The 72,089-nt window shown below is 39.7% G+C and overlaps 3 protein-coding genes across 5 annotated transcripts; 2 read left to right on the plus strand and 1 right to left on the minus strand.

Annotated features, from left to right (window-relative positions):
• Nucleotides 1-801: 801 nt before the first annotated feature.
• Nucleotides 802-2,370, minus strand: LOC129730645 (hydroxysteroid dehydrogenase-like protein 1). Its single transcript, XM_055690151.1, has 4 exons — nucleotides 2,158-2,370; nucleotides 1,862-2,095; nucleotides 1,355-1,803; nucleotides 802-1,299 (listed from the first exon to the last, which is right to left on the minus strand). Exons 1-4 carry the CDS (start codon nucleotides 2,321-2,323, stop codon nucleotides 1,207-1,209), a joined length of 942 nt encoding a protein of 313 aa, XP_055546126.1. The 5' UTR covers nucleotides 2,324-2,370; the 3' UTR covers nucleotides 802-1,206.
• Nucleotides 2,371-3,289: 919 nt separating this feature from the next.
• LOC129730084 (inactive hydroxysteroid dehydrogenase-like protein 1) lies at nucleotides 3,290-4,908 on the plus strand. Of its 2 annotated transcripts, XM_055689114.1 has the most exons (5): nucleotides 3,290-3,347; nucleotides 3,419-3,553; nucleotides 3,612-3,845; nucleotides 3,905-4,353; nucleotides 4,413-4,908. In XM_055689114.1, exons 1-5 carry the CDS (start codon nucleotides 3,329-3,331, stop codon nucleotides 4,527-4,529), a joined length of 954 nt encoding a protein of 317 aa, XP_055545089.1. In that variant the 5' UTR covers nucleotides 3,290-3,328; the 3' UTR covers nucleotides 4,530-4,908. The 2 variants fall into 2 exon arrangements, with proteins under 2 accessions (XP_055545089.1, XP_055545088.1); XM_055689113.1 differs by lacking the exon at nucleotides 3,290-3,347 and having other exon boundaries at nucleotides 3,370-3,553.
• Nucleotides 4,909-28,067: 23,159 nt separating this feature from the next.
• On the plus strand, nucleotides 28,068-54,964 carry LOC129731684 (zinc finger protein 629-like). 2 transcript variants are annotated; one of them, XM_055691862.1, is made up of 6 exons: nucleotides 28,068-28,792; nucleotides 45,875-46,157; nucleotides 46,240-46,700; nucleotides 46,804-46,969; nucleotides 48,909-48,958; nucleotides 54,175-54,542. In XM_055691862.1, the coding sequence occupies exons 1-6, from the start codon at nucleotides 28,601-28,603 to the stop codon at nucleotides 54,232-54,234; spliced, it is 1,212 nt and encodes a 403-aa protein (XP_055547837.1). In that variant the 5' UTR covers nucleotides 28,068-28,600; the 3' UTR covers nucleotides 54,235-54,542. The 2 variants fall into 2 exon arrangements, with proteins under 2 accessions (XP_055547837.1, XP_055547836.1); XM_055691861.1 differs by lacking the exon at nucleotides 48,909-48,958 and having other exon boundaries at nucleotides 28,081-28,792; nucleotides 54,175-54,964.
• Nucleotides 54,965-72,089: the final 17,125 nt, after the last annotated feature.

The raw sequence follows: 72,089 nt of genomic DNA on the forward strand, positions 1-72,089 counted from the left end.
AAAACGTAAAAAAAATACTGACACAAATTTACAGAATGTTTTCACTTTGTTACACCATTCTCTCAAATAGGGATGGTGTAGTGGACCGTAATATGCAAATATTACCGAAACCAAAATTCCAAGAAAACCTTTTTGGAATGAATAACCGGTATCGAAAACGGTGATTACCGTTCCATCTGCTGGCAACGTCATGGCATCAGTTTTTTGGGATGCGCGTGGAATATTTAGAGCAGCACAATGCCAAGCATTTTACGCGGGTTGAAAACTTTTTCAGACTCAAGAGTGATTTTCTAAGAGGGCGTATGGAATTTGGTATTGACTTTCATTTCAAAGCGTTTAAAGCATTGTAACTCAGAATACTTGGGTTGTGAAAAGAACCCGTCTGAGAATCAATTGTAGCGAACAACGATGGCTTGTGATTGTGGAAAATTGCTTTTTACTACAAAGAAACAATCTGAATAAAAACGCTTTAGAAAATTACCCATTGGACATTTAGTCTTGAAAATTTGGGTAGAAGTAGTTTGGAATGTTTACACTGTATTTAATCGCTGACAGTTTTGAAGTAGCCTGAAAAGCAATGTCGCGAATTAAAATAATTGTCATGTTGAGAAAAAAGACCGCAATTAAAAAACTGAACAGGTTATATCACAAAAATAACTGAAAATGATTTTGATGAAGAAGACCTAGAGAAGTAGAAAGAAAATCATTGAGATTAAAAGAGATAAGTTAAAAAAAGAAACATGCTCCTTTATAAAATAATATAATAGTTTATTCATAGTAAGTAAAAAATATTCCTATAATTTTATAACACTTTGGACATATAGCATGGTGCACTTGATATTCTATAACTATCAAACCCAAATATAATTTTTCTGGCTCAGCGTCCCATTATACCATAATTTTTCCAATTTTGTTGTTTATAACGTGCAGTAAAGTATTTTCAAAGAACTTTGTGTTTTGTCAACTAATACTGCACAGCGCAATTATTGACATACGATTTTATTGACTCTTGTCTTTCTCGGTCGAGCTGTAGTGATTTACCGCACACTCCTAACTTAATCGTACCCTCTTGCAGTGTTCACCTTGTTTATAATGAGACAATTAGTTCAATGTCCAGTTCATGAAGACAATTGCAGCTATAAAATAATTACACGCCTATAATACCTGTTTTTTTTTTTTTTTAAGCAATGACTTCTAAGGTCTACACTAGTTCCGAAAAAGTTTTGCTCTGATAATTTTTGCAGAGTAATTCCAATGGGCTACCAGAACCGATTTTGGGAGTAACCGGCACAGAGTTGTCTAAAAAGGAGATAACTTTATACAAAGTACTGCAGTAGGAACGGGTGGAATTCACCTGCAATCCATGGACCCAGTATCCAGTGGTACAGTTCGTGCGCCCAATCGTAGCAACGGCATGCTCGGTATATTTCTCGACGTCTGTTAAAATAACGGACCATGTTTTATCGGAATGTATTACCTTATTAATTTTGGTTCGAACGAACATGGGATTCACTAGTTGGCATTCGACTCCCGAGCCACGAAGTTCTTGATCAAGAGCTAACGTGAAACTATTTAGATACGCCTTGGAAGCTCCATATAGGTTATGGTATGGCATCGGCATGTTTCCTGCGCTAGAGGACATGTTGATGATTAATCCGCGTCGTCGTTGCTTCATCCCCGGCAGTAGCATGTGGGTCATCTGCAAGGCAGCCATTATGTTGATAGATACCGATTGTTGTACATTTTCGATCGAGATTTCGTCGAAAGCTAGAGGATTCTCTTCGGCAACTCCGACGTTGTTCACTAGCGAAGGTCGATAGATATAAACCAGAACAATGTCAAAGGTTGTTGCATAACTTACCTAAAATTCCAATCTCAAGTCCGGTGAGAGATTTTCTGATGGTTTCATAAATTTTTGGACTCTGCGAAAAATCGATTGCCAGCCATTGGACTTTAACGGAGTACTGTGACCGTATTTGCTCTGCAATATCCTGGAGCTTGGATTCCGTTCTTGAAATCAGGAACACATTCATGCCCTTGCTGGCTAAGTTGAATGCGTATTGTTTCCCTATGCCATCGGAAGACCCCGTGATTACTGTTGGTAGTTTGGAAAAGAGTATTAAAAAAATCTTTAACTATGTTGCTGTCAATTCTCACCGGCCCAAGGTCCATACCGCTTGTTGAGCGGTTCATCGTTCGGGAAAAAGACACTCCACAGAATGGCTAAAGGTGATTTGCCGCATTCATATGAGAATATAACCGTTGTGTACAGTCCTATGGCAGCAAGCAGGTAAAGCACCAAGTATTCTATTTCGAACTGCATCACAAAACACGTGTCGTGATTGCCGCTAGATTGAACTGACTGGCGACTATAAGTGCACGGCTGCAGTTGTGTCTATAGAATTCGAGACTTGAGGTATAGAAATTCATTTCATTTCGCTTACGTGATGAATACAATCTTTTACCTTCAGTGTTATACACAGCAGACATGGTAATAACATTGCCCTTTAACGCACCGAAGGCACATTTGCATACGAATACATTTGTTGGTAAACATAAAAGCCGTGCGGTACCCAAGCGGGTCTTTGATAGTCTTATCACCAAGTTCTATCTGATCCTGCAGTCGGACTAGACATTAATGCTAAAACAATCGTGAAGGAAATTTCATGAATAAAAAATTCTATTTGTATGATAAATTTTCATTACTTATATAATTTTAATTTGCTAAACATACTGAGTGACTTTCAAATTTTGTTATACATTATTTTTTCAGCTGAAGGTAATATACACATTTAAAGGGTTAAAATGATCACCATTTGACCTTTCATCGCATAGTTGCTGAGAGAAGAAGCAATGATTACGCATTTTAAGTGAGCTTGTTTGGGAACGCTACAAAAGTTGATAGCCCGCATTGTTGTGGATAAAATTAACCGATCAAATTAAAATGTAAAACAAATAACACGCTGTGTTTTGTTCAACAATCAATCGTATTGTAACAGAACAATTCCAGGCGATACATCATGTTTTAATGAGAAATAAATTACGACTAATTGAAGTTTTTGTATTAAACTTATTGTCATTTGATGATATTATTTAAGATCACGATTGTTTTCTCGGATTGTTAAAAATATAATATGCACGGTGATCGTCGCATCATTCCTAAAAGAAAGATAAATTTACTTCTATCTGTATTTGTTGGCATCTAGAAATGATAGTAGCATTACTAAGACTCAAGTACATCACGCAATTCTCGTTACGCAAATCACTGCTGCAATGAGTTATTATCTTTTTACTCGTAGACTCACACCAATCGGGCTTGCTGAATTGAATGAACCGTGATTTCACAGGTTAGTATATAAATTAACCTTTTGCTGGAAGGTGGTGTCTAACCGGAGAATGCTTTTTTACTTCTGGGCAGCAATCGGCATCTACACCTTCGTCTGGTGGCTCTACGAGAACGTACTTTCATCCCTGATCAGTATCATTTGGTATTCGGGAAAGCAGCTGATTTTTGCTCGACAAAAATTGTCGGATCGTTACGGATCATGGGCAGGTAATAAGACTCTAATATATATGTAACGCATACGGGTACCCTTTCGATTGCATTGTAGTGATTACCGGAGCTACCGATGGCATTGGCAAGGGTTACGCAGTGCACTTGGCTCGCATGGGAATGAATCTGGTGCTAATTTCGCGGAGCGAGCCGAAGCTGATTAACGTAGCACGAGAGATTCAGAACAATTTCGGGGTGCAGGTCAAATGGATCGTGGCGGATTTTTCCAACGGGGCGACCGTTTATTCCCGTATCTGGAAGGTGCTGAAGTTTATTGACGTCGGAATACTGGGTAAGAGTGGATTTTATTAATTTTTCTAGCTGGCATAAATGACGAAAGGTTGATTCTAGTAAATAATGTGGGATACATGCCGCAGCGGTTGGATGTTTTCGATGCTCACACGGATGACGTCTATTTGCGGATGGTGAACGTCAACGTGCTGTCAGTGCTGCTGATGACTCACATGGTGTTGCCTCACATGAAGCAAGTGCGTCGTGGAATTATCGTTAACGTTTCGTCTCATACGGCATACTATCCCGCGGCCTACATGACCGTGTATTCAGCATCAAAAGCATTCGGACACAACATGACACTCGCTTTGCAAAATGAATTGCGTGGAACTGGCGTAGAATGTCAATTGGTGGTTCCGCAATTTGTTAGAACCAACATGACAGGTCCATTGGATTTATCAATGTTCGGAGGGTCGCTGGTTCCGGATGGGATTAGTTACGGACGGTGGGCCACGTGGACTATCGGGAAGACCAATCATACGTCTGGCCATTGGTACCATTCAATTCAGGTATGTCAAAAAAGTTGTATAGAGTTAACAATGTTACTGATCGATTGCTTATTTTACAGCTACCGTTACACAGATTGATTCCGTCGTCACTTTTCCGGGTTATAAGTGGGAAAATATGTGAAAGACTCAAAAAAATCCAAGATAAAGAGGTACAGAATATGAGCACTAAGCGCTAGGCTGATGATATGAAGCTATGATAACATCTTTTAATGTGTCAATAATACTAGTCTAGCAGTCCAGTCATCGTTCTGTCAGAGTTGACAGGGCTGTAACTGTAACCTCGCAATTGCGGAATCCTGCGAAAGCACTTCGACGCTTTGTGATCTTACAAAGATTTTGATTCCAGTCTGCATGAATTGAAAGCGGGTTAACAAAGATTGAGGCTTTAAAAAAATAAAATTAATACAAAATTGAATAGTTAAACCTTTTAGCAACAAGAAGTACTTAGACTTCAAAGTAAACAAGCCAAAAATCTACGTTTATCTGATTTTTTGCAGAAATGAAAAATTGAAAGTAATGATATTTTTGTACACCATGTTCCAATAAACAGAATTTCTAATAAAATTGTTTATTTTTTATTCCATTAACATCATCATCATCATCATCATCTTCATCATCAACATCACCAACAACAAAACAAAAGATGGCTTTGTAAAGGTGAAGCAATAAGTGACGAACCTGCTTCAATTTGTTTCAGAGCAACTTCAAAAAAATGTCCCAATTCTAATGATTTTTGATGTAATTATACGTCTGATGGTAACATGTATAAGGGAAAACATCACGAAAATGGTCCACTTTCAAATGCTCAATACTTAGTCAGCTTCCAATGGATCTCCTTCATTCATACAGCAATCGATGCGTCCACCAAAATGCGGAAAATTGTAATTTTGTGATGCTAAGTATTGTACTATTGAAAAATGTTGAGCCTTGCTGAAAGCATGTCTTGACCAATCAGAGCTAAATCAAGGCCTTTTTGCTCAGTACAGCCGACGTTAAAGCATGAGCATGATTGACCGCCCGCGGTTGCTACTCCGTTATTGCCAGATCAGCAGTAATTACACAGAGAACCAATAGATGATGCTTGGGACCAACATGCATCCTCAATGTGTAAAAACTGGTGATCTTAATCTGTTTAACAGGCAATACCAGCGCCGGCCGCATCCGAATGCAGGTCAAAGAAGGAGTTTGTATAGGAAAATGTTGACGTGATACTCGCTTTATGGAAGCCGAGAACACCTCTGCACTTCCACGAGAAATCACTGGGATGTTGGAGAAAGGGCAAGGTATACAGCAGGGTTCGTTTTGCTGAACGATGCGCTGATTTTGAGCGTCGGGTTCTTTACAACAAGTGTCGCGCCATTGAGTTCATTACATCCGCCGCGATATTCATAATGCGATTCGAACTTATTCAGTTTGAAAATGTAACACCGCAACAATAAATCGTACGCAAGGATACTGGATCTTTGACCGAATCGAGACAACTTCCAATGATCGGATATCTCCTCGTAAGGTGATCCTCTTTATACCGAAAGCTATTGCGCGTTGTTGATCTATCTGAAGATAATACGGCCTCTTGAAATGTATAAACGCGGAGTCTCTCTAGGTTCGGTCAACCGGATATTTTCTATATAACAGATCGACTAACGACGTCTCTCGTATTCACTTCGTCTGCTCTAAGAAAACGATCCCGCGAAAAACACACCTGAAAAACGGAATATAAAAATGATGCGCGCTTATTACGGAAACGAACCATGAGTATCTTTCTTGCCAAACACCGCGATCCTCTGCGTACGACGCGCGTGAAGTAGCCTTTACCACTTGTAGCAACCAGCTATTTGTCAATCTCGAGTACACGTTGGCCGCGATTCTTTGGAAGGTATACATCGCGTTTTCGTTAGTCACGATATTTATCGACCGAACGAAATCTTCGGTGAGACATGAACAAGCATCTGGGTAAACTCCGCGAAATCACTTAATTTCGAAAACGTTCATATGAGCAAAACTCTCCCGAACCGGAAACGCGGTTTACACCGAAGCATTACGCACGACCGCTATTTTTCCTTCTACCGACGCAGACGCTCGGGGATACGACATTTCGATGTGAATGTTACCTATTAAATAGAAAAACTGGCAAAGTTTCATGCATACAAAGCCTTAATAATTTAAAAACGAAGTTATCCATATTGACCAATATATAGTCTCACGTTCATTAACAAAATGCCGAACTAGTCATAATTGGAACGTATTATATAAAACATCTGCCCAAAAGCTATAAAAATCGAAAAAGTGAAGCATAAGATTTTGGCTATCATTACTGCACCATAGTCCGACAATGACATTGGTAAATAGTGTGCAGTTTATAGAAAACCCTGCTTTTTAAATTTCAGTTCCAGGTCTATTTTCGTACAAGAATAAAGATCTTTCGTGATCTTTCCCATATTTTCCATTACATTATAGAAAAGTTATTGGTACCCATCTTTAACATCGACAACCGCCTCCCATCGATAACACCGCTAAAGTCCTAGTGTCAACGACAACCATCGATATGTCGCAGGTGGCACAAAGCATGTGATCCACCTCCCGCACCTAAAAAACATCATATAGGAAAATTATCAACTGCTTCACCACAGTCAAACAGACTTAAGAAAAACTTAGAGGTAAACAAAAACTGTCCCTGCTACCGTGACCCCGCACTGTTACCAAAGCCAGATAGGTCCTATTGAAAACGTCAAAAGCCATCGGTAATTTCTCGATAATATCGATAAAAACTCGGAAACAATCGATGCCATCGTCAACGACTCCGCTCGATATTTCCCATCACTATCTGAAACAATCTTAGAATGAAACGCGATGCTCACTATATGAACGTAGCCCATTGTCAGTGCGGACGAGCCACTAGCCAAATGCATGAAAACAAGCGTTCAATAAACTTGTTTCCACATCAACCACTTCATTCGTGCCAACACTCATACCACCGCCGAGTAACCATCGCACCGACTTCATCACATGTACACACAAGCAAATAAATCTTGCCTCTCTACCCTCCACTATATATCGGTGGATTGATGTACGCAAATGCACTAAAAACTGCCCTTTTTCCACACAAAACAATGTTGATAACAATGTATTATCTAATGTGGTACTTATCTGAGCACTCCAAACAGTCCATTATGATTGCTTTCCTTGCCGGAATATGGTAACATCGACGTGCCCCGGTCTCCAAAAGCTATCGTTCATAGCGCAGTGCTAACCAGCGCGACGCCTGCACTCACACCAACACAACACTGCTGGCTTTTCATTTTTGAAGCATAAATGAAATCTATCAATTTCATGCTAAGGACACTGAAACTTCACTTTTTTCATGTAGAAAAATCATTGAAGAACACTTATTTTTACTTTTCAGCAAATTTGTCAACATAAATCACTTGCAAAACAATAACTTGTAGGAGCAGCTCCATCGCACGTATAATCAATGTAGCCGTGCTGCCAGTCATTGCTCAGTACAGCCGACGTTAAAGTATACAAACGATTTGACCTTCTACTAATTGTTTTATTAATCCACAAAGACACGCCTACCGAAAGATGAACTCTTAGTTGTCACGTATAAAAGTCAGCATGCAGAAATTTGGTCTTCATTCGATCTCAGCCTTCCACGACAGATGGACCAACTGGCAGGTCCGAGCACTGTACAGTATTACTGAATATGTCCTGAGCTTGACATGTTAGTATTTCGTCCGGATCTGTCGTGTCGCGTCTGCTTTAAGCCGTTTATCCACTGCTAGCTGTGAGTGTGCCGATCGTGTTTGTGTATGATCGTTATGTCTTGTTTGCTCTCTTCTAGTGTGTGCGGAACGAAAATAACAAGATAACTAAAATCATCTCAGATGATCGGTAATTGGCAATCTAAAAGCAAAATCTTCAAGGTTACCAATCCATTAATACAAAAAAAAAGAAAATTGTCAATGAAATTTACAGCTTCAGATCATTAAATTGAATTTCAAAAATAGGGTAAATTAACTTACAGTGGACTCCTTTCCTATAATAGACTACCCGCCAAACTAACTCAATTCATAAGGAAACTTGATTTTCAAGAAATTTTCATCGAGAAACATCATATTCAGTCAATCTGCATCAGAATCAGGAGAAACATTTATAAATTCCGATTTATGTTAAGAGAAATTGAATTCGTCTGACGACTGGTCCTACAGGAAAAAGGGTCCACTATAGGTTACTTAACTCTACATCGTTGACATACGACACGGTGTCGTAATTCTAGGTTTGTAGAGCTTTGTAGTCGCAAGGTTACAGAGTCCGTTTTGAGGGAGAGGTTTGGCAACAATGCCATCCCGATCAGAAGAGCATAACTAAAAAATTACAAAATTCTATCAACACGAGATACAAATAACATAATTTGATACAATCTTGTATTTTTTCATATGCTTTTGAAAACAAAATTGAATCTGAATGAGTTATAAAAACAAATCCTGAAATGAAGTTGTTCTGAAACAAATCTAACATTTTTTTCGTCGCTATTAAAACCTGTTGTTTCTAACAATGGCTGTTATTATACTATTCTATATGCTATATAATTTTGTTAGAAAGCTGATACGTTAGTAACAAAGTTTGATATGGGTTTGATATAAGTAAAATTTTTTTTTTTATAATTTTTGTTTTTGTTAACAACTAACACTATACTTTTTATCGACTGTTAGTTTACTCAGGGGAGTTTCTTTCGGCTTCGCAGTCTTTAAAATGTGAAAAGAAAACGATATATTTCGCTTACACCGACGTTTCGAATAATATATATTCTTTATCAAGGCTCTACAAGTAAATTAAGATCAAAACGATTTTTAGAAACAAATACATAAATTATGCACATAACATCATTACCGAGAGGACCATTTTCCTGTGAAGTGGTTCTTCGGCTAGAGCATTAATTGTCAAAACAGAAAGTTATCATCCTAACAGAACATCCAAAAATACATTAAATTAGCTAAACATGCTAAAAAAAAACAAATTAAAAACTCTACACTTTAACGAAGCGGAACTCGTAGCACTCTCAATCATACTAAACCATTTTTTCCGTAACCAGCAACCTTGCATGCAAACTCTATTGCGCACAAGTTATGCTGTGTGACACTCGGTGGAAGCTGTCAGCGACCGTTGACGTTTGCTGTTGTTTATTTCTGTACTCCGCTTGACGTGTTGCATGATTGCTGTATATGTTGTGCTTAAGCCTTCAACATCACTGCGTTTGTTTACCGTATGATCGTTCGTGATAATGTGGCACCTTTTCAACACGTTCAACACTGTTTTTCACCTATATTCATCCAGGATACACACCTCATTCAACTTGAATGAATGGTTCTCGTCGATGCTGTGTTGGAGTAAAGCAGTTTTTTCCCTCAGGTGATTGTATTTTGGCAATAGTAGATGGGCTGGTGGCATGTTCGTTTGACTTGAGCTCATCCAGTTCAAACATTAAAAAACTTTTTAAAGACTGTGAAGCCGAAAGAAACTCCCCTAACAACTAACGGGATCAAATTTAAAACACAACCTGAGAGGTTTTTCGCATAATAAACTAACAGCTTCTGTTACATTTTTGTTTTGTCTCTCTGATCGGGATGTGATGGTGCGAGTTTTTTACCGGGAGTGATTTTATCGTATTTAAATTAGTAGCGATACAGAAAGAGCTACCAAGTATGCGCATAATAAAGTTGAAGTTTCACTGTGGTGTTTGAAAGTGGAGTGCAGTTGAAGGAGATCGAGGATGTGGCGCAGAATAATTTTTAAGTTGGTCGATATGATAGGAAATATGGAAATGGCGGTCAGCTTGCAATTAGTGTGATGTTTAATGTGATTGTGTTGGTTACACAAAAAAAGTCTAGCTGTGCTCTGAAGTTGTTTGCTCGCTCTGCTCGCTTCAGGTGTGAATGTGTATTGGTGAGCGGTTCGCATTTCAGACAAACGTGTTGTGCAGAGAAAAGTATGCGCTGAATAGCATCCAGAAGCTGAAGTGTCAAAAGTCACAAACACAAAAGGCTATTTTGAGACCAAACGGGAGCGGGATGATTTTGTGTTATGAATTCGCGTATGAGAAGAGCTCGATTTGTAAAGAAACTAAAACAAGGTAGCATTTTCTATAGCATGCATTTCCGTCGTTGCATTCTACGCATCCTAATTACTAGTGCGTTTTTTTGTGCAGTTTTGGAAAATGCGAATGTTGGAAAACATACATACTGTGACGTGATCCAGTTGTAAATGCGGCCTGGGCGTACACCGGCAGTGTAAACCGCATTTGTTTCGGCGCTGAATCTGATGAAAGGACCAACTGCATCAGGCTCGATTAAACCAAGTAGCAGGTCGCAATCTAAACGATTTTAGAGTCTGACGAGGATGGCATTGGTGAGAGCGTTCTTTTTTATCTTTAATTTTTTTATTAGATGAAAGTCTCAATAAAAAAAGGCAATGCAAAACATTTTATTACGCTTAGCTATGATTCAGATTGGAATAGTTCTGTAGATTGAGCTGCTAGGTTCGGAGAACATGTGAATAGTAGCCGGATGGTAATAAACCAAGTTTTTTATAAATTTCTTTATGATTTTAATATGTGATGTGCGTGTAGATGTGATTCAAGACATTTATTTCATGATTCACCTAGCTTTTGAATTAACATTGTTTTACCCGCAAGCTTTCGAACATAATGCGGATGAGATATAATGGCGATGGATATGATGAGTTTGGCATTTTACTAATAAAAGATGTTTTTGTGTGATGAGTTTTTGAGCTTTGGATGTGTGAAACTTTGCCAGATTTAATATTCGATAAGTCCCCAAATATGCTTCCTTAATATAAAAATATTCTGAACAACCGCATTATTCGCGCGCGTACTTTATATGCGATCTTATCATTCAGCACAAGTTTAGAATGTGTCTTTAATACAGTGGCATGCTTTCGTTTAGACGCACCATGTTTTTCATAGGTTTTTCTTCCAAAACTAATTGGATTTTGAATATCATCACTTATTTCTATTTCTTATCAAAAACTAAAACGAACAACATCATTTTGACGTTGACTAACGTCTATATCGAAGTTAGGTCCCTGAATTTGAAAATCTAGTAATTCAACCAGGGAAAACCAGAGAAAAGTGGTCAGGTTTTGAGCGCTTATTTTGCAGTCATCTATAATCAGGTTTTCGAGGTTTTGGCATCAATCGATCAGAAATTCTTTTACGGTTAAATTTATGTAACAAAAACAAAATATTGTTTGAGATACACTATTGAAAAATTGGTAATTAATATCGATTGTCTAAATCATACCGCGCAGCCAATCACTACCTCTCTTCCCAAGCACAGTCGACACTAACGGATACAATCGATCTGACTTTGTTGTTATTGTTGTTGTCACTTTCTGTTTTCGATGTTTATGCTGCTGCTAGCGGAAGAAACCTTGCAAATATGCATCTTTTTGTTGGTGTTAATTTTACGACAGCGGCCGGCGCCCCATCATTCTGATTCCAAAACCGCACCAGTGACATGCGGACGCTAGGTGATAGCAGCTGAAAGGAGGAAATACAAAAGAGTACCGCTCATCTCGTGCCGGTTTCACCCGTTATGCTGGTGGCTTTAGTAGTAAATGGCTACTGCAAAACACTAAAATGGCTGGAATTCTGGACGGACTAACCAGGAAACTATAATCGGCAACTGGTACCTTTGGTGCCTCGTAATTTTGTTACAGAAGTTTTGTAGATGAAGCGTTGCAATTCCCTCTACTATTTGCTTCAATGGAATATTTTTTTTATAAGAATACGGTAGTCAACGTCATGCGGTCGTGTCTTGAATACCACCCTCCTACTTTTTTCAAAAAAAGTGTACTTGATAGAATAAAAAATGCGAAAAATTAAAAATAAGCTGATGCATTCATTTAGACGCACCTCAAGTCAACGTAGTAAAAGTTTATATTTTCTGAGTCAATCAATTGGCTAATACTTTGTAGCTGCTCCCTTATTCTTAATAACTCCAAATACTCTTCTGGGCATTGAATTGACAAGGTTATGAAGAGTATTTACAGAGATTTGTTGCCAGCATGAACGTATGCATAATTTAAGGTCGTTTACTGTGTTGAACTGGCGTCCATTGGCGTAGAGTCTTGCAGCCAAATACCCCAGAGGTTCTCGATCGGGTTGCAATCCGAACTACATGCTGGTCAATTAAGTATGGTGATGTCTTCTTCAGAAAACAAGACCTTGGTTTATCGAGAAAAATGAATAGAAGCGTTGTCTTACTGAAATACAACAGGTTCATCCATATAACCCTCCAAGTATGGAACCAAAACGTCTTCCAGAAGCTCACAGTAGTTGCTCGAATTCATTTTGGTGGTGATTCAGCAGATAGGAAGCTTTTCGTCATAAGAAAATCTTCCCCATTCCATAACCCTCCCTACACCAAAATTTCGCTTAGTTCGAATTACAATAAATTACGCCAAATCGTGTTAGTATTGACTGTAACAGTCAGGACCATCGAGATTAATTGTTTTTTGATGAGAAATGGCCTGTTACAGTCAATACTGGCATGATTCGGCGGTATTTATTGTCACTCGATCAAAGCAAAATTTTGGTGGAGGAACGGTTATGGTATGGGGAAGATTCCTTTATGACGAAAAGCTGTATATCTGCTGGATCACCACCAAAATGCATCCCAGTAACTACTGTGAGCTTCTGGAAGACGTTTTGGTTCCATACTTGGAGGATTATATGGATGAACCTGTTGTATTTCAGCAAGACAACGCTTCTATTCATTTTTCCCGATAAACCAAAGCCTTGTTTTCTAAAGAAGACATCACCATACTTAATTGACCAGCATGTAGTTCGGATTGCAACCCGATCGAGAACCTCTGAGGTATTTGGCTGCAAGACTTTATGCCAATGGACGCCAGTTCAACACAGTAAACGACCTTAAATCATGCATACGTTCATGCTGGCAACAAATCTCTGTAAATACTCTTCATAACCTTGTCAATTCAGTGCCCAGAAGAGTATTTGGAGTTATTAAGAATAAGGGGGCAGCTACAAAGTATTAGCCAATTGATTGACTCAGAAAATATAAACTTTAACTACGTTGACTTGAGGTGCGTCTAAATGAATGCATCAGCTTATTTTTAATTTTTCGCGTTTTTTATTCTGTCAAATACACTTTTTTTTTGAAAAAATGAAGCTGTTTGTTTTAGTTTATGATAAGAAATAAAATAAGTGATGATATTCAAAATCCAATTAGTTTTGGAAGAAAACCCTATGAAAAACATGGTGCGTCTAAACGAACGCATGTCACTGTAGACACCTCACGCGAAAGATTGTAGTAAGCCGCGTGCGTAAACCGTCGTAGATTTTCCCTTTAACAGTGGTTATTTTTTTCTACAAAGATTAGCAAATTACATTCATTACGGTTCCCCAAATGTATTCAAAAGTGTTCATGTGGAAGCTTATTATAAGTAGACTACGCATTAGTTAGTTATAAAATAATGATTCATGATACGTATATTTTCTAGAATAAAAAGAAAAAATCAATAGAAAAAGTCAAAACGTGCGAATATACTTTACGATCATTAGCCACTAGATGCTTTGCGTAATTAAAGAACGGACAGAATCGTTATCGTCGCTAAGCTAATACTCACACGTGATTACTTGATAAGTAGCATTTTTATTCGTTGTTTTGAACGCACTGACTCTCGCATGACAGGATCACTTCCATTATAAGGAAATGAGTAACTCAACTTAGTAATGAGCCAACATGACGCATAGTATACCTCGAATCCGTCATATACCATAGTTTTGCACGGTCAGGCTTCAAGTAGGGTTCCTACAGCCAAACATGTTCTCATCTCGAGAGCAATGGTGTGGTTTGTGTAAGCTGGGAGTATGGTGTAGTGATAATACATGAAATCTTATGCTTCACTTTTTCGATTTTTCTAGCTTTTGGGTTGTTTATGTTTTGTACACTATGTTCCAATAATGACTAGGACGGCATTTTGTTAACAAACTTAAGACTATATATTGGTCAATATGGAAATTTGCATTTTTAAATTATTAAGGCTTTGTATGCATGGAACTTTGTCAATTTTTTTATTTAATAGGCAACATTCGCATCGACAACTAAGAGAGAATCGGCGTGAAATGTCGTATGACCGAGTGTCTGAGTCGGTAGGAGGAAATAGAGCGGTCGTGCATAGTGCTTCGATGTAAACCGCGTTTCCGGCTCGGGAGAATTTTACTTATATGAACGTTTTCGGAATTAATGATTTCGAAGGGTATACCCAGATAATTGTTCATGTCTCACTGTGACTGTTTAACCGAAGATTTCGCCCGGTCGATAAATATCGCGATTAACGAAAACGCTATGTATACCTTCCAAAGAATCGCGTCGGCCGACGTGCGTTCGTTTCTTCGAAAGTACTCGGGATTGACAAATAGCTGATTGCTACGAGTAGCATAGGCTACATCGCGTGCGTCGTACGTAGAGGATCGTGATTTTTGGCAAGAAATATACTCATGGTTAGATTTAGAGAAAAACGAGTTTGAAATCACTCAAGTACGAGTTCTTATGAAAACTTGATTTTCTCCAAATCTGTGCATGCTAGAAAAAATCTTTCATCATCTTTGGATTCAGGAGACGTCACTCTAAAAATATAGAGCTTGAAAATTGCAGAGCTAAGTTGAAACCTACCGTGAGAGACTGGAAAAATCAGGTTTCCATGAAAATACGTACTTTGGTAAATTTAAACTAATTTTTCTCAAAATGTTTGCATGCCAAAATAAATTTTTCGTCGCATATGGATTCAGGAGATCTTACCGCAAAAATTTAGAGCTTAAAATTTGAAGAATGGTTTTGTTTTGAATTTGTACTAAAATAATTTGGAAACTCCAAAATTCACTCTTACATAACATATTTCATCCAACTGACATGATTTGATACATGGTGCAATTGAAACGTATGAAAATTCCCAGTGTTTGCTCGATTTGTTTGAAAAAATTAGAAAAAAAAACACAACCATATTTGCGTCTCACAAAAACGGGGAGGGGTCCAGAGGGGTGAGACTTTTACCGAAACTTAGAGTAACTATTCCCTTTGAATAAAATTCCAAGTTTTCCCAAATCGGCTGTTCCAGTGCTGAGCACGAGCATTTTCAAAAAACAAGTTTCGTCCCGGGTATTTACGGATTAAACAACCTCTTCAACTCTTTCTAATTATAATTTTACATTTTGCTGAAACTTTGCTCAGATGATCCTGTGGGCTGAAAATGTCATTTTAAGTACATAATTGGTTATTTTTTTTTTTAATTTATGGCTGCCACATTCCACGTAGACATAAACCCCATCATTTTAGACCCCTCATTTCCATTATTTTCCTCCGTCCTCCTCGTGGACCACCGTGGGCATCGACAAAACCGCACAAAACCTCCCTCCTTTATGTCTTTTTTGTTTGTTTCGGTGGTTTACTTATATCTCTTGATATAGGTAAAAACTAGCTTGGGTGGACCTTTAGTGGATCCGGTCAGATTAACTCAATCCATGCGAAAACTCGAGGGATTTCCAGAAAACTTTGGACAAGAAGCAACTTATCCAGCTAATCTGCATCAGAATTACGAGAAACGCTTGTAGGGTAAATCAACCACCAGAGGACTATTCGTCAGAATAACTCAATCTCTATAAATTTAGGAATTTATGGTGAACTGAGTTATAGTGAACCCCTTTCCTATAGTGGACCACCCCCCAGAATTACTCAATTTATGCGAAAATTCGAAGGATTTTCAGAAAACTTTCATCGAGAAACATCTGTTTCATGCAATCTGCAACGCAAACATTTATAAATTCCGATTTGTGTTAAGGAGAATTGAGTTAATCTGACGAGTGGTCCACTACAGGTTAATATAGCAAAGGGGTCCACGATGGTTAATTTACCCTACAAATGGTTCTCTTGATTTTGATGCAGATTAGCTGGATGAGATGTTCCTGATGAAGATTTTCTGAAATTCTCTTTCGCGAGTTTTCGTATAGGGTAAATTACCCAATAGTGGACCCCTTTATTCTATTAACCTATAGTGGACCACTCGTCAAAATAACTTTATTTTTTCTTAGCACAAACCAGGGCTTATAAAGGTTTACGATGCAGATTGGATGGATAGGATATTTCCCGATGGAAGATTTCTAAAAATCAGTCGATTTTTCGCATAAATTCGATTAATCTGGGGGGTGGTCCACCATAGGAAAGAGGTCTACTAATGGTTAACTCACCCTAAATTCAGTTGTTTTGTCATTATCAAGAAAGCTTTCAGCTTTTAGTTGGTTCGTCTCTATGGCTCCACTATAGGTTAATTAGCCCTCAGTTCCTATTTATATTTAAAGAATAAACAATTTTTGTCAGGGTGGTCCACTGCAGGACTTAATTCATCCAAGGTAGTTTTATCCTCTTCACTTATAAGTTGGAATTGTTGGTGAAACGCGAAGGCCTGATTTGTATCATGATCGGAACAGCATTGAACGGAACGAAACTACCTAGGGAAAAACTAATTTGGATGGATCACGGCTGGTTTTCCAGGAAACTTCAATTGGGAGTCTTCTTACCCAGCTATTCTGGAGTAAATTAATCGATAGTGAACCCTTTTCTTATAGTGGACCACTCGTTAGATTCACTCAATTTCTCTTAACTTAAATCGAAATTTATAAATGTTTCTCATGATTCTGATAGGTTGGCTGAATAAGATGTTTTTCTATAAAAGTTTCCGTCGAAAATTCTTTGAGTTTTCGTATAAGTTGAGATATGTCGGCGGGTGGTCTACTATAGAAACGGGGTTCACTGTAGGTTAATTTACCATGAATTCCGATAAATGTTAAGAGAGATTGAGTTTATCTGACATGTGGTCCACTTTCGAATAATTTACCCTATATCAAGAACATATACAGATTTTCGTCAGGGTGGTCCACTGAAGGGAGCGGTCTATCCAATTGTTTCTCGTGATTCTGATGCATATTTGCTGTGTAAAATGTTCTCGATGGTAGTTTTCTGAAAATCCTACAAGTTTCCGCAGAAATTGAGTTAATCTGATCGATGGTCCACTACAGGAGGTGGTCCTTCTAAGGTAGTTTTATCATATTCGCTTTTAAGTTGGATTGCAGAAATGCGAAAGCCTTTGTTGTAGGTATCTTGATCGGAACAGCATTGAATCAGAACAGCTTTGGGTAAAACTACCATAGATGGATCACGTCCGAATTCATTTAATTTAAGAAAACTTCCATAGGGCATCTTCTTATCCACTTAACCTGGGATAATTTATTCTATAGTGGACCACTCGTCAGATTAACTCAATTTTTAAATGTTTTTCCTGATTCTGAGGCAGATTGGCTGGATAAGATATTTCCCGATGGAAGTTTTCTGAAAATCCGTTGAGTTTTCGCATTGATTGGATCTTCTAGCGAATGGTTCCCTATGGGAGACGGATTCATCAAAAGTTAATTTTTCCTATATTTTTTTGGAAATTTTTTGTAAGGAAAACTTTTTCATTCTTAAGAGTGTCTATTTTGAAATATTAGGAATACTTCAAGGTAGTTAAATTGCCTGCCTAAAACTATAACTGAATTGTAATGGATGATACATTTGTAATGTATGATACATTTTTTTTGTTCCGATCATGATTCACCCTGTTCCGATTATGATACAAACTCTATGATTAAATAAAACGGTATATTTGGATAAATTCACGTCGAATCTGCTATAAATTATTGTTTCTGTAAGCTAGACAGATTAATTGTTTAGATAAATGTAATTTGTTGATGATTTTGTGCGATTTTTTTTTTTTTTTATTCTCGTTTATTTTCCGTCGGTCTAGTTCCGCCACTGTTGTGGCCAATCACCGACGCCCAGGGAGGCGACTCCACACCCCGGATCCTAACTCACGACCCGTTTATTAACGGACCGGCGCCAACGGCTTTACTTCCTCATGCTATGGAAGGCGTGATCCCAGAGATTTTTCGCCTCAGAAAATCTCCCGGTGTCGGCTAGGATTGAATCTAGACCAGTTGGGTTGGTTGTGAGTGGATCACGCCACCTCACAACCATCGACACCTATGTCGGCGGTGGGATTCGAACCCAGGCGTCGAGCGTGGTTGACGGAGACGTTACCAACCACACTAGGCCCCCGCTCTGATTTTGTGCGATATTAATAGTGAAAATGTGACATGAAACTCTATGTACCATTAAGGTGAAACCTCATTGAATCCAAAAATGGCCGACTTCGAGTCACCACTTCGAATTTTCGAAAGCACAAGACTCGGAAATAGTTAATGCTTTCCCTGTGAAAATGCTATTTTATGTTTGCTGTGGTAAAGTAAACATAAAATGGAATTTTCATAGGTAACGCAATGAGTATTTCCGAGTCTTGTGCTTTTGAAAATTCGAAGCGGTGACTCGAAGTCGGTTATTTTTGGACTCAATGAGGTTTCACCTTAAAATAGCCTAAATTATTCCGGCAATATTACATAACCTTAACCCAATCCTGGAAGAGAGAAATCAGTTTTTACCTCAAAAAAAGGAACTTTAAGCTCTTATGACTCATCAACTGTATGCACAGTTGACACAAACTGTATTGCCATACTAAATAGTTTTATCGTGCCAAAATTCCAAGTATAATTGTTTCACCTGAGTCAAAGTTTGAATGACAGGTGATGCCATATGGAAAAAGTCATGATAGCAACCGTATGGACGAATTATGCACGAAAATAGGTTATTTTTTAAAAGTTATTCACTTATAGTACAGTGCCTCTGCAATTACGGGTCAGTCCGCTGTTTTTTATTCCTGATTGTTTAGTAGGGTGGGTCGATTTAAAAATCGCTTAGGCACATATGATTTTCGGATTTTAGGGATCAAAATAAGATACTTTTCTCAAGAAACCATACCTCTAAAATGAATTCTGATGTCCCTTGTACTAACGTGTAGGTACCCAAAAGGTCAAATTTCAAAAAATCCAGTTTTGACCCATTTAGAGTGACCCAATCGAGTCCAAATATATGACCGACCCCCACTAACTTTGGAGGGCTGACCCACCCATGCTAGTGTTACCCCCCTGTGACCCCCCTAGGGGGTCTCCCATACAAAAATACAAAAAAATATCAAAAAATCACCATTTTTGGCATTTTATATGACAAAAATCAGTGAAATGGCTATTATTTTTCCGCACAAATGAAGTTTCTAGGAAAAAAATGTTTTTTTTTTTGTTTTTGGATTTTTGTTTTCTCTTTAAAAATTTATTCGATCAGAACAGAAAGAAACTAAAAAATTATTGTTTGAAGTCTTTTTTGGTTTCAACACTGGGCAATTTCGCACGGCTCTCTAATGTCGCCTCCATAACAGCCTCTACATTTTCCGATATTACTCGTTTGGAAACGCTAGCTAGCAGTTGAACGTGTTGTTCCGTTCCTTGTATATGTAATGGAATATGCGGATCAGTAAATGGTGAATCATCTTCATTTAAACATGCTATCAATGTTTCATACGGAATGATTCGCGTGAATGGTGGTTCAAATACGTTATTTTTATCAGTCAAATCGATCATTTTCGTGTAATCGAAGCAATGGAAGTTTATATCTGGTTTTTTATATTCTCTAAGTTCCGATGGGTCTTCAACATTGTCTCGATATCGTTTAATTTTCTTGATAGCAGAGCCGCGCACCTCTTTCCTATCATCAAACAACATTGATAGCAAGATATTTTCCGAATGTGCAAAATATGGATTATTTTTAATTACATGATTGACAACAGTGCGTAAATTTGGCTCCAGAAATTGTGCCCAAGTAATGTACTTGAAAAATAATACACTACCGTACACGACAGAGCTGTAATACTTGATATTAAAATACATTGGCACATAAACTTTAATTATAAATTCAACCAGAATTCTTAAATTTTTAGGTGGTTTTTTCATTGTCACATATAATCGTAATAATCTAGCGGCCTTGGTGAGCCAGCGAGAATGTACAATTTTCCCTGGTTTTATGTTAGCCAGATCCACAGAAACCACGCCATTAGAAATTGCATGTGCCATGTCGTATAAGTACTGCGAATCGGTGGAATATTCGTGCTGTTCTGCAACAGGAGGCATATTTTCCAACGCAATTCTCTGAAAGTCGCTCACCACCTAAAAATATATAATAATTGAATAAATTTATTATGATTTCACCATTCAAAATGTTAGAAAATTATAATAAATGAGTGATAGCAATGACTTACCGGAAGAGCTTCAGAATTTTCAATTTGCTTGCTTAGTTTCCCGGTTGTTGATGTTGGTCCAGTGGTGGATGATTTATCCAAAACCCCAAACAAATGTCGAAACGGAAGTTCGTTGAAGTGTAGAAGGCAAACAAACCAATGCAATGGTCTTTTAAGCAGCAATTCGAATCCTCGTATAATTCCACCGTGTGTGCCAGTGTTTGTTGGCTCACCGTCAGTGCATATGCCAATCAATGCATCCAGAGATATGTTTTTATCGTTGAAAAATTCATTCAATTTTGTTGTTTTGTATTCAGCACTTTCCTCTACCAGTCTTGCGTAACCAATCAATCGAGAATTCGGTTCTCTCAAAATAACAAGGTGAGGTTCTTTTACCATCCTACTATGATACTTACCATCAATTTTTTCTCTCGTATAAGTATCATCTTTTCTGCCGTCGAATGAAAACACTATTAAACTGGAATCATCAAACCTTTTGCGGAGCACTATTCGTCTGCATTTCTCTCTTTCTCTACGAACTTTCGATTTATCCATGATGAGAGGTTCGCCATGCTGATCTTTCATTTCAAAATCTTTGAAAAGACTGGTTGCCAATGCTGACGCTACTCTATCAGACACACCAAATCTGTCACACATCAAGGCAAAGTTAAAACAATCGTATCTTTCTGTGTATTGTGAACTTGTGCTTCTATTCATAACATCTTCATCAACCGTCATCGGTACGTCTACGTATGTTGTATCATCGGGATCTTCGTATGTTGGCATTGTTGGCATTGATGACAATGTCCCTTGCTCTTCAATTTCCATCAGAAATGCATCAATTGTTAGTCTTCTCTGTTTATGTTGATCGTGCATAAACTCTTTGAGGCGTTCTGGAACCAAACCGCAGTTACATTGAGCTGCCGTCAAATCGCATTTACATGCTCCAATATAAAAAATTTCGTTCAGAGTACCGGTAAACACTAAAAGGTCTCTATTCGTCTTCTTAATTTCGGCTTGGTATTTGTCAAACAATCTATTCAATTTATCAGCAACATATTTTTTTGAAATTATTTCCATACCAAGTTTTTCCCAAATTGCAACCAACCTATCTGTTACGTGATTAGAGAATTGTTTATAAGAAAACTTTTTTTGTTCTGTTTTTGCACGTTCGCTTAAGTAAAAATAATATCTCAAGATATCCAGATCGGTTGGTAAATTAATATCATTCAAATCAGAAGACACACCAAAAACAGCAACATCATGCTTGGGTATATGACTCATTGGGTTTTCGATAGCTGATGATGTTGTTGCTATTTCATCTTGCGGGTTCATTGTAAACTAAAAAAAATATATTTTGACTTTAACAATTTTCCCTTTCACTTTCAGGTTTTTATTTTAGATGTTGACTCTTTGGCGGACGATGTAGAATGATTTATGTTGACGTTTCTATCCTATACGAAACCTACACTAGTTCTACACAGATCGAATAGATAGAGTGACGCAGAGAGAAATTCAGTCAAAACAGCAACACGTTTTTTTTTATGTATCCACCAAAATATTTTTCTGGCAGCCCCTTTTTGCTCAAGTTCCAGTTGACTTCAACGGAGTTCGTTTGATAAAGTTTGATAGAGATAGATAAAATGAAGTGCGTTTTGTGTAATAACAAAAAACAGTAAGGAATGTGAGTTTTTTTCGGTTCCCGAAGAATCCGATTGTGAGGAACAGTGGATGGATTTTTGTTGCCTCCCAGCAGACTATTTCATTGACGAAAACACCCGACTTTGCAGTGTTCGTTTGGTTTTTCTGGTTTCAGACTCTGCGTCACTCTATTTATTCACTCTGGTTCTACAGTGTGCGTGGGAACAGTTGAAACGGAGCGTCCGTGCGTGGTAGCCGTTGTGGTAGCATACCAGCGGTGCTCGCCTGACTGGTCGAAATAAAAATATTACATATGATGTAACAGAGTGATATACGATTTTATGTTCAAAAGGACGCCAACTGCAAACGCCATCTGCAATGAGAATGGCTCAGAAATATGTGTAATTGTGTATGTATGCGCTGAAGACTCAGGACCGAATCCCTTGCGAAGCAGGAGAAAACAAAAATCCAAAAACAAAAAAAAAAACATTTTTTTCCTAGAAACTTCATTTGTGCGGAAAAATAATAGCCATTCCACTGATTTTTGTCATATAAAGTGCCAAAAATGGTGATTTTTTGATATTTTTGTATGGGAGAGCCCCTAGGGTGGTCCCACGGGGGTAACACTAGCATGGGTGGGTCGGCCCTCCAAAGTTAGTGGGGGTCGGTCATACATTTGGACTCGATTGGGTCACTCTAAATGGGTCAAAACAGGATTTTTTGAAATTTGACCTTTTGGGTACCTACACGTTAGTACAACGGACATCAGAATTCATTTTAGAGGTATGGTTTCTTGAGCAAAGTATCTTATTTTGATCCCTAGAATCCGAAAATCATATGTGCCTAAGCGATTTTTTGATCCCCTACAAATCGAACCGCCCTATTGTTTAGGTAGGTAATCTTTTTTAGTTTTTATAAAAAACAAAATCAGGTTTTTCAATGCAAAATATTCTAGCTTTAAGTTAGATTTAGTTTCAGCTCGTAGTCGGCAGCGAGGATAAAAAATTTGCTTTTAGTTATTAAGATACTTTAGAAAGTAAGCTACCAGATATAATTGGCGCCGTTAAACATTGAATTGTATTTGTGCCGTGTCAAATAAACTATAGATGAAGAAAAAAAAATCAGGTTCTCAAAAATAAGCGTCTTGAATATTCAAGTTTTAATTATTCTTTTAATTTTATTTTAGAAAAAAAACAACAATTTTTTTAGAAAGTATATTATTTTCGGAAAGACAAAATTATTTTCTACAACTTCGCCGAAGACGTCATACCGATTAAACAAATCGTTATGGCTTTGAAAATATTTGTAATCATCAATACCTTCCCGAAATTGCGATTTTAAATAGCTACTCAAAAATGAGTCGTGTTCTAAAAAATTAAACTCATAGTACAAAATGGCATTTCTTGCCCATAGAAACTATAAGCAAAGTTTTTTGCGGAATTGCTCATTTAGCCTATAAAATCGTCAAAATTCATCACAAAAGTTATTTTATTGTTGTAAAAGCTTGATAATAAGTTATTTTAGTCAGTCGTGATGTTTTATCATGCAAAAGTAATGAAAGTAGCCAAAATATTAACTTCGATTATTACAATTATGTGTCACTTCGCTTAACGCACCGAGCAAGATAATTATTTTTATTGACATTTGAGTGAATCATTATTTGTTTTTCCATGTAGTTAGGCCCTAATCACGAAGTAGTACGGATTTGATTTCATTATCACTACTTGAAAACAAGGCAAAATAGTAATCATAAGGGTGAATAAAGATAAAAAATAAGTCATTTTTTGAACTTTTTTACTAATAGTGTTACTAAAAAAATCTAAATGAAACTTCCTGAATATCACCAGAAGAAGTGTAGCAATCTTGCGTATGAAAAATTGCTCCGATCATGGTACATCTTCGGACTGTCCCGATCATGATAACCCTTAGTCCATAGCAACATCTGTGCAAAGTTTGAACTAGATCAATAATGGTCGATTAAAATTGTTGACCATATTCTTTTAATCATTTACCTAACAGCAAAAACAATTAAAATCTATTTATATGAAAAACAAATTTTGTATGTATGTTCCAGCATAACTCTTGAATGCTTGAACTGATTTTCGCCAAACTTGCAATACGTGTTCTTTGTACAAAACAAGGGGTCATAGTCAAATTGAAAAGTGGGAGGAGTAACCCCCTGCCTAAATCATGAAGAAGTCAAGGTTTTTCGTGCATTGTGGAAATATACTGATTGAATTCGTTGATTCTAATGCTCTCGGTCATCAAAATTGGCACACGTGGTCATAGAAATTTTGGAGAAAGAAAAAGGGTTTTCTCTGAAGAAGAATGAGGTCTTAATTGATAAGAAAGTCAACGTTTTTCATACGTTTTGGGAAGCCAGGAATCGATGTCAGACGACATTTGAAATTCAACGTAACTTTCTCTGGTTTCAAGAAATCCGTGAAAATCGATCGTTAACTCCCCAACATGGCCTTTTTTAAACGGGATGACGATGAGAGATCGATGTTTGATGATGTCTAGTAGGCCGGGAAAAATTAAGGAAACTGAAGTATGTTTAGACTATATGATTTTTTCATCTGATTCGTGCTGATTGCTTGTAAATATTTCGAATGCAATGTTGGTTTACGTTTACACCTATTCGATATTGTGATTCGACATGCCGTTCGACATGTCGAATGGCGTAGGAACGTTTCTTTTTTTCGTTCGACTCCAAGAACATAGCAACCTTTGATTTTTTTTTTTCTGTTTTTTGTTTTGGCTTTCCATAGCAAGCATCATTGCCGTTTTTTGTGGGCTGGCAAATATTGAAATGGAGTAAAGAATTCATTTGACATTCATTTGGCAGTTCTTCCTTTCGACTTGTGCAAGCAGTGTGAACAACGCCATACAAACAGGATCGAAAATGTATGTCGAACGGTAAATCGAGCAGACTTTCGATTTCTGCAGTGGTCAAAATAAGACCGACATGTCTAATAGTCTTAAAGTTCCTTTAAATACTCCTCAATATTGGTACTTCCGGAACTGACAATTTTTCGACGCCATTTTGAAATCTAATTCGTGATCTAGATTGCGAAGCTGTGTAAAACTTGAAAACGTTCAACCACTTTCCAATATTGATGTGTGTAGAACCGGAACTATTCACAAAAACAGAAAATTTCCATGAGGACTGCCAGTATTCAGAAAGCTAATAACGCTCATATGTCGGTATTTCCGTAAGCTGTGTAACACGTAGAGAATGAAAAATGATGCCTAAGAGATTGATTGAGATGGTGCAGACAAATTTACCAAATATATTTTTAGAAAAACTTTCTATTCATAGTGAATCAACAATTTCCGGTATTCTGCGGTATTCACTGTTGTTGCTATCAATAATTATTAGCAGTTTGGCTATGAGATGTTAAGGAAATATTTGTGGAAGATTTCCAGCGGTTTTACAACTTTCTTAGAGATATTCTTAGAGAAGCACTTGAAAGCGTCTTATCCGCATTGATCGATCGCTTTTTTCAAACGCCACCCGCGGCTCTATATAAACGTCACTTGAGCAGTGAGTTCAAATACGTTAGAAAAAGTAAATGAGGTTGAGCTTTTAATGAATTAAAATTTGATGAAAAACATCGATCGAACAGTTAAAAGCTTTTTAAATCTAACTGTATAACAGTGGAAGCGTATTTGAATGCATAATCCATCATCACTCCGTAACAGTTAGACCTGTCTCCACCAAACTTGCCACAGGTGTTTCTTGACATAAGAAAATGATTTTAGAATGGTAAACCAGAGGTTGATCTTTGAATAATAAAATAATTTTTTAACAATCCGGTTCAAAATTATTGGTTCAATAAAAACATAGAATATCCATTTCTGAGCTTAACCGTTCAGCCCTCAGTAACTTTTGAACTACAATGACAAGAGCTTGTATTGGATTCCGAGCAAGCAGGTTCTTAGCTACTTATTATAACAAAATTTAAAATGTATGTAAAAGTGTGATATGTCGCCGTTTGGGGCAAAATACACAAAAGAAATTCAAAATCAATATTAATAGACATAAATAAGGATCAGCTTAATTTTATATCTTGATCTGTAATTGTTGTGACCACAAACTATTATTAATTATTTATCGTTTTTGTCAGAAGAAGCATAATTACCTAATATCGTTAGGTTATTTGAATAAATTTTAAAAGAATGATCCGGAAAAATGCTTAGCTTAGCACATCCGTCCTTTAAAGTTTAAACTATTCGATCAAGAATTTTGACATTACTATTTTTTTCTTTTTGAAGTTTCCTCAACATACAGCTCTGATTTCTGGTTAATCGGAAAAATCAAAGCAGCAAAAAAACTGCATCAATGAACTGTCGCAACAATATCCTGGCATCGTAGCCGTCGTCGTCGTTGTTGTCGTTGTCGTCATGACTGTCGAGCATGAATGAAATCCGCACTCGCGGAAGAATGAGCGGATTTTCCTCCATCAATGCGCTCCCATTGATGTAACTTCAATTGACTTCTTCGAGTTATACGCGCATTGACCCGCCGCCGCTTTGTTCGCCCCGGCTACCCTTCGCGATTGCGAAGGGCGGCTTAGCTAACCGGTTGGTTCCCCCTTCGGTTCCATTCGTACACCTATAGATGAGAAAACGGTCAGAATCGACTTCGACAGCAGCAGCCACAGATGTGCACCTGAAGATGAAGAAGATGAAGAGTACGGTCCCATCAAAGCGTAAGTCAAGGAGCCAGTTTCTGCGTTCGACGGCTTACGCCTGGTGTGGTGTCTCCCGAAAACAAAAGCACTAAAGTAGAGTGTGCGCTTTCGTTTCGGTTCGTTATCTTGTTCCTGCGAGAGCGAACGACGGGGGGTAGAGGGTTGAGAGCAGTTTTTTTTTAATGAGATTGTTGTTCTACTGGCGGCATCGGGAGGCAAGATATGGTGGGGAGAGGGAGAGCTCGAAACGATCGTGTTCAGCGATCACCGAATCGAAGAGTGTTCAATAAACCGGATTGTGCGGATAGTAAAACGCAAGAGAGAGGGATAGTGCCGAACGTTATGGTCCCTCCCTAAATCAGTGAGGGAACGGTGATTTGAGCCAATCAGAGCACGGTTCGATATTGCTGGTACAGTGCGATGCGGTTAGAGTGAAACGCTCTTATGCCGGCAGGCTGTGTGCCAGTGAGAGAGACAATACGGAATCTCACAGTAACGTATTCAATGAGTTTTATGCGCTGATGCCCAACGAGGTTGTTGCGATCGGAAACAAAGAATTAAAGCAGGCAGGAGAGTGGAAGTGAGCTTTTGCTCTCCACCGGTGAGTTTCAGATCAATTTTGTTTTAACGGCTGCAAGTCGATCAACGTTTGTCTGGTGGGGTACGAGAGAGCGAGCTTACGGGTTAGTTAGGAGAGAGAATCGATGAAATTAAATTTTTTGAACTAAAAACCAAGGCGGAGACAGAAGATGCAATGCAAAGAAACCAAGAAATGAAACAAACAAAAGGGATAGCGAAAGAAGAAGGTACTTTACCGCAGAGTGGTTTCCCTCGTATGGTTCATAGTGATCCCGAGTTGGGCGGTTGTGTTGGTGGCCGGTCGGTTTGAAAAGGTGTGGAATGAAGGAGATCAGAAGCCCAGAAGCACCTTACGCGCGCTGGTACGCAACAGGTTCAGGTTCCGTCCGAGACGTGCTCTCTCTCGCTCACTTGTGTCGGTTTTGTTACAGTTCGTCGGCTTTAGCGGGACAGGTTCCTGCTGGGGCTTGCGCAAGCTAGTGTGTTGGTGGCTCGTCGGCTGCCTTAGTTAGGGCGAGCTTTATGCTCTCGCGGAGAGAAGCATCGGAAAACAACAACAGAAACTGTATCGATCAGCGCGCATACGGGACCGCTCCAAGAAGGTCACGGTTAGATCGCGGTGATCTCCGGTGAACAGTGTTTGTGCAAACGTCGAGCTAGCGGGTTGACTTTCTAACAGGGCTCTCTCCATCCCTTCCGCGTTGTGAGTTCCCCCATTAAGGATTCTGCGGGACTTTGTTTCTTGACTTGTCGTCTGGGTTTCGCGTTTTTGTCTCTCGTTGATCGTGTCGCGTAAGTGCTCAAGTGTTGTGTTGATCGCGACATTCGAAGTCGGTTTCCCCGTCGGTACTTGTGAGAAGAAAAACAAACTGTGCAATAACATCCTTCCGGTACCTGAACGTTGAAGAGTTTGTTGATATTAAACAGAATAGGAAATTTATGGTTCTGATCGAAGATCATCCTCCACGGTAAACTTTGCGGTTCGTTTGTGCTGTTTTGTGGTGCACCTGTGAAAGCATTCTAAGCGTAATCCAGTGACTTTGCATAAGTTGGCATGATCGAATAAGTGAGCAACTATGGAAACGTGTGTACTAATTCCGCAGGAGTTTGCGCTGGCCGTGACAGGGGTCGGTGCTCGCAACTCCAGGGATCAAACGGCTACGGTTTGGTCCAACTCGGCCATCCCCCAGGGAACTCTCTGCTATCCCTTTCAAGGAACCGTTCGGATTGATAATCTGGACGTCTACAGCTACGTCGATGAAGATGATGTGAGTATCGATTTCGATTTTTTTTTATTGTTGTTTTTTGTTTTGTTCAAGTCGAACCTCGAGAGGGCAGCTCGAGTTTCAATTTCAAACTGCACGCAAAGGGTTGATGACTGTTGATGCGATTTTCGAGCTTCTTTCTCGTATCTCAAACGAAGACACACTCTCGTGAACAGCGTGTGAGTTTGCTTTTTCTTGGGAGGAAAATCACTCGGGTGTGAAAGAAAACTTCACCCCAAGGAAGTTGGGCGGCCAGCCGACCGTGACCGTGGGAAACGGAACGGGAATGGACTGCGATGAATGTTCTAGATTTCTGCTTTCCGAAGGTCTCGGGTGCTTAGGGAAGGCCACTCTGGTGGCGGCGGTGGGATGATAATTGGAATAGTTTATTAGCTTTAATAAATAAGACAATTGAGGGGTCTGATGTTACTGTCTATTTTCGTCAGACTCAATTCAAAGCAGGTTCGTCACTTGTTTTTGCTTGCACGACTGCAAAGCAATCTTTTGTTTTGTTCGACTTCTTTTGATTTTCGATATCGATAATTTCTGGCTTGTCGGTCAAGTCTCGCTAATCCGTGATATCGCACCGAACTAATCCATCACCACAAATAGAACCGTCCATTTCTACCTGGGCCAACCGAAATATGGCAGGAAGAAAAGGTGCAAAGACCTTTTAGCGAGCCACAAAAAGAGAATAATAGCTATCTCACAATTTTCATCTCAATTCATCATAAAATGCCATAAAATCTTACGGCACCACTTCAGCCCGGCCGGCCGTGGTGCAATTAATAGATCATTTCGTTTTGCTTTTATTTCGGGTCGCTTCGCTACGCTGCTGCAGCACAGTTCAAAATGTAGTTCAAAAATTCACACGCCTTTGAACTTGACTCTAGCGAGAGAGATGATCTTTTAAGTGCTCTCGGGCGAGAAAGACATCCGACAAGAGGACCAGAAAAATAACAGAAAAAAAAAACCTAACGTAGATGGTGAAGAATGCGTTGCATCACAGAGTTCTGCTGACTGTTGCTGGTATCCCAATTAGTGCGCTATGAGGCAGGTGCCTCCGAATTCCGGAAAGCTTGCCTACGGCAGGGGTACGGTATGAACTATGATCAATCATTCGAACCGGCAATTAATGGCGCCATCGAATTGTTTCGCTGAGGACGACGGTTCTGACGAATGTCAGTCAGGATGAGCTGGACGGACTTCGGGAGAACAAAATTGTTGGCACCTAAAGTGGGTTTTCATGGGCTTTTATGTCGATTTTGGAAGTTGAAGGACTCTTCATGACTGTCTGCTCTTGATTTGCTATGCTTTGCGAATGCTTGCCTATTATTGACGAAGTGATTTTTTTACTGAAGCTGATCAGTGATTATGTGATTCACCAATAACAACATAATAATTTTAAAGTATTTTCAAAGAATTTTTAAAATATTCTCTAGGTACGCTCCATATTCCACCAAAAGTAAATAGAATAATGATAAATTGACTACCACTTACCCTCTTTATTATTTTTTGCATTAAAAATATGAAAATGTTTGTATAAAACTGATCAGGCTGTTCACAAGTTGGGATGTATTAATGAATTAGTTTCAGAATTAGGTATAAGATTTTAGGGTTGTGTATATGATTATAGGTTTTTACTTATAGGGTTTCCTACTGCTCAAACTAAAATGTCCTATTCATGCATTTTATTAAATACAAATACAAACCAATTCCATACTCACTAATGAATCATACTGAATTTTTGAGATATAGGGTAAGAGGGGATATTTTCGGTAGTGATTTCAGGGGTTAGGAACAATCTATGAATCTATTTTTTTACATGATGCTTCTACTCATCTCAATGTACCTTACTGTACAAAATTAGTATCAAATTAGTATTCGTAATTAGTAAATATTTACACAGAATCTTACTCTCTTATCAATGATTATACTAACTCAATTTTTTTTTGAAATTTTTTGTTTCGTTATTTTCATTAACGAAACAAAAAATGAAAAAATTTAGTTTTCATCTACATTTGCTATGCAGTTTATTTTTGGAAAATAATTCGCATCGTGTAATGGGAGAGCAAATAAATTTGATAAAAAATGAGCAAAGAGGATTTGCTACCGTTCAAGCAAACAGAGTTTTGAGCAAATATTTGTCATAATGTAATAATATAGCATATATATTAGTATAAAAAAAATTTTGCCCAAAAATATCAAATATCAAATATAGCTAATAATTGCTTCGTCTAATGTCTGCATAACACTGCTTCTCTTCAACAAATTGAAAGAATTGGACACTTCAGTTTCTAAAGAAATGTAGCATGAGTTGGAATCGGTGAATACCTCCAGTATTCTAGAAATCGAACACCAGAGTAATTCAGCAGACTTAAGCAACTTTACTTTGACTTTACAGAAGAAAATTACATTACTTGGGTTAACCGGTAAATTGTGACCGGATCTGAAGCGATTGTTTGAAGACACGCCGCCCCTGAAACCTTCTCTTCTGCAAATATTTGCAACAAAAATCGATCACGAGTTTCTTATGTGAACTTGAATATGTTTTGGTTTTTTTAAATTCGTACTTAATGTGAATTGATAATGAAATTACAAACGATTTTTTGTTACCTATTATTAATAAACTTTATTTTAAATCTCATTTTTGCTGAGAAATTTTTCATTCCCGGATTCCCAGGCATATTGCAAACCCTAAGCTCAATGGCATCTTCGGAACAATTGTTTGTATGAATGGTCCGCCTAATCTCAAAGTGTCAACAGTTATCGAAAGATAACCTCTATTTGTTAAGGGATAGAGGAATAGTTTATTTGGCGAAATTTTAGAACATGTAAAAGTGTAAAACTTTGCTGAACAAATCACATTCTTATCCTCATTACGTACAGAGTTATGGAGTGTTTGAATGGAATGCTTCTTTAATTTTGTTTTTTTTTTTGTACTTAACTTTTGTTTTCGAGAAATCATTGTCCTACAAAACCGTTGAGGAACACGAAAGACGAATTTTTGACGAAGACTATACATCTCTAGGACTTTTCCATACGATGTTATATCACATATAATTTTTTTTCGATAACTTTGGGAAGGTGAAGGGTATAAAAGAGCAAGTAGAAACATGCAGGCAATACTTTTTCATAAGATTTAGCTCTAGGTTTGTATGAATTTCTATAGGTTTCATTGGTCTCAATTCACCCATATTTGAGTACGGTGAACATATGTTACGGTAGTTTCTTAAATATTCATTACCGGTTTTTTGAGATTTTCATGAATTATTTGTTTTGCTTTCGTTTTCAAATGCTCTAGAAGTTTCCCATACTCGACAAAAACTTTTGCCATCATACTTTCACTTGCTTACGTTCCTAAAGTTATCAAAAAAAGATAAATATTCCACAACATTGTATGGAAAAGTCCTGGAGATGTGTTTCTCAACGGTTTCGTAGAACAATGTTTGTTCGTAAAATGCAACTGGCCTTGTGCACATACGTCATTTGAACAGAGTTTGTTATTTTCGAGCACTGATTTTTCAGTAATGAAATTGTTTTCGCATACTGATTTCGAGTAACGTAAAACGAATCAGATGGGAAGGTACAGAGGACCTGCCTGCTCAAGCAAGCTTTGTATCGAGACAGAATGAATTGAGTGTGATTCTTATTTAAATCCTTTTTCTTACAAGCCTTCAAGCTGGCTTTGAAGAGTTAGTTTGATACATACAAAGGTAGAGTGGACTGCATGGGTGACGTTGATATCATTTATCAAACTCTTTGTGGATAAGGACCATGTTACTTGTTCTTTCGGACCAAAATCTATTGTATCCGAACCTTCGCTTCCAAGACTTGAGCTAAGAGAAAAAAAGTACAAGTTCTTTACGCGTCGCTTCCACCGACGTGATATCGCCTCACAAGATGAAGATAATGAATAACTTTATTATGTATTAGTATGGCTCAAATATAAACCTCTATAACTCAGATCAAGAGGCTTTTCCCTCCGTTCTCCGGCTACCGTATACCTTGCTGAACTTTTCTGGCCTTTGATTTCTCTCGGCCCATTTCAGTTCCAAAGTTAAAATCTGGAGTGTTGGTTATTCTTACTGAGAGCGCTAGAACGTGTGCTCAAACACGTGCGACAGCATGAGCGCTAAGACCCGCGCGTGGACATGAGCGACGCTACTGTTTGTCGAATTCTTTTACTTCATGAACTAAATACATTTTTTGTCTGATGACTTGCATTTTAAGTTGTAAAGTAGGCAATATATGTGATTTTTTCAAAGATGTGAAAAATGAACAAGGGCTGAGGGTGTGAAAATTTCGAACCTGCAACATCGAACGAACAACGGGTTCATTTCTCGTCAGGACGCAGGAAGATTTATTTTTAAATCACATACATTGCCTACTTCACGAATTGTATTAGTTTATCACCGATGTAATGCCTCGGTGGCTTACCTAGCTAGGCATCGCGGAAGGCAGAGAGCTTTGACGACGTTTGCATAGCAGAACCGTTCGCGATATTTTTTCAAGATCTTTCCTGCTTTCTTTACTAATGTTCTCGTTTTAGTGGATGACGGCAGACGGCCGTGACCCGGTTTACATGCTACTTGTTTTCATTAAATTCAGCAGGAGGGTTATTTTCTTCCGGGAAAAACTAAAAAGTACCGTCTGTCTAATGTTTCGTGACGAACATTGGGTATTCTGCGCGAGGTGTAACGTCACATATGTTTACGAAAGCGATTAAAAATGCAGGCTTCGTTTTGAAAAATTCATTACACTTTATACAAAATACTGAAACTTCTTAAGAAAGACGGTAAAAGTATGATTTCACAGCAGCATTTTTGTAATTTCTTAGCAGCAGTCGCAGGATGTAACACGGAACAGTGTGATATACTGTTGCGGGGCTGAGAGTACTGCACCTTTAGTATCTGCTTCCATCCGACATGCGAAGAATTTAATCGTCTTTCTCCAAAACCCGCAACACGATACAACGTGTTATTTTATTGAGTGGCTGAGAGCTCCATCGTTATAGTTCCACTGTTTGTCAATAGCAAATGAAAATCATGTTGGGTACATTCGTATTACATAGGAAATACTATCTTTTTGCTCCTTGTGAAACTGGGAAAATGACAGAACCTGAAAAAAGGCGGAGCCACTTACTACATGAGTTTAAAATGAAAATCGCGATCAGAATGCGAGCTCATTTTCGAAGAGTTTCAGCTTTTTCTAATTGATTTCAAGTTAGTTTTTTTACTGGCTTGCAATTGAAAAGTTATGCTAATTTATTGTAACAAAAGTTGGGGGAAAACTTCACCTTTGTTGTTGTTATCCTTCATTAGATTGTATTTCTTAGAAAAGTTGGTATAAATTCAATGATTAGTGAAAATTTTCCTAATAGTTCATGTTACAGTTCTATCAATATTGGATTGAGTCTGCTCCTTTACTTGTAATAAAATTATTCGCAATTTTATTACTGACAAGGATGCATATTCAATTTTAGGGTGTTTTTTCGCCACATGTCGATAGCTCGCTCCACATGTACAATCTCCATTACTTCCATACGAATTCGAGGCCAAGACGCTCCGCAAGAAAGGCCAATATGTTCCAATGCAGAAGGCTAATACGCAATTAGTAGAAATCAGCACGAAAAGTGAGAAGCGTTTGAAGTCTCAGAAGTAAAATCGAAAGCAATGGAAAATACCTTAACCCTCTAGTGCCCTGTGCCGCCTTTAGACGGCCTTCAGTTAAACCTCTAAAAAGCTTCAATCAATACTCAAAAAATGTTTCATACTGATTTTTTCGAAGTCCGTCGGAAAATTAACACTAGAGGGTTAAGCTGTTAGGCAATCTTCTGCGGCGCACATTCTACCCCTATTTTGATTTGATCGTTCTTAGGTAAAATTTGATGAAAGTTAGTAAAATAAATTGAAATATTAATAGTTTCATGAATTCCAAAAGTGTGAGAGTTAGAGGAACCACATTTCAATGTGTTATGTGTCGGTCAGTTAACCCTGAATGTTTATATACAATGCATGAATAATTACATGTTGGACAGAGCTGCAGACAATTGAACAACTTTTCATGTATTTTAGTTATTGAGGCGCACTTTTTCATATCAGAATTGATTTGAGTGAGAAAACCGAAAAAAACGTCATTTTAAGCCACATGTGCGAGTATTTTATGAAATTATTAGCATCTTACCTCTCTGGTGCGTTCTGTACGGTTTTCCCCTATTAATACTCAGAGAAATTCAAGAGACGTTTTTATAAATGAGGTTCGCTGCTGTAATTGCCATTGAAGTCTCTGCTAGTAGAAACTACAAAACCAACGAACGAATCGTTAAACGGGCAAAGTAAATAACCATTATTCTCGTGATTCCTGATTAGCTTGTGTTTGATAGCTAAACATGTTCGAAATAGAACATTAGATTGAGTTACCATATTTACTGCTTTTCTCTTTGTCCTTCTGTTTGTAGTAAACAGACAGAGATTTTATGTTCCACCGGCAGATATTGAAGCCGTTAAAGTACCCAGTAACAGTCCTACCGAGAAGCGCAACCGAAAAACTGAAGAAAAAACAAAACATCACAAGTCCGATCTCGGCGTCAAACAGCACAAGTTCAAGTTCCCGCTATACGAGCCGCAAATTGCTATGCTAATATGCCATTGCTTCCTTTATTTGTGGGCGATCCACACCGACCTCGGCAGTACGCTACAGTTCGGCCAGACTACTGCTTTGAAGGCTTAATTGTTTTAATTATGTGACTTTTAGTCCCTTCCTTCCCTCTCGACCGCAGAAGTAAAGCAAAGTTGACATAATTAATGCACCGATTGATCGGTTTGTCGCCGAGCTTCGATCAGGTTTAGACCTTTCGCAGGGTGAAAGCGGCGGTGCGCCGTATCGTCGAAATTAACCAATCGCGAGGAAATTATTTCATTAGCCCCCGACTCGTTTTCAAGCGGAAGGGATGCAGTCTGCGGTTCAATGGCCGTTAATCAGCTGGACAAGTGCACGCTTCGCGCCGCCGCACGGCAATAATTTCCATTCCGAGTGACTTTACCAGAAGAATGGAATTTGCAGCACAGCAGCTGGTGTTATTCAATTGCCGCGTTTGTCATCATAATTTCTATCCCAAAGTGGGCAAAAACTGGTAATCGGTCTGGGCGAGCGCTGTGTTGCTCGCTCGATACGTGTAGGTTATTTTTTCTCGCAGGGCGAGAGGCTTGCGGGTCGCGCGGTATAAACAAGAGATGAAAGATGAGATAAAACTATGTTGGTACTTTTTGTATGATTTAATTGACGCCACCGGGGACCAACGGGGGGAGAGAAAAATTGAAAGTGCAATAGATTCACGTTCCAGCTGTCGTTGTACCTACCGGATTGCTGCATTTCTAATTGATGTGCGCCGGAGTGTGAGTGTGTGCGTCATTGGTGGGCTCGGCGGGTGTAAATGAACTGATGATCGTTACGTTGATTGATTGCGGAACCGGTTCCGCAGTAGCAATCCGTACCGGAGATGAGATTGTCCGGTTTCTTTCCGTTTACTGGTAAGATGTGAACGAGCAAGTGTAGAGTGATTTCCTTAGAAGGAAGCGCTCCATTTGAGTAAGTTATGATTCGATGGGAATAGGGTCCAAGCTCACTTGTTCTGAATGGGCCCCGGAGTTTTTGAATGAATGAACAAGTCGGCTCGAGGAATCACAATGTGGGGTTCAATCAGTCGGGCATTCAAGCCAAAGGTTCGTGCGTCTAACCAAAGCAGAGATTGATGATTGCCACTATCCCGACAGGTCATTGTTTCTAATTGATCGCTTTGTACTGTGCAGCATAGTAAAATGTTCGAAAATTTCATATAGAACAGAGCCGAGCCTAGCGGGCAATCTTTCATGAGTAATGAGTTTTAGGAAATCTGCTCCGCTTTTCGAAGCTCTCTAGCCGGCCTTGTGCTACGATATTGGAAAACAACAATGCATCCATCAACGGCGGGTAATAAATCAAGCATCCAGCTCATTAATTCGGAATTTCCCGAAAGAAAAGCTGGTTTGTTGACCTCACCCACCAGCGTCAAGTTCCGACTAATCAGCACCTACGGATCAACTCGAATGCGGAGATCGAGAAGCCATATAGTTGAGCATAGGAGTTTGGAATTGCCGATGGGGGCACTAAAGGAATAAATCAATAAAAGCTTATAATTGCTTTGTTATTTTCGAACCGCGTCACCGTCGGAATGTGATTGTCTGCGACGGTGAAGTATGGGTCTTACTGGGTTCCAGGAATCGGTGAACTGCTCGCCGCCACGTCAGGTCGAAGGTCGATGGACCTCTGGATGCTGCGATGGTCCCACTAATGAGTTTCAAGCTTCACCATCGCCGCCACGCCGGTCTGCGGTTTGAGGAACTTAAGCGGGATTAACCCACACGATTTGCGCTGACTCATATTCGGTAACGAACAACCGACCGAGCGATATCGGTCGACCGAATTCCGAAAGCCTGCTCAAGCGAAGCACAGCAGATTAGCTCCCAAATGATCGGATTGGCGCTCAGGCGGCGGCGGCTTGCTGTACTGATTTATTTTTTTTTCAGCAAAAAAGGGAAGCCAGGAAACTGGTCTTTCTGGAGCAGGTTTTATGTTTTCCCCCCTTCCGTTTGCTGGTTTGCTTTTGGGAGAACAAGTTGTATTCGGAGCTGATTGAATGGATGTGTCAATCAAGAGCGGCGGTTGTAAATCACCGTGAATTCGTTTCGGGTTGTGACGATCCGCGGGAGGGTACCGGGCTTTAGAACCGATCGGTGCTGGTTCGGGCTAATTTGACTTTCAAATTCGGTGGGAATCGATTGATTTGCTGCGCGGACAAATGGGGCCCGGGTTTCCTGGGAACGGACTTCCTCGCCGCTGGCTGTGATCTAGATTCTCGATCATGCGGGTAAAAAATCAGATCTATCTCCAAAAGGTGAGTTTTGATTATTAACAGTGACCGAATTTCGATTTTTTATTAGTTGGTGTATACTTTCATAACGCCTTCGGTTCAGTATAGCTAGGAAGTGAGAAAATAAACTGTGTTGTCTGTCCTGCAGCTCAAATCAAGTGATACAACCACAACGGGGGTCCCGTTCGTACGCAGCTAGAACACTTGCCATACATTCGAAGTGCAACGCGTTTCGCGTGGGTCTTTGATCTCTCGGACTCAACAGTAATCGGTCACACGCGGGTTGTGAAACCGCCGCTGCGGCCAAACGTTCGACACTCTCAAACACTCTCGGTATCGCGCAATCAGCCACGACATAACGAATGACCCTGCGGCTGCAGCTGAATGATAATTATGATCTCGCAGCCGGGCTGATTTGCCAAGGGTGCCATTTTTGGTAGCGCCAAAAGAAATATTAATCAGGGAGACTCACTGAGTTGCAAAAAAAAAGTGGGAAGGGAAAACAAATCTTTTCCTTCGGGGCTTGATTGATTTTTAATTACACTTTTCTCCCCTACCGCCATCCGCGCCGTTTGCGCTGCTAAGGTTTAAGCTGCTACCAGCTCCAGCAGCGCTTTGATTAATGGAATGTTTGGCTTTTTACTAACGAAGCCGAAGCTACACATTGATTCCGATTCATCGTTGCGCGATCGAACGAAACCTAAAACCTATAAATCGGATCAAGTGCTAGCGCGATCGACCCTCGTCTCATCAGCTGGCACGGTAGGGTCCTCGGAAAAGTTCAATTTTTCCCATAACATAAATTTCTCCTTCCCTTGAGCTGTAGTCACCGTGACAGCAACGGGTGAAAAGGGATCTCGTATGTCGCTTTTTTTTCTCTCTTCGTACATCGTCGTAATCATCGCCGGGTCGAATCGGTCAGGTGCTTTACTGATCCCCTTACACAGAGCAAGCGACAGAAAGTGATCCTCGTAAATTTTTGGCTTAAGTCGGACGACAGCCTGCAGGCAAAAAGGGATCAAGTGAAGAAATTCCTTTTACCATGCGATACGACGAAAGTTGATATCTTGCTTATTGACGTCGTCATCGATCCGAGCAGCGTGAGAAGATATTCGAACAGCGCACGAAGCTCTTCACCTGCCGGTCCGGAGACAAGACAGGCAATCAAAACGAAATCGATCCATTAAGCAAGTGACGCAAGGACATGGACCGATACGGATGTTAATCCCCCACCCAATGGAATCGCAGTCCGGGTAAGCTCTAATCAGGTTTCTGTCCTCAAATTCGGTTCAACGATTGAAACCAATTCCGTAAATTGCCATCTAAAAGGTGCAATTACCCTTCTGGTTCGTTCCGCTCTGGTACCATAATTAAACAATTATTTAATTATGCACAGCAAATGGATTCCGGCGCTGTTGCTGCTGCTGCTGCGATCCACGGATGGGTTAAGAAAGAATCGAGAAGCGCGGCAGTGCCGCTCGGCGCCGAGTTCCCGTTGTTCGCTGTTCAACGTGGCTACGTACAACTCAATTCGGCCCTCGTGCTGCCCTGCCCTGGTGGCTGTGACGGGCAGCGAGGTTTGCATGTTGATTTGCATGCTGAATCCGGATTGAAATTCAGTTCAGCAGTCGCTTTATTTTTGCTTGTTGCTTTCTTCGTGGATCTGACGGTCATCGTTGCTGCCTCGCTACGCTCAATATTGGTTCTTTGTTTAATGAAGTCTGGTTTAGATCAAGCACTGCATTGAGAATTTGTTTGCAATTTCAACTTAATCTTTTAAAAATTCCAATTCTCCAGCTCGAATACCGTTAAAGTGTTCATCGAAAAGTTTCTTGTAAAAGCAGTTGATCAACTACACTAAAGTCGCTTTTTACGCGGGGGATACATGCCGCGTAAAAAACCGCGTAAATTCCGGAATCCGCGTAAAAAGAAACCCTCGTAAAAAAAAACGCGTAAATAGCGACCTTAGTGTATAACGAACCCAAGTTTCTTCTTCTTGAATCATTCCCAAAACATACAAACGTTTGGAAACGGCTTGGTGGGTAACTTCCAATACCGAAGCAAGCTGTTCCTGCGTTAGGCATGGATCCTCTTCGCGCATTTCCGATGGTCTCGTCGTCAGCATCGAAATGACCGTCTTTGAAGTGACGGGACCAATCACGATACGCTGTTTCACTTAGAACAGCATTGCCGTAAACTTTTTTAAACTCTCGATGCGCTACAGCCGTCGTTTTCCTTGGGATAAAATGCGATAAGTAACATTTTCCAGCAAATGATGATTATGTCGCACATTATCAGACCTTTTCATACTAACTAGAAGTATATGACACCACAATAGTCAAAGCGGGTTGTTTACTACATGTCTCAGCTTGGTTCATTACTTATCGTTTTGACGTATTGATGCTATTTTATTTTCTTTCACTTTATTGATTTTCTCCCCGCTTCAAAATTTCCATTTTTACATTTCATTTTCACATTTCACTTTGTTGATTTTTTTTTTCTTCAAGTTTTTCTTTCGTTTTTGTCAATTTCAGTGCTGTCCTGTATTTCAAACCTTAGTCATTGTCATTCACTAACCGAAACAAATGCCCCATTTGCAACTCCACCAGCTTCATCAGTTCCAATACCGCTTCAAACGGCATCACCGCCAGAGCCCTTACTAATAGAACCAGCTTCATCTTTACTTAGCAGGAATAGTGAGCGGGATAGAGTATATCTCCCACCTTATACTTATTAACCACACTAATATTGTTCCATGTAAAAATCTATAAGTTAGAGACCATATTGGTGTCATCAGTGGTGTGATAACATCCCCAGAAAACGATCGTGCTTTTTGATGTGGTCCAAGTTTGTTGGTAGTTCTAAAGCTTCAACTAACTCTAACGTTTCAATCTCGAAAGAGTCTTGAAGGAAAACCTGTTGATAGCTAGGACAACCGATCGTGAAGCTTTGTACGCTGAACGGGAAACGGTACAACTTCATGTGATTACTTTGAGGCGAATAACATTAGAGATTTTTGAAAAATGACATTGTACATTTTTTATCAAATGTTACATTAAATTCGTAGATCCCCTGAGGAAGGCCAAGTCAAAAGGTCGAAACGTCGGACATAAAGCATAGTAGCGTGTTGATCTACTGTTAAGACTGAAAAAAGACGTGGGGAAATATAAATTTCGCGTTACGGCCGTTTTAGAATTTGGTTATTTACTGCTTAAATTTTTTTTTTGTTTCAAGACAGTAGATCTTAACAAATATAGTCAATCCCGCTGCTGAATTTAAATGAAAAAAATATGTTGGTATCCTTTCAAAACTGATTCTCTAAGAAATCAGAATTAACTTTGGATTGTTGTTTATTCAAAAAAAGTTGTTTCGCGAGAGACAAACACAATAGAAGGCTGCAGTTTTCAGGTACACATGTGTATCTGTTTGAATAAAGTTTTTCGTTAAACGAATCTGGTAAAAAACCGGTTCCTTTCCGCGTTATCATTATGACATCCAATGTGAGGGAGCTCTATTATCAAGCGCGGGTAGGAACAATGGGTGACCCCACGTCAATGTGATGTCATACACTATGCAGGTCTCTGAACAAAATTTGGAAAAAGAACCTGAAAGTCATTTTAATGAATGAAAATGACATGAAATGACAATTCTGGAGAAAAATTATTTTCGATATAATAAAATGTTATTCACCTCAAGTGCCGTCAGACCTTTCTTATGAAAAACATTTTTTTTGTTTCGATTGTGCTCAAAATTGATATAATATACTAATATACTTGATTCTTATCGAAAAACTCTAGGCCCGTGTTTTATTGTTTGGTCCTTAGGCAAATCCTCTTTGATTTATGGTTGTCCAAAAATCGTCAATCTTTTTGTCAAAAATATGTTTGGCTGATTTGAATTTTTTTATTGTCAAATTGACGATAACTGGTTGCATTATTTGCAAACGTTAAAAATTGACAAAAATTACATAGATTACCTTTGAGAATGAGACTTGTTGATCCTAACTCGGATCAAAATTGAGGGAATTACAGATACTTGAAGCTAAGCCCAGAATGGTGTTTCACGAACCTCGAAATCATCTTTATTGCCTGACACAGCAACATTCAGGGAGCTGCTAAAATCGTTATCTCAACTGATTCCCATCAAACATTGAGAAGAGATTGTTCATTATGTAACAAACCTCGCCAAAATATACAACATGAAAAATATTGACATGAAAATTCTAGGTTTTTTTCCGGCCTCAGACCACTGTGTGTCATGCTGGCCTCTAGGTACTAACTATGTTCTTATATTTACTTACTTTTATGGCGACAAGTCATAGTCATCCAATGTGGTGGAATATTATTGACAAGGATCGATGGGTGACGTTACATCTGCCCCCACTTGAAGATGATGCGAGTCTTCTTGAAACAAAAAAAAAAAAAAAAAAAAAACTTACATCGGTCTGCCATGCTGGCATCTAGGTACTAATCATATTCTTATATCTACTTACTTTAATGGCGACAGATCATAGAGATCCTAGGCCGAATCCAGAATAAGTCTTCATAAAACTCGGTCCTCTGCAGTCGCTTCTTACACACGCTGCTCGGACATCCTGGTGTACAGCACATATACAACGTGTGCGGGTGCAGCCTCGAATGACTCGCTCGCCAAAAAAAAAAAACACATTTTTCGCTTAAACATTTTAATTTCAATTTTCACATTAAACCTGCCTTTGGACGATTTCCAGGACTTTTTAAGAGAAACAATTTGCCATACTGACAACGTCCTTCTCAAAGTGGACAACAATATTTTTCAAATTAATTAATGTTTTTTGTAGAAAAAATCTGCTCACCTTTGGGCGGCATCCGTTTGCCTTCTTTTCTGTCAAGATTTGAGTACTGTCCCTAACCTCCTTTGGCCGTCGACCCCCGACCGTTTGACTCACGGCAAATGATTTCTCCTTCTATGTGTTACTCTGGAATTCTATGATGTAACTCTCTCTGCATTTCTTTTGCCGGTACCATCAGAATATAATCCAATAATCTCGTCGTAGAGTTGCACCACATCCCTGTTTATAGGCTAGCCCTACTGAGCAAGTACATCTATCAATTTCTCAATGAATTTAATTCACAGTTTTTTCTTTCTTTTCCACTTGAATTCGATCCGATTTACACAGAAATTCTTACCTTTTTTCAATACCCGGGAGGGGTACAAATTCTATTTCTACTTCCGCTATCAATGCGTTACACAACGTTAATAATGAACGAAGGATGAAAGAATCGTTTAAGTTGTTGTTTAGCAGAGTCATTAAAAAAACAGTTTTCCGAGGCATCGCGTTGAAGTTCATTAAGCAGACAATGTATGCAGTAGGGAAAGCGTCCCGTCGGGATGCGGTATATTATATTTATTTCCAGTTCGCTTATTTTTCGCTTTCCCTACTGCATACATTGTCTGCCTAATAACGGGTAAAAGCCGTTGTCAAAAATAGAAATTTAGTTCGAAAATCGCGTTAAAAGTTCAAGCTTAAGAACTGATTGTCAAGTAGCTGATATAGTTTGCGAATCTTTAATTATCTTAGTGCAAAAACATCCGTCTTTTTTCAAGAAATACAGCACCGTTTATCTTAATAAATCCTATGCACAGTAATACGAGAGCTCAAGAGCGTGAGCTTTTTTCATTACCTCTCCAAATACTAATAAAATTTATATACTATTTTTAGACAAATAGAAATTTAGTGTGTAACAAGCTTCAGAGAACTTGTACTCTAGAGCAATGGTGTCTTTGGCAAAGTTGTTGATAATGTTGTCACGAAAAACTTTGCTGAAGACACTTTTCTTCAAACTTTTCTTGTTTTGGATATATATTTTCTCATATCGCATTTCTAATATCTAAATCTAAATCTATCTAACAATTAGAAAGTAACAAGGTTCAGCATATATGTGTATATCATTGAAACACAAAACTTTGTAGACGACAAATCGAAACCAGAGACGTGAGGAGAATAGTGTCTTCAGCAAAGTTTTTCATGACAACATTATCTACAACTTTGCAAATAACACCTTCTCTCTGAGGTGCAAGACTGAAATGTTAAATTGGCGACAGAATTCCGAACTCAAGCTGATTGTCATTCTTCGAGGCTTGTTTACTAGATTTATTCTAAAAATAGTATATTAAAAACAAGTATTTGGAGAGTAAATGAAAATAAGTCCACGGTTTTGAGCCTAAGTACCATTGTGCACAGTACAAACTGCTTAAGTTAAGGTATACTTACTTAGGAAGATTACCAATCATTTCATAGCAGAAAAACGTATTAAAAGTGTATGGAAAATTGCAACGAATATCGGAGGGTTTAAAGGGATATGAACGAGTTTCAAACGGGGCACAATTGGCGTTCGTAACCAATGCACCACGCTGACATACAAACAAGCCATAACTTCACAATTTTCTCTTGAATTTGTAAACATATTTGTCAAAACCTTTGCGAGAGTGGGTTAACTTCGCGGATTCATTGTAGAAGCAAAATCCATGATTTGTGCTCAGAACTTTTTATGAGAACCGCCCTCCAAATTGTGCCTTCTGTAAGTCAAAAAATTATCGCATCGCAGGAAAAGAGAGAATTAACGACACGGAACGGAAGCCTTTGTGTTAGTTCTTTTCCACAATTGAAAACCTGCAACTGTTATTTTACAGAAATCGTTTCGAACTCGTAAAATTCGGTGGTGGTGACAATTCACTTTGAAGACATGCTAAGAAACTGATTTGATAACTAGGAATTGTATATTTTCACGTATTAAGACTTAAGATTTGACGTTTGATGAAAACACACCGTAGCTGATTGCATACAAGCCTGATCTGATAAGTAAGACACTTCGCTTGTATCCGCAACATTGCATGCAAACCGCTCACATTGACATGCTTTTGCATACGAGTGTTGATATTGGGATTGAAGATTTCAAGATTGGAGAAGAGTGTTTTGCTAGTTGATAGAGAAAAAAGTGCTTTAACAAACTTAATTATATTATCCAAGTGACTTCGAATCAAGTTCAAATTAGTTTCTATTCGAAATATGAACAGATTTAAGCCTTTTTTCACGCTCTAATTATTCACGGTAGCACTTGCCTGCGGCTGTGCAGCTCAACACAATTAATCAAGTTCAATTCTCGCTCGTTATTAATGGAGTTTATATTCAAATTCAATCGTACCCTGGAAATGTCATTTTTTTCCATAACGTTCGACCGAAGTTCTACCTGAAATTCCAACGCTGAAACAACTCCATCAGGACCGACCTCAGCAGCCGCGCCCCCAGCGCAACTAATTGACTAATTGAATATCGTTACACGACCAGGCGCGCGCGCGCACTTGCTCAAGCTGTCACCACCGCGCCTGGTGGTGGTCTTTCCCTCTCCCGAACTAATTACAAGCTTTCACACAATTTCACACCCATTTATCACCTGGAAAGTTTCTCCCCTCCGGCCAAACAATATTGTTCTGCCCGCCGGAAACTAAACCGACCGGAGTGGTTTCACGCTTCGGTAATTTTTCATAAGTCACCAACCATGTCCGCGTGCGCGCTCACTCGGCTGGGGGAGGGTACAATACTGGGTTCGAGACGGTGAGTAAAAAGGGGCAGTGCGGGTGCGAGAAAAACAAGTGTTGCTCAACAGGCCGTTAAATTGAAGTGTTACGACGGGTGTTGAATCGTGCTGGGTGTGTTTATTTCAGCTGTGATTCACTTGGCAGCGATAGGCAGAGTGCGAAGTGACTGAGCTGTTAGGTGTCACCTTGTTGAATGATCCATTTTTCCCGGGTCCGTGGTGCAAAGGGGCACTAGGATTAGCATATTGGCGTGCTGCATTGGCGCGTGCTGGTGGAGATAGCGCGACAATACACGAACGGGATCATTTGAATTGAATGTAAGGTGGTTTTTGTGCTTTCTTTCCGCTGGAACATGCAAACTAGTTGAATAGTTCGCTCGAAATGGTATCGAGCAATAAATTTAGCTTCGTGAGCTACGACCGCCCTTGTTGGGTGACAGGCAAAAGTTAGGCAGTCAGTTGCTGGAGAAGTACATCTCAATTTATGAGCTTCCATTTGGTTGCATGTTTCATAAAAGATGAACCTAATAAAACATGCGCAGAAGGTGGTTTCAAATCTGATTGTTTGTTCTTGGTTTGGATTTTTTTCTCCGCCAGATTCGTCACCGCTTTGGACTGTACGATGAAATCACCACCGTCAACGGGAGGCGCGTGCGGCACTGTAACTGGATCCGCTTTCTGCGGGTGTCGGAAACTTACGGACCGCAAGTGAATGTGGTCTGTGCCAAGGTGAAAGGGGAACCAATTTATGAGATTGTGAAGCCAATTCCGTCGCACCAGGAACTGGTCGTGTACTACCTTCCCGAAGGACCGGAGGAGCTGTTCTTCATTCGTATGCGCAATCAGCTGTACAGGCAAACGATGGATTCGATACTAGAAGGTAAGATTATTTGCCGGTCATTTGAATTGATGCCAAAAATTAAGTTGTGTTTGTTGTTTTTTTTTTTTTTTTAACCTAATAGACTCCCCCCTGGACCTGTCGACCTCGCTGCTATCGCGGGTAATGCTGCCGATCTCACCACCATCCGGGGCGGAAGACGAACGAAAATCCGTTTCCGGGGACAGTTCGATTTCCATCTCGTCCGGTGCCAGCACCAGTGGTGGCGATCTGGACAGTCACTCCATTCCTCCGCCCCGCAGTTCACCGAAAGCACGACCATCGCGGGGCGAACGGGCCATGCTGCCGTGTGAGGTGTGCGGCAAAGCTTTCGACCGTCCTAGTCTGCTGAAAAGGCATATGCGAACGCACACCGGCGAAAAACCGCACGTCTGTGGTGTGTGCGGCAAAGGATTCAGTACCTCCAGCTCTCTGAACACGCATGTGCGGATTCACAGCGGCGAAAAACCCCATCAGTGTCAGGTGTGTGGTAAGCGGTTCACCGCCAGCTCCAATCTCTACTATCACCGAATGACGCACATTAAGGTGAGTGACTTCGATGCGAGTCGGATTTTCAGTGACGAACCTCTTATTGTTAAATTAAAATATTAACTACATTTGTTTTTTTTTTCGATATATTTCTCAACAGGACAAACCGCACAAGTGCAGCCTGTGCTCGAAATCCTTCCCAACGCCCGGAGATCTCAAGTCGCACATGTACGTGCATAACGGCTCGTGGCCGTTCAAGTGTCACATCTGCTCGCGAGGCTTCTCCAAACAGACGAATCTAAAAAATCACCTCTTCCTGCACACTGGTAAGTTTCCATTGTCGGTTGTAAAGAAACGCTATTACTCCGCTTATCCTGCCCAATTTACCTTCCCTAAAAAAAATTGATGTAACGGTAGGGGGCTAACAATTTCGCGCCTTTTTTCAAAGTTTTTTTGTTTCAATACCAAGCGCCCTTAGCTAATATTTTTCGTGGATAGAAAAGGGGGATCTCTTTCTTGTGTGTTCGTTTTCCTTTCACCACGGAATCACCTGTTCTCGGAGATCCTTCCAATTAAAAGGCACAAAGCTGAAAACGCAACGGAAAAGGCACCTCCTTTGAAGGACATGCACATGTCGGAGCTGCCGGCCGATCGGTTCGCTTTGCAGAGTGCCGAGGGAGAAATATTGCGTGTAAACGAACATTTGGCTTTCGATAAGGCCCGTTCCGATAATTTATTTCTACTATATGCAGGGAACAGATATTGGGACGAAACACAGAAATATAAAACCAATAAACCAATTTATTTAGGGTGAAAAAGGCATATGCAACCTGCCATCCAGGGGCCCCTGTCTGAGTGTATGTGTATACAATAATGGTACGGTACGGCGAAGGTAAGGTGGACCGCAACGCAGAAAAGGATCCCTGAGTCATGTCAAGTCAAGTGGTTTCGTATTTATCGTATCCTTTTGATCTTTGTTTCTTTTCGCTGTCGGGAAGTATTTTTTTTTTGTCTATCGATCGGGGTCCAAGCGGTTTCGGATCAGATAAACGGCCGGTTGGAGAGTAGTACGAGAAAAATATTTTTACTGCCATGCAGGAATATGATAAGTGTTCCCAATTTTTATACCATCTTAATTGAGGAAGTAGGGCTTGAACTCGATTCTAACGATCGTGACATGGGAAAAGGTTTCAGTGATTGATCTCGAGCTGTTAGAGAAGTTCGAATGCGTGGGAATGCTATTTTGATGGATCAATTTATGGTTTCCTCATGTTTTCAAAGTTGCGTTGAAATAATGATAATTTTTTCTTAGAATTCATATTTATAATTAAAATAATTCTGCAAACTACAAACCCGAACCGGATCGATTACTGCTAGTTCGAATCAATTTCTCTACCCATTGATTTGGCACAGTAAAAACGCACGAGTCGTGCTTGAATGGGTAAAGACTGCGTAGAAAATATGCGAACCTAAACCCATTTCCGCTCAAATTTCAATAACCACAAACAGGGTATCGAGGCTCAAATAAATTCTTTCGATCGAAGTATGAGGAACGAAGAAGAAGAAACCAAGCTATTATGTTATTAGATGTTATTGCTATTGCTGCTGTCGAGTCGAGCCTGGTAGTGGAAAATTTTCGGGCGCTGGAATTTCACGGTTTATTTTTCAATCACGATCGCTACGACTCCCCAAACCGGAGCGCGATATGATTCGCTTGCGTCTTCCAATTACGACGACGGTCGGTCGGCCGTTTCTTCCAGCTGGGTGAGATCGGGCTTTTCGCTTGCCTGTGCTCGAAGATGGATGATAGGTGCAATTTGAATTCGATCGGGACGGAATCAATGAGGCCTCAAATATGACAGTGCACTTTTGCAATCGACGGTGGTCGGGTGAAAATCGGTAGCAATTTATCTCTTGCTGCGAGACGATCTACCGATCATCACGACACACACGCCGTTGAATGGGTCCTTGGGACGTACGGAATCATCTGCATCGCGGCATGCGATCTCTCGACAGAGTCCCCGGTGCGAAGCGCATAGTCGCTGTGTGATGGGAATTTAATTTGAACTCTACAAAGATGCCCCTTTGTAAGAGAGGTTTGCCATTCAACACTTTGACTCGATGTCGGATGCAAGATTATTATAAGTTTTTTTTTTCATTAACTTGTGTGCTTGGACCTCTAGTGAATATTTCTCGATTTTCTCAATTAATTATTTGAATACAAAATTAGTTACTTTCATTGCAAACAACTATTTCCTTTTGCAGAGCACAACGCCCTGTTGGCCGATGTTGCTGCTCCAGGACTGTTCAGAAAGGTAATTCTAATACCTTTCAATAAGATTTTTCCAACTATTTTCTTCCATGCTTTTTCTTTTTTAACGATGACTATAATATTTTTGAAATAATTACTGTTGTATTGTTGAATATTATAAAATACGGTTTATGGATGACAGCAAGTTTATAAATTAATTTTTTGTTAATTCCTTAATAGGCTAATATACTTTTGTATATCTTTCGAACAATTCAAATGAGCTCAAAAGTTTCATGAAATATGTTTATTTGGAAAGTCTGAACGTAAAGTTGGGTACCAAAACCCCAAAGCCTAAACTGATAGCTTCGGAGTTTTCAAAAATTTTTATATTTTATTCGTTAGATCGGGGGAAATTTTTCCCATGCCTGAAGTTTTAATCTTCCACTCCACTAAGATTAAAGCTATAAACGAATGATTTAATGTGCATAGTCCTCTAAATTAGAAGGGCTGAAAGTCACAAAACTTTTGAGATGCATGGTTACATTCCGGTAGATTTAAAAAATTCTAAAGCTTTTGATATTCTAAACTCTATTATTTTTAAAATTCTAGAGCTCTCTAGTCATATAGTCTTAAATCCCAAAATACATAAACTCTAAAACCCCAAAATCTCTAAACTAATAAAATCTTTTAATTCCAAAATCCTAAAATCATAATACCCTCCAATCCCGAAATTCTAAAATTTCAAGATTTCAAATTTTAGAAACACTGAAAACTAGAAATCTTAAAATCATTTAACCCTCTAGTGCCCAAATTATTTTCTAAACGGACTTCGATAAAACCACTATAAACTATTATAAACACTTTTTAAGTATGTATTGAAGCTTTTCGGAACTTCGACTGAAGCCCGCCAAATGGCGGTATTGGGCACTAGAGGGTTCAGCCTAGAATCCTACAATACTGTATTCTCAACGTCTTTATATCCTAAAATCATTCAACCCAAGAAAACTAAAATCTTAAAACTCTTAAACCCTATAATAATAAAATCCTTCATCTCAATATACTAAAATTCTGATATCCTAAAATTCGAAAATCCTAAAATGTTGAAATCCTAAAATCATAAAAACCGTAAATCCTAGAATCATAGAATCTCTCTATCCCAAAGTCCAAAAATTTAAGGTTTTTAAATCCCAAAATTCTTAAATGCTTAAATTCTATAATTCTGTAATCCTAAAGTCTCATAATCCGGCATTCCTGAAATCTTGAAATCTTAATATCCTAAAATCACAAAATCATGAAATCCTTTTATCTTAGAATTCTTTTATCCTGAAATCCTAAAATCTTAAAATCCTAAAAACCTTCAAGCCAAACATTCCAAAATCCTTAAATCCTAAAATACTAAAACCCAAAAATCTTTGAAACCAAAAATTTCAAAATCGCAAAATACTAAAATTCTTAATATCCTAAAATTTTCAAATCCTAAAATCCTGAAGTCCTAAAATCTTACAATCCTGAGAACCTAAAATCATAAAATTCTTAAATCCTAAAATCCTAGACTTAAAATCCTAAAATCCTGAAATCCCAAAATCATTAAATCCTAAAATACTGAAACCCAAAAAACTTGAAATCATTAAATTCTCATATACTAAACTCCTAAAGTCCCGAAATCCTAAAATCCTACATCCTAATATCCTAAAATCAAAAAATCCTAAAATCTTAAAATCCTCAAATTCCAAAATTCCAAAATCCTTAAATTCAAAAATCCTAAAATTCTCCAATCCTAAAATCATAAAGTCCTCAAATCTTAAAGTCCTAATATCATAAGATCACAAAATCCTAGAAACCTAAAATTCTCAAATTCTAAGATCCCAAAATCCCACAGTCCTAAGACCCTAGAATCCAAAAATCCAAAAATCCTCAAGTCCTAAAATCAAAAAAATCCAAAAATCCCAAAATCCCAAAGCCCTAAAGTCTTAAAACCCGAAAATCCTAAAACCCAAAAATCCTGAAAGCCAAAAATTCCAAAATCCTAAGATCTTAAAATCCTAGCATCGTAAAATAACAAAATCCTTAAATTCTAAAACCATAAAATCTTAAAATCCTTAAATTCCAAAATCCTAAAACCCAAAAATCCAAAAAAAAATTATAACCTTAATATACTTAAATCCCAAATTCCTGAAGCACTCAAATTTGAAAATCCTGAAATTCCAGAATTTTCAAATTCTTTAATCCTAAAACCCAAAAATCCTTGCAGGCTTAAGTCCTGAAATCCTGAAATCTCAAAATTTCAAAATTCTGAAGTCACAAAATCACAAAATCCCGAATTCCACAAATCCCAAAATCCTTAAATCCCTCAATGCAAAAACCTTGGAATTCTAAAATCCAAAAATCCCAAAATCTCTGAGTCCCAAAATTCCAAAATCCTGAACTCCTATAATCATAAAATTCTGTAATCCCGTGATTCTCATACAATAAAATTTTGAAATCGTTAAATTCCAAAATCTCAAAATTTCAAAATCCTAAAATCCAAAAATCCTGAACTTTTAAATTCGTTAGATCCTTAAATCCTATATCATCAAAGTCTTTAAATCCTAAAAATTTTTAATTCCCAAAGTCTTAAAGCTTTAGAATACGAAAATCCAAGATCTGCAAATCTTAATCCTAAAGTACTATAATAAAAATCTCGAAATCCAAAATCCATTGATCTTTCAATCAAAAAATCCCTAAAACTACTATACTGGAATTCTAAAATCCTTAAATCATAAAATCCCAAATCAAATTCCTGAAACTTTGAATTAAAAACATCCAAAGCCTTTAAATTGTGAATTTTAGCAAACCCAAGATCTCAAAATTTCAACATCCTAAAATTCTTAATTCCGAGAATTCTTAAATCCTAGGAATTTTAAATCTTTAAATCCTTCAATATGAAAATCCTGTAATCCTACAAACCAAAAATATTTAAATTTCGAATTCCTTAAACATAATAATCCTAAAACCCTCAAAGTTTAAAGTTCCAAAATACGCCAAAGTCTTTTTTACGCGTCCCATACGAATTTCGGATTTTGCGCGATTTTTTCACACGGATTTCGGAATTTTTGGAAAAAAGTCGTTTTACAAGCGGTATGTTTTCCGTGTTCAAATCGCTCATTTAGAGTGTCCGATGAGGTTATATTCTCTGATTTGGGCAAACCTTTTTTTTATATTTTGTCTTGATTTTCAGCTCGATTCGCCTGCGTAAATAATTGCTATTGATTCTTTTTCGGAAGAATTAAGCAGAAATGATTTAAAACGTTTAGCAAATGAAGTTTTTTAACGAGGATTTCAAAATTTACGTGGTTGTTTTTACGCGGATTTCGGAATTGTTTTTGTTTTTTCTATGCTAAGTTGTTTTTTATCCTTTCGGTACTTTCACGGAAATATATCACTTCGAACAACATTAACTATGCGAAAATTGTGATACAATCTTTTTTTGCCGTTGGGTCTCAAACCTACCGTTTAGTTTTTTTTTGTGGATTCCTCAGAAGTTTTTACATAAAATATCTAATTTTCATTGAGGTGTATTTTTATATTTTGAAGATAGATTTTTAAATGTTTAGTGTTGGCCATAATCACTATGCGTCTCCATTGGATAAAGCTAATGCAACGCAAAAATGTCACACGTAAGAGATCTTGGTTGTGATCCTTACCAAATAGTAAAATACGCGTTATTTCAGGGTATTGCATTGCAGTAGCTATTTTCAGTTAAGACACATAGTGTACAATACCTCTTTAACGGGCCGAGGCATAAAAAAATCATAAAATCATTAAATTTCATTGTTTATTTCTTCATTATCGAATTTTATATTTTTATATCTGATTATGTAGCAATGATCATAACTTATAATTATCAAGCAGAAAAAAATTATATAAAATTTCCTGAGAAATGCAAAAAAAAATCAAACGATGTAACGTTTTTTATACTTGGTCTTGTTGTTAAAATTTCCTCATTCCCGATGTTGTAAAATTTCTAGTATCCTAAGATCATAGATACTTACAAATGTACTGGAGGACAAAGTTAAAAAATCATAAGGTCTAAAACTCCAAAACACTTAAATTAAAAACATATCCAAATTCTTGAGGTCTAAGAGCCTTAAAATTCAAAAGTACAAAATCTGAAAGGTCGAAAAATTCAGAAGTTTCTAATTCCCAAATCATATATTCATTCGTTCTATCGTCGTTTTATTGAATGAATTTCCTCCAATTCCGATGATCTAAAACTTACTTGTTTTTAGATGATACGCACAAAATTGAATGGTGTAACCATATCAGTATTGTGCGAAACTATAGCTTGAAATGATTTGAGCTCTGGTCATGCTATTTTCAATGTATAAGTTCCTAAGATCCTAACCTCACTGTCAAATGGCGTTGTAAAATCTTAAAAATTGTAACTAGCGCCATATTTTGCAGAAATGTCCGACAAATCGATACTTTTAGAAAAAATCTGCTCAGCATTGCGTCTTTGTCTCGGCGAGACCCACTATCAATTACCCGCACATTTGTCCCCACCATTCTCCCGCTATCAGCTAGCATCCACCGCTGTTTCTCTATTTACAGCCCGACAGAGAGAAGTTCATAACAATTCCCCCTTTTGCCAAAGTTAAATTATTACAACCTGCATCCATCATCGCGCAGAGGCGGTACATCCTAGCTAGCTGCCAGGCTGGCGGTCACAAAGAACCCGTTCCCATCCCGGGTGAACCAGCCAGAGCAGAGCGCACACAAAGAGGCTCTGGAATTAATAAAACACTTATAAATCACCATCATTTTCCGTATCATTGGTCATAAATTTCCGTTACATTTCCACGCCGGCATGAGAATCCCGGCGGCGACCGGCAGCACCAGGGTACTATAAGGCAGTAATCCGCCTATTGAACATCGTCGACACAATGGCCAGAAGCTGGCTGGCCACCATCTCAGGTCGGTCCGCTCTGAGCCTGTCACAATTCATCCAATTCCCCGGCAGCACTGTCCAGGGCATGATGGATTGCAGTTATCATCGCGGATCATGTTCTAGCACTTGTAAACATGAACTAGGTCCCCTTCGATGCTCCTCCGCTTCATCCGCTGAACTGATAATTTATGATTACGCTTCTATTATGTCGTTATTGTTGAACCAACCTTCCTCCCGTCCTCACACTAACCTATCGCGATCCTTCCCTTCGCTCTTCACATATTACAATTGCAAATCTAGGCCAAAAGCAGCATATCTCTAACACATTCCAACCGTTTTCGTTCCACTTTCAGGCGACAAACCGCACGTCTGCGAGGTGTGCAACAAATCCTTTGCGCTGGCGTGCAACCTGAAGGCGCACATGAAAACGCACGAGGAGGGCGGCGGCTCCGGCTCCGTCGGACACGAGAGCGAATCGCAACGAGGATGCCCTGGTAGCAGTCACAGCGAGGGCGAAGAGTCCAGCCCGCCGTTATCGTTCGAGAAGGCCGAGGAGCGGCTGAATTTCTCCAAGCATCTGCTGTTTTCCAACTACACCAAACAGATGCTATCCGGGGTCGGCTGAGTTCAGCAACGAGTTGGACATACAAAACATAGGTACCGGCGATCGCCGGGAAGGCTGAATCGTACCGAGCTGCAGCAGTTCTGGATTGCCCGCACCGCCTTTTTTCGGGTTTCGCGCTGACACTGGCTGTCCGCTCGATTCGCGATTTGGAGCACTGTGTACACATCTCTTACTTACTCGTAATGTAAACCCAACTTATCGTCATGCACTGAGTGTATAGTTTGTCACCCGAAACTTGCGTGTTTTTAATGTACATTAATTTTCTAATGTTAAAAAAAAGAATTTACTTCGAAAAAAGGCTAAAGAGTCAGGAAAGAATGAAAAGTTATCTTTGTTTCTTGCTATTACATCTAATAGTTAGTCGCCGGACGCACTGCTGTAGATAGAGAAAGAATGAAATCGACGTCCAGAAGTACTAAATTGTGTGATTAATAATCCCCGTATCAGTATCTGAGAGCGAAAGATTTTTAACCCTTGAATTTGTAATAAAACTGTACAGTTACTGTCGAAATGTTTAACCGGTGTGCTTTTCATTGATGAGTGAAAATGATTGAGAAAATCGCCCATGCTGTCCATATATATTTTTTTCATTTTATTGATTGTTTTTTTCATGCTTTATTCCTCCACTAATGTATAAAATGTAGTTATCAGGTTGACCGAAACTGCGTACTAATCTTCCCGCTGAGTTACCGAACCCTTGTTGTGTAGAACATGTTGTGTAAGGAGCAGAGCGTTTTCTTAGTCATTATCTCAGTTGGACGGCCGCAACCTCTCTTCCGAATAACTGCCATGAAAGCCAGGATACGGTATACGGTGGATATCGACACATTTTCACCATTTTCACACTTGAAATGGTCCACTGTGTACTTTTTTCCACGATCGTTGTCTGCTTGGAAGAGCTGTACAATGCGGGCGCGCAGTTCCTCCCGTTTCGATAACATTTTAACATGACTGAACATGCGAGAGTGAAATAGAGAGTGTGAAAATTTTCTGCAGGGAGTAACGATTCATTCACCTAAGGTCAGAGCTGTCATTCACACACTCATTGCGCTCAGTGTGTTAATTTTACGTCAAGGCACAATGAGGACGGTACCTACACATTTTGACAACCAACAGGCACATAGAAAAAGAGCGAAAACGAAATAACTATGAAAGATATCACCAAGTGAGAAATATTTCAAGAGAGGAAGAACGTAAACAACACTTTGTGCAACTTTTTGTGACACATTGTGTGAGAACAAAGAGCTTCAATTTGAGCAGTTGCGTTGTGGGTAAAAAAAATAGCTGAGAAAAGGAACCAAGAAATTGTTTTTTTCGAAATTTTTCAGCTGAAAGTAATGGATTTCGGGAAATAGAAGAAGAAGTTGAGAAGGAGAGGGAAGTAGACTAATGTACAAGGGCCGTATACACTTTTGAGAATTCATTTCTTAGGACATATTATGCACGTTTAGACATGTTACTTCCCCGGTATTCATATACAAGCACTACATGCATTCACTACTGATACTGTTCATTAGGGTGGTAATGACTTCTATGGCAAAAAGTTGTCCTTCGTCGCATTTAGATGTTTGCTCGGTCGAAAGGTGAAACTTTGACCGCTTTAAGCCATCTTTTACTGGAGTCCGATTGAGCTGAAATTGAAAACATTTTATGAGTAGACGAAACTGTTGAGCTTTATTGCTAAACGAACTTGAAGGTCTCGTTTTCCTATATGTTCCACTAGCCGCAGCTCAAGAATTTTTAATTCCAAGAAAGTCGATTTTTTGATTTTTTTTTGTTTTTGAATAACACCAAATCTCGATGTTTCATGCATTTTTAAGACATTTGGCATCAAACATTCTTTTAAATTGACAAATTTATGAACTACCTGTGCATTTTTTTCATCGGTCAAAATATAATGCTTACGTGTTCCTGAAGTTTAGTTTAGCTGAAGTTTAGTACGAGGACTTTTTCCGAAGACAAAACTTTTGAGCCCTACTTCTAAATGAAATTCGAAAAGGCGATTTCTGTTGCCACCCTACTGTTTATGTACGAGACATATTGCGGCTATCTCCGAGAAGAAACCATTTTTAGTTTTGAAACAGAACCCATCGAGCGGCATTAAAAATTAGTTCAAACGAAATGCCAAAACCAAAAAATAGTAGGAGGGTGGTATCCAAGACACGACCGCATAGTTGACGTAGAACTACAATACTTTTATATTTCTCTTTGAGGCTCTGTTTAATTTGAGCTCGTTTTACTTTTGGCACGGTTCAATTTTGGCACACATGTGCCTAAAACGAGCGACTATGTCTAATCACATTTCTTAGATTTCTTGATTATTTCAACCAACTTAAGCTCAAAATCCTCCAAAAGAAATCGGTTAAACGGTTCCTGGAATATAACCGGAACATGTGCCGGTAATATAATGATAATGATCTAAGCAGTACTAAGCCTCTAATTACTCGGGTAGTAATGTCAAGTATCTAGATCGTCAGTCTCAATTCATCAAGCGACACCTCAAACGACTCGGAACTAAAACCAGTTCATTGGTGGAAATATCTATGAAAAAAAGTCATGAAAAGAGAACATTTTTGGCATGGTTCAATCTTGGCAACAGGTCTGTATTTTAATAAATGACGGAGTCTGTATTTTAATTATTTATTTTCATCACTCTATTTTAGAAGAAAAAATATTCTCTTTAACATTGGTGAATACCTTTCATTCTAATACAGTCAATTTTCTTTAATACGCGAAAAGGCAAGTTTTTATACAGACCTAAATTGAGTACGATTTAGTAGAAATTAAACAATACTTATGTGTCTTGTGAAAGATGGCTCACTCTCCGATCACCAAGCGGCAAAGCTGACACATAATAAAATTCTCCTGCAATTACAAGTTCGTGGAAGAAATAACGATAAAGTATTACAGTTTTTAAACAAAAATGTATATTCACAAAAAATTTAAAATGGACATTAGAAAAACAGTGTTCAAAAATAAACAACGCATTTTATCTGTACAATGAACCTAATTTATATACCCTGCTATCTGCCTCTACCGACACGTACACGTTGTTTTCCCCGGTGGCGCAGCGTATTTTGCGGCACCCGAATAATCATTTTGAATTCTGATATTTGCTACTATACGAAACAAGAAGAAGAAGACAATTCAAACGGCAATTCGATTGTGTTCCAGATCGCAAAACAATACCTACGCGTTAACCCAACACGACCCACTGTGCGTTGACAGCGTCTTCACTTGGCTTGGCTGCACACAAATGAATATCGAGTTCTACTGCACTGATAGACGACGAAAGACCAGCGCTCTATTCATACATTGCTCGGTGCAGTAATAGGCAATAGTGCCAGCATGTTTTTCTTCAAGACATCAGTTTTAATAACATTCTAACAGCAGAACGTAAAACTGTCTGATAGTGGAGGTGGTTACGAACTTTCCGAAAAAGCTTCACCTTCAAGACATCAAAATAGTCTAGGCTCATCAAAGCAAACAATAGTTGACCTATTGAGACGGGGAGGTTCTGTCAAAAAATATTTTTGCAGCTGCTATACAGGATATCACAGCAGGCAGTTGGTGTCTACTTATGAAGTCAGTGCCAGGTGTGCTCGCATCTGATTGGTACATTGTTCGTGAAAATTAGGCCATGAAACTTTTATGAACAATGAACAATGAAATGATAATGATAACCGAGGAATCACAAAATTGTCCATCATTTTATCAATCCAACGACATATTGATTATTGTAATCCATCATGTGGTCACATCAGTATTACCGTTTGAAATCTTTCATTCCAACGTTACACCTTGGTTTTAGTTTCCGCAGAATGTATCTCGATATAGTGCGGTTAGACGTAGTCCTACGTCAAAATAAATTTGACACAAGAATACCAAAATGAACATAGGGGCCATCCACATACCACGTGGAGCGCTGGGGGGGGGGTTGGCTAATGTCCACGGTCCATACAATTTTTTTAGAATTTATATGGTCAGCTGTCCACGGAGGGGGAGGGGGGGGGGGGTCAAAATCGTTAAAAATCTGTCCACGTGGTATGTGGATGTCCCCATACCGCGTAGGAAATGGAATAATTACACCGCATCAATACATCCAACATCAAGAGAGCCGAGTGGATTAGCAAAAAAAAAACAACATAAACCATCATTAGCATATATATAAATGTCATAGATTATTGCACAAATGTGTTGTGTACAAATTTATGTGGCTCTGTCTGTACTGAGGTGAATTCCAGTCCTGCCTAAGGTGATAGTTTTTTTGCGAATGTTATTGTTCTCAGAGAAAAGCATTGGAATATTGGAACTTTTCTCATTTTTAAGTAGACTCTCGTTACAGCTTTGAGAAGCGAGCTACCCACTTCACTTGTTGTGTTTTTCGCTCTATACGCGCCGCGTCGTAGGGAGAGAAACGGTAGCAACAAGAGAACAGTAAATATCAGTCAGATCATCCTTGGATCGGATGTGATACTTACTGAGCAGCAGCAGCAGTGATGCGATGAGGTGAGAGGGACAGCGGTTGAGTTGGGTGAGAGTAGGAGAATACACACTCTCAATGACGCTTATTTTGATAGAAAACCACTAAAACAAAATTATTATCTACAATTATTCCGATGACACCGATCAAACGAACTGTACTGGTTCTAAAAATATTGGTAACCATCAATACTTTTTTTAATCCTTCTCAGTGGAATTATGGAATTGCTCATAACAGTGTTTCAAAATGTCGAAAGAGGTTAAAAATACAGTCGGACTCGAATATATATAATTTTAGACTCGACTACACTGCCTATAATCGCATATCAGTCCCATCTTGAAAATCATCAAGTTGAGAAAACAGCGCTTGAAGATATTTTTCTTGTTTTGGGTATTTCTCCTGTTTGGGGTGGGTTATTCTAATCTTTTCGTCATGATGTAATGAAATAGACCTCAATCATAACTTTTCCATTGAAGAATTGCCTTTGTCGTGAAAATTACAATGACAAATAAGAAAGAGACTAATATGCGATTATTTATGCCATCGAGTAGCAAAATAATCGCATACCAGTCTCACTTTCAACCTCTCGGTGTAGTAGGAGTACTCATATTTTTCTCAAGTATTTTGAATATGGCCAGACGTATATGGCCGCAGACAGCTTCTAGCCCGTGCATTCAGCATATTGGAAAAGTTGTATTGAAAAAGGGAAGTTTCCAATTTCATTACAACAGTGACTTGACGGAAGACAACGGCGATGAAAAGAGCTGTTTTTAGCTAAGCAACTAAATATATCTGAGTTCTGACAATTTCAATTTGAAAAATTATTTAAAGTGAGCAGATCATCCACAGGAAATTAACCCTTTACAGAAAGCAGCATTGCTCAGAGCAATTATCCCTCTGATTGACGAAACCAATAACCTTTCGGGAACGACCTTTCAGAAAAGTTACAGTTTCAGTGTCTACTTACAATTATCTTTTGTGTGGAATTTATTTGAAATAATCTTGCAATTATTAATTATTTGATGATTTTTTAACAGTAAAAAGCTTGAAAAACAGCACCAAGTATTTATTATATGGATTGAAGAAAAAAATATGGCCATACTCAAGAAAAACATTTGGTGGGACTGATATGCGATTATTTTCAAGATGGGACAATTTGACCTCACATTTTTTTCTGACTTTTTACAAATAAAACATACTTTTTTGTTTCCTCAATCGATAGTAGAGCAAGAAATAGATGGAATCTGATATTTAACTCAAAATCGATGAAAATCTGGGACTGGTTTGCGATTATAGGCAGTATACATAATGATATTTTTTTAATTTCATATATGATTTATATAAAGCCAATACAGCGATCACCCGATTATATCTCACCCTGATGATTTTTGGCGTGATAAAATAGGGAAAGTGATAAAATCGGGAAATTTTTAAAATTTTATTTTCTTTTATTGAAGATGTTAAATCAATAACTAAATACGTAAAATCAGTGATTTTAATTTTTTTTTGGAAAATTTATCTGTACAAACATATGAAAAGAGTTGCATTTGTTTTTTATAAATCGATATATCTGAATAACGACAAAAGATAGAAAGAGGTTGTCAAGGGATGAATTTGAGAAAACTGTCTGAGCTTTTTTAAAAAATATTTAAACAATTCAATTTGAGATCCTGTACTGAAAAAAAAATCAAAAACAAAAAGTGACTATAAAAAATCGATCATCAAAAAAAAAATTTTTTTTAGATAGATAATTCAGTTGCCTAAAACTGTTCTGAACGAACCTTAATAAAATAAAAATTAAAAAAATCGATGTGAAGTTGCAAATAAATTACAATTAAGTTTTAAATTCGTTCATTTTTTGTTTGAATTGGTAAAATGAATTACTTGCTTTTTTGTAGCGCAGTACCATCAGCAAAATATTAGATGTTTTCACAACACTAAACTTTTCCGAAGACAGCATGCTGATATCCCTCACATATTGCGACCAGAAAAATCCTAAAATGTAAATTACGATTTTTAATGCCTTCTCATAGAAAACTTTATGTTGCTTGCAATATGTAAGAGATAGAAACATGATGTCTTCTGTAAAGTTTCTTGTTTTGAGATCACCTAATACTTTGCCTAAGACACCAAGCGTCTATCTTTATCTAAGGAAACAGTAAATATTCTATCTCACTTTTAGGAGGATTGATCACCCAGCTTTCTACATTTAAAGATGCGTTTTCAAATATTTTGAAACTTCGCCGAACATATTATACGGTTATAATAAACATTTGTATCACTATTCAATTATTCGCACGAAAACAGCAAAATGTAACATTGTGCATCGGCTGAATTTTTAATGTAAACTACATCCAGAATGATGTTATTCTACATAGAATTATGAAAAAAATCTAAAGTATTGAAGCGTTATAGAAAATCAGTTCACCCTGACATTTTTTTAATGAAATGTTTTATGATGATAAAATGGGGTGAAAAATGTGATAAAATCGGGGGCAGATATAATCGGGTACTGATATAATCGGGTGATTACTGTATTTCAGAATCAGCTAAATCAATAGTATCCGCAAGAGTCATTTAGTTTAATTTAAATGAGGTATTATCTCGTAATGTTGTTTGCAAAGCCACGACCGCAAATTTGACTTAGAACAACATAAGGTTGTTTGTTACATGGCTTGCAATATTGCATTTGAGAACGATCGCATGGGATAAATTCGAAGTAAATTTCTTCTTGCCAATAATTCTTTGAATGATAGTCGATAAGATTATGATGGATTATCTTATAACAATATGTTTATGTCAATAACTATCGCCAGTTTGGTTTTGAAAAAAGCGCCTGGATTTGATTTCCGATCTCTGGGTATTATAGTGATTTCCGGATCATGTTTGGCTGTTTCAAGCCATTAAACGTTGCAATTCGAGATTTTAAGTTGCCACTTCGGATTGAAAATTGTCGTCAGGGGTCGATTTCTGGCATATATTCATCATTCCGATTTTTAGTGGATTTCTGGGAACCTGCATTCAACATCTAAGGTTTCAAATGAGCGTCTTCAGTTGATTTCTGGTCTCTTGGCATAGTTTCGATTCCTGCAAAAACCCATATTAGGTTATTTTACGAAAACCGGAAGTATTCATCGTGGATTTCAAAGTGATCTGTGGAGTTGATGTTCCGCCTCTGGATATTATTTTGATTCCAAAAACAGGCATACTGTGCGGTATTTGGTAATTTCCAGTAACCGGAAGACGCCATGTTGTATCTATAAATAGTGTATGCATATGATTTCCGGTCTCTGGGCATCATCTCGGTTATGGATTCACCATTTCAAGCTGTTTAACAACAACCACTTCAAATTAAAAAATGGCGTCTGGGACGATTATTGAGTTATGTGCATCATTTCGATTACAGAAATGCCTATATTTGGTCATTTTCGGTAACCGGAAGTCGCCATCTTGTATTTTTAAGTAGCGTCTGGATTAGACTTCCGATCTCTACACATCATCTCGGTTATGGAATCGAAATTTTCAGCTGTTTTCCAGCAACCGGAAGATGCCTCTTTGAATTTCAAAATGGCGTCTGTGGACAATTTTTGGTTCATATACATCATGTCGATTACAGAAATGCCCATTTGGGGTGATATTTGGCCATTTTCGGAAACCGAAAGTCGCCATATTTTTTTCACAGAACAGTCGCCATATTTGATTTCAAAATAGTATCTAGAGTTGGTTCTAGGTATCTTTTTTTTTTTTTTTTTTTTTAAAGGTGGCGGGGAAATCTGCAAACAGACACCTGAGAAGAGAACTCAGGGTGGGGTGTGGGGATGAGACTAGGGGAGAGATGCTGGGGTAGTTACACTCCCCCAGACACCTACTTATCCCTGTCCCGACCCACTAAAACCCCTCCAGTCTCCAGCCCTGGTCTTCCCGGAACGACGGTTAAGTATTACGTCGGGAAGTGGCTTTTGTGCGTGATGCACCCTTTTTACTCTTATAACCTCCTAGCTAACTACCTGGAGACTGGTAATTAGCTACCACTGGCGTGTTGGTGGTTGACCCGCCACACACGTTGCAGCTCCAGAACAATCTGAGAGGCGGCCGCACAGACCGCGTTCCAGATGTCCGGGTCGTCGCACATCCTCCGGACTAGATTGTCCGGAGTAGTGCCAGGCCAGCTCACAGCCATCATGTTGCTCCTCGCTCTTACGAAACGGGGGCATACGAAGAAGACGTGCTCAGCAGTCTCCTCCTCCTCCACGCACTCGGGACACATGGGGGACACCGCGTGTCCGAACCTGTGCAGATATTGCCTGAAACAACCATGGCCTGACAGGATTTGTGTCAGGTGGAAGTTCACTTCGCCATGTCGTCTCCCGACCCAGCCGGATATCTCCGGTATGAGTCGGTGCGTCCATCTGCCCTTTGTGGAATTAGACCATTCCCTCTGCCAACGGAGCATCGAGAATGACCTTCTGGTACCTCGTATGCCCCTTGTGTCACGTTGGTCGAAACACTCTCTGTCCTCCTTGATGGCGATGCTGATAGGCATCATGCCGGACAAGACACATATTGCATCGTATGACACCGTACGATACGCACTCGCAACTCTCAGGCACATGAGCCTGTAGGTACTTTCCAGTTTGCCACGGTAACTGTTAGTACCTAGCGCTCTGGACCACACTGGCCCACCATACCTAAGTATGGACGAAACCACGCTGGCAAGAAGTCTTCGCTTGCTGCCATAAACCGCTGAGCTATTGGACATCATACGAGATAGTGCTGCAATAGCCGATGAGGCCCTCTTACAGGCATAGTCGACGTGACTCCCGAACGTGAGCTTGTCGTCCACCATAACCCCCAAGAGCTTCAGGGATCGCTTCGAGGTGATGGTGCAGTCTCCGACTCTGACCACCGCCTGTTGCTCCGATTTACGGTTGTTCACAACCATGACCTCCGTCTTATGATGCGCGAGCTCCAGTTTCCTGGAGCGCATCCAGTCCTCGACCTTGCGTATACAGTGCGCGGCCGTCAACTCGACCTCCTCGATAGACTCGCCGTAAACCTCCAGCGTTATGTCGTCTGCAAAGCCGACGATCACAACCCCTACAGGGAACTTGAGTTTTAACACTCCGTCATACATGACATTCCACAACACCGGGCCCAGGATAGAACCTTGCGGAACTCCTGCGGTAATTGGGACGCACTTCTGACCCTCCTCTGTGTCGTAAACAAGTACTCGATTCTGGAAATAATTTTCCAGAATCTTGTACAGCGACACCGGTACATGGATGCTCCTGAGCGCGAGCGCTATGGAGTCCCAACTGGCACTATTGAACGCATTCTTCACGTCGAGCGTGACGATTGCGCAGTAGCGTATCCCCCTTCTCTTACGCTGGATTGCTACCTCCGCCGTCTTGATGACGGAAGAGATTGCGTCCAGCGTGGACCTGCCCTTCCGGAAGCCGAACTGGTTACTTGCCAGACCGTGTACACCCTCCGTGTACCTCACCAGTCTGTTGAGGATGATCCTCTCAAGCACCTTGCCCGCGGTGTCCAGCAGGCAGATAGGCCTATATGCCGATGGGTCCCCTGGCGGTTTCCCAGCCTTCGGCAATAAGACCAGTCTCTGCCGCTTCCACCTGTCCGGAAAGAGACAGTCATCCAGGCACCTCTGCATGACTGCCCTGAACAGCCCGGGGGCCGTTTTTATCGCCAGCCTGATCGCCAGGTTAGGGATACCATCCGGTCCCGGTGCCTTGCTCACCTTTAGGGATTTGGCGATCACGATGAGTTCCTCATTCGTAACCCTTGCCTCCTACCCTGCCTCGACACGGCTGTCGTCGCTCACGGATTGGATGCTCGGCAGGTTGGCCGACCATCTCTGGTCTATGTCTGAGATACTGGAACGTCGGACGTGAGACTCGACCGCCGGAGGCCAAGGACTTGGCTCGTGGCGTGGAAAGAGTCCCTCGATGATACGCTCCAGCATCGCTGGTGATCGCTCTGCAGGCGCCAGCGCGCCTTTAGTCTTGGCCATTACGATCCTGTAGGCGTCACCCCACGGATTTGTATTGGCACTCGCACATAGCCTATCGAAGCAGGCCCTCTTGCTGGCCTTTATCGCACTCTTTAGCATCGATCTTGCCGAACTGAATGCTGCGCGGCGCTCTGTCCTCTCTTCTTCGTTTCGCGCACGCTGCATCCTCCGTCTTGCACGGAGGCACGCACTGCGAAGGTCGGCTATCGCGTCCGTCCACCAGTAAACCGGTGGCTTTCCATTCCTAGGTTGGCGAGTCCTAGGCATGGTGGCGTCGCACGCCCGCGATAGCATAGCAACTAGTTGGTCAGCAGTCGGGCGAAGCCAACTGCCCCCCTCGCGCTCCCTTCTCATTGCCTCTTCGAATACCTCGGCATCAAAGTGCGATGTCTTCCACCCGCGAACGGTCGGAGTGTTGGCTCTACCCGTCGCTTGCCCCCTCTCGTTGTTGTCTACACTAAAACAGACCGCCTGGTGGTCGCTATTAGTGTAGCCATCGTCTACCCTCCAGTTCTTGATCAGTCCTGGGCTGGAGAACGTCACGTCGATGATCGACTCCGCACCATTTCTGCTAAATGTACTTTTGTTCCCAACGTTGGCCAGATCTAGGTTGAGCTTTGCAAAAGCCTCCAACAGGATCTGGCCCCTCTGGTTCGTGAAGCAACTTCCCCACTCAACAGCCCAAGCGTTGAAGTCGCCCGCCACCACCAACGGCGTTAGGCCCGTTAGCTCCATGGATAGGAGGTCGACCATCTGGATGAACCTTTCGGTAGACCAACGTGGCGGAGCATAGCAACTGCAGTAGAACACTCCGTTCACCTTAGCAACTACGTACCCTTCTTCTGAGGTTGAGACAACCTCCTGAACCGGGAACTTGCTCGTCGTACATATGGCCGCCAATCTGGACTTATCCGCAACCCAGTTACCGTTTCCGGGAGGGATGCGGTAGGGGTCCGATATGACGGCGATGTCCGACAACGACTCAGTGGCTGCTTGGTGTAGCAGCTGCTGAGCCGCGAAGCAATGGTTCAGGTTCAGTTGCGTCACCCTTACGCCCGTGGTTTCGCAGCCGGCTTACCGGCTGGGCACCTGGGGCCTCCCATAAAGTGTTTGGCGTCCCGTTTCCCGGAACATACCATGCACTTGGGAGACTCCCCACAGTCCTTTGCTTTATGGCCTGCACCTCCACATCGCCTGCACAGCTGGCTCCTATCGGGCCCCTTGCAGGTCCAGGACTTATGTCCGCCCTCGAAGCACCGGAAGCAAATGTCTGGTTGCTGTAGTATGCCCAGAGGACATACCGACCAGCCGACCTTCAACGTGCCCTCTTTCAGGGCCAGGTTAGCGTCCGCCGACGGTAGTCGGAAGGTAGCTACCTGGGTCCCCGCCGGACCTTTGCGGAGGCGGATTGACTCCTTAGCCACCTCCACCCCGCACTTCGCTTTAAGGGCTTGTGCAATGTCGCACCCCTCAGTGATTTCGTCCAGGTTTTTAAGCTGGAGAGTCACTTCTGAGGTGAGTGCCCGCACTTGCACCTCCTTCCCTAGGACCTTTTCGGCTACCGTTTTGTAGGTAGCCCCCTTGTTCTTGGCGTCCTTCCGGAGCTCAAGTATCATCTCGCCAGTGCGAGATCGGCGGATATTCCGCACATCCGCCCCCAGATCCTTGAGCTGGGTTTCCCCCCTCATCTTCTTCAAGACTTCTGAGTACTTCGACCCATCCGTCTTGAGTATGAGGGCATCACCCCTACTCCGCGCCTTTTTGACCTTTTTTGGTTCTCTGGCTGCTCCGCCATCATGACGCGTCGCACCTTCCCGACGCTTGGTTCTAGGTATCTGGGAATTATCTTGATTCCAAAAGTATCCATTTTGGGTGGTATTCGGTCATTTCAGGCTGTTTTCTGTAAACTGGAAATCGTCATTTTGAATTTCAAAATGGTGCCTGCAGCTGATTTTCGGTCTCTGGGTATCATTTTGGTTCCATAACAAACAATGAAAGTCAGTATTTGACAATTTTCTGAAACCGGAAGTCGCCATCTTGGATTTCAAAATGGTGTCTAGATTTGATTTCCAGTCTCGCCCCTGTTCTGGTTTAAGAAAATCCGTTGGAAACCAACATCATGAAAACACCCTTAAGATTTAAAACACCTTGAAATTAAATTAAATGATGATAAAAATTAATGATCTCTACTTTGCAATACAAAAAATTCAACCCCTTCTTCCTCCTTGCACACGCTAGTGGAATGAAGCAACACTGATAATATATTGGAAACACGAAACGTGAAAACCCCTAGATACAAATTTTCAAGATGAATTATTAGACGAAACAAAAATAATTAAAGTTGTTGTTAATTATTCCCTCTCTTTAACTACACCACTGAGATACAGGAAATTCAAAATCACGGGAATAAACCTCGTATTTGAGAACCCACGTGTACAGAATAACACAGTGATCATATTTGGTGTTTAAAAGTGTTAATGTTTGGCGAGTTTACAATGCATAAATTAATAGTTGCTACCCCCTCCTCCCCGCTTTTTTTCTTCCTGTATGAGATAGACATAATTTAAAGTCTTTGAAACATATACGCTACTAAATAATAATCGGTAAAACGGTTTAAAAATTAATGGTTGACAACATTCACTACCCCCCCCTTTCCCCTTAACTACGCCACTGAGATATAGCAAAGTCTCAGTTGACAAAACCACGTCTCATATTCGAAACCTCCAGTATATGAATTTTCATGATGTGCATTTTAATAATTCACAAATAATGAAATTTATACACCCCTCTCACTACGCAGCTGGTATACATAAAAATCAATGTTATAGAAACATATCCGTCTATCGAAATTGGCACGGTGAGCAAGTTAGGTGTTCAAGAGTTTACAAATACCAAAATTTACCTCCCCCTTTTGCCACGCCAATGGAATATATAAAATTCAAAGTCGTGGAAATACATCAGCTACTTTAGACTCTACGTGTCGAATTTAACGTTGATCGGTCCAGCGGTTATGAAATCATCAAAGGATGACATTATTCACCCCCCTCGCTCATCCTTGCAACGCCTCTGAGTTAGAGAAATGTCTAACATGACACAGTAACGACACAAAAATACATCTTACACTCAAGCATCTGTGTCTAAATTTGCACGGTTATGTGGAAGGAAGTTTTCACGTTCATAAACCACAAATTCACCCCCCCTTGCCTACGCTTATGACATAGAGCAAAACTTATATTTTAGGATAACTCCCCGTACTCGAAAACCCCTATGTACAAATTTTCACGATAATTGGTTCAGTAGTTTTGGAGTCTATAGAAAACAGACAGACAGACAGACAGACATTCGCATTTATAGATATAGATTGAAAATCGTATGTCATCTTCGGAGTTGTTTAACATAGGTCAAAGATATAATGAAAATCTTGGAGAAATTTTGATTATTCGGAATGTAGCATTCTTTTGAGATAATTACGTCCAGAAATGCAAAAGATTAGAATATAATTGAGATGGCTGCTGTTTTGTGAGGATAGTGATCATATATAATTCCTCTCTCAGCAATTCCAAACGCGTCAACGTTAAAATCTCAATCTAGTACAATTCTATCGTCACGTTAAAAATATTGTGTCAACTCGGTCAGCAACAACAAAATCTGTTACCCAATACTCCACCTTCTGTTAGAGCGTTGGCATGCTAAACAACGCGCACAAATATCGATGTCACGAATCAAACATACTTCGAGACACGACATGTACAATTATACTCGCCAGAAAAAAAAATTAAGCGACGGGAATACTTTTTTAATTGACATATTTCGGTTTTTTTTTCGTTGGTCCCATTCGATATTGTGTTCGTTCGCCGGTTCCATCTAACAGATCATATATATATTCATTGAGGTTATACCACCATCATGCTCGATGAAGTCTTAAGCTTCCCGCATATTGCGCATGAGCCGAATCGGAATGGGACGGGACGGGAATCTATCGATTGGATCTCGGATAGCGACCGCCGCGTTTCGTCACGTCAACTTCCTTCCTCGTGTCGGTGTGATTGCTGTTAAACTTTGTCACACAGTTCTGATTTGAATACCCCCCTCTTTTTACCTTCCCGTGTATGTTCCCCTCATTCCCCGAAACCCACGACTCATTATTATGAATATCGAATTATACACGATTGAAACCAGTATATTTCAAGGGTTGATCGATTGCTTTTGTTTGAGTGATCTCGAGAGGAAGTGTGGTTGGTTCGAAGGTGAAGCTGCCATCAGAGGAAATCTTACAACGGCTAATTGCTTTCAGCTCTCAGCCGAGTGCAGGGAGATAAGACACCGTGAAAAATATGTGCCTCTCGCCACTCGGCCCACAAGCTGAAATTCCGAGGCACAATTGTGTGTGCTCGATCGGGATTGTGGGAACTTCGTTCCTTTGCTAGTCGATACGTTTTCGAATGGTGGGGATACAAGGTATCACATTTGGTTATCTTCAGTTATGATCTATATAGGGTTCGGTGCGTTCTGGGAGCTGGACTGCCAGGTAGGGTTGGAAGGTCGGGCAAGAAAGGGAGTGCTGATCTACAACCGATCAAATTCTGAATAACCAAAATAACGAGTCTCGTGAGACTCGTTGAAGCAGTCGAGATGGCTGAGTGTGCTGGCATCGATATACATTTCAATCACCAGTGGTCCAGAAATTGTACGGTTGAAAGGATTAGACGTTTGTGGGCACTGCTGGCTGTGACCGCGCGGAGTCTCGCCGGGGCCAAAAAGTGAGTGACAAAATTATGGATCAAGATCAAATTGATTTCGGTATGCCGCCGCTGCCGCCGCAATGGCCATACTGAATCGACAGCAACTGACCGTGTGTCCCATCCGTGACAATCCGACTGTGCGAGGTCTGATCGAATCAAACCGCAACCGACGTGTCTCACGCGTTTCGGGAAAGGTTTCTCTGCCCCTACTGTAGCTTCCACTCCTAAAAGGTGGTTCATCAAGTGCATGGTGCGAGGGCGCTTTACTGAGCGAGTGAGTGCACGCCATTTGCGCGAGACGCGGTAAGCATAACGATCTGACGAAAGAAACATCAGTAATTTCGCATGGTTGTCGAATTAGATTAAGCCGGTTGAACGTAATTGAAACTGATTCCGGCTGACGCGAACGGTTTTTTTTGGGTAATGTGGGGCGAGCTTTCGCTTGTCCCGTAAAGTTCGGGCTGCTGAGGTCAGCGAGAGCTCTTTGGCTTTGTCTCAAAAACTTGGCGTGACCTTAAACCCTCAGAAAGCTGACATATAGATCGATATTCATCAAAAATCATAGTGGTGAATTTTCATTGGTTTGCAGAAGTTAATTGACGTTATTTTGTGATTAAAGGTGATGAAAAAATGGTTGGGAGTTAATTCTACAGCAGCGGTATTTTTGAGAACAAAATAAATATAAAATGAAAGCCTTATCAGTTATCATAATCTTATCAACATTGAACGTCTAAAAAAAACCGAGAATTCGAGAAACTGATCAGTAGTGCTCTCCTCAAAATAAATGTATTAATAAGGTGCTAACATTGGTTGTTTTGCTTTCGTCTCGATTAGACGCAAATTGTTTATCTCCGTTTGAGTTCGCAAAATAACAATACACGAGTTATCGTACGGGTGTTTTTTTGTCGATTAGTTCTTGTGTTGCGCGATAACAATAGCCTGTTGTATATCGACAGAAACATCTGCACACTGGTAGGGGCAGGCTACCCCGCCAGTGATTCGATACGCAGCTGATATATCAGCAAGAATAATTCTCCCGCACCGCTGTTACCCCGCTAGCAGCACGGACCACCATACGATCGAGCGAGTGGAAGTCAACTACAAGTGGCATCTACAAGGTCGCGTGTAAGATACGGCCACTGTGTCACAACACGAAGCTGGATCGTCATTGTTTGTTCTGCGGAGACACTCGATTAATCCAACTATCAGCCGTGAGGTCGTGACTTAGGCGTTCGGTGAAGTATTACATTTAGAATTTTTACTATAATTATCAATATTATTACTATGTTATAATATTATTAATATTATTATTGATATTATTATTATTGTTATTATTATTATTATTACTACAATTATTATTATTATTATTATTACTATTGTTATTAGTATTAGTATCACTGTCTTTTTTTATTTGATCCATTGTAGATTGAAAAATTGTTTTTAAAATTCAATATCAACTACTTGAACCCCCCCCCCCCCATATTCGAATATTTATCGTTTGTGTGCGGTAGAGCGTAAAAATGGACGACATGCAGGTGCAGCTTTTCCTGGAGGTGGAAACGAACGGGGAAGAAATTGAAATTTCTCCCATCAGCTCACCCCTACCTTCCCCTGTGCCCTCCCCTTTGCCAAGTCCTGTACCAAGAGTACAGGAAGTACGGGTAAAAGCTTACCCAGATGCCGCTGGCGGTCCGGTCCCTACGTTGTTTTTTTCCGGCCCATAAAGAAGCCATTGAATATTATTCAAATTGGCAAAGACCTGGCAAAACATTTTTCGGCCGTAACCGAGATTACGAAGGTGAGGCCGAACAAACTGCGAGTTGTCGTGAGTAGCTTGAAGCAAGCAAACGAAATTGCTGGCTACGAGCTCTTCACGAGAGAGTATCGCGTGTACATCCCTGCCAAGGATGTAGAAATCGACGGTGTGGTTACCGAGGGGAATCTCACTGTCGATGACATTTTGCGTCATGGAGTTGGCTGTTTTAAAAACCCCTTGATGCAAAGTGTAAAGATACTGGATTGCAAGCAATTGCATTCGTACCGCGGGTCATGCATTGCCAAAACTGTAAGCAGTTAGGTCACACAGCCACCTACTGCTGCAACAAGGCACGCTGTAGCAAGTGCGGAGGCAATCATGCTGAGAACGCTTGCAGTGGGGATACTGAAAAGTGTCTTTATTGCGAGGGAACTCGGCATGACCTTCCGGCATGTCCCGCGTACAAACAGCGCGAGGAAAAAATTAAGCGTTCCCTTAAGGAACGATCAAAGCGCTCTTTTGCAGAAATGCTTAAGAGGGCTGAGCCATCCTTGACAGGAAACATCTTTTCCTTCTTGCCAACTGATGAGGGTACATCTGACGATCCCGTCGAAGGGTGTTCCTATGCCTT

Source organism: Wyeomyia smithii, chromosome 3 (assembly GCF_029784165.1).
Source record: "Wyeomyia smithii strain HCP4-BCI-WySm-NY-G18 chromosome 3, ASM2978416v1, whole genome shotgun sequence".
Taxonomy (NCBI): Eukaryota; Metazoa; Arthropoda; class Insecta; order Diptera; family Culicidae; genus Wyeomyia; species Wyeomyia smithii.

Excerpts from the sequence above, each read along its gene's own strand:
- LOC129731684 (XM_055691861.1), top strand. The coding sequence starts at position 28,601 with ATGGAAACGTGTGTACTAATTCCGCAGGAGTTTGCGCTGGCCGTGACA. Across the intron at positions 46,158-46,239 it reads GATGGATTCGATACTAGAAG|ACTCCCCCCTGGACCTGTCG; the intron begins GTAAGATTATTT and ends TTAACCTAATAG. Across the intron at positions 46,701-46,803 it reads ACCGAATGACGCACATTAAG|GACAAACCGCACAAGTGCAG; the intron begins GTGAGTGACTTC and ends ATTTCTCAACAG.
- LOC129730084 (XM_055689113.1), top strand. The coding sequence starts at position 3,397 with ATGCTTTTTTACTTCTGGGCAGCAATCGGCATCTACACCTTCGTCTGG. Across the intron at positions 3,846-3,904 it reads TATTGACGTCGGAATACTGG|TAAATAATGTGGGATACATG; the intron begins GTAAGAGTGGAT and ends GGTTGATTCTAG. Across the intron at positions 4,354-4,412 it reads ATTGGTACCATTCAATTCAG|CTACCGTTACACAGATTGAT; the intron begins GTATGTCAAAAA and ends CTTATTTTACAG.
- LOC129730645 (XM_055690151.1), bottom strand. The coding sequence starts at position 2,323 with ATGCAGTTCGAAATAGAATACTTGGTGCTTTACCTGCTTGCTGCCATA. Across the intron at positions 1,804-1,861 it reads ACTTGAGATTGGAATTTTAG|TGAACAACGTCGGAGTTGCC; the intron begins GTAAGTTATGCA and ends GACCTTCGCTAG. Across the intron at positions 1,300-1,354 it reads ACTGGGTCCATGGATTGCAG|ACAACTCTGTGCCGGTTACT; the intron begins GTGAATTCCACC and ends TCTCCTTTTTAG.